The sequence below is a fragment of the Passer domesticus genome, chromosome 7, assembly GCF_036417665.1.
Source record: "Passer domesticus isolate bPasDom1 chromosome 7, bPasDom1.hap1, whole genome shotgun sequence".
Classification (NCBI taxonomy): Eukaryota; Metazoa; Chordata; class Aves; order Passeriformes; family Passeridae; genus Passer; species Passer domesticus.
This window is the reverse complement of record NC_087480.1, coordinates 901,880-958,240: the sequence shown is the minus strand read 5'-3', so window position 1 is coordinate 958,240 and position 56,361 is coordinate 901,880. Positions and strand designations below refer to the sequence as shown.

Here is a 56,361-nt window from a genome sequence, read left to right as displayed (position 1 = left end):
CCAGGCCTGGGCAGAGCCATCTGCAGCCTCCCAGCCCAGACGCCTTATCAAGGGGAGCACTGCCCTTGGGCTGCTCCCAGCCTGAGCCAGGTGACTCAGAGGAACCCTTGCATCACCCAGCCATCCCTGGGGATGGGGCCACACACCCTCACCACGGGTCAGGACTTTGCACCCAAGGGAGATGTCAGCACTGCCGAAACAAACTTTATTGGGAAGCTACTTCCTTGCTCACCTGTTCTTCAAAACACACATCCCCAAAGACTTGGGTATGGCTGGCCCCTCATCTTGAAGGAGGGTGTGGGGGAGCCTCAGACAGAAGGGAGGACTGCACAGCCTTACCCACTCCAGGGGAGTCCCTGGGCCACTGAACACCAGCATCGACAGGGCAGCTCTCCTTTCCAGCCTGCCAGGGACAGACCAGCCCTCCTCCACACACCCATCCCTGCCCTTCCCACCTCCTGGACCAGCAGGCAGATTTTTCCGAGCTTAACCTACATCCACAAACACTTTCAGCTTGGCCTTGTTTGGGTCTTTCAGGTCTTGCTCGGAGCAGTCGTTCTGGCTCTTGCAGCAGCTGGCGGGGATGCCCCTCTGGCTGAAGTACTCAGTCCTCTCCCAGTCAGAGTAGTTCTGCACCCCGCAGCAGTGCAGCTGGGGGGAAAGCACAGTGGGGAGCCTGGTCAGCCCAGGGAACTGAGCCCTGCTCCCACCAGCAGTGCCGTGGCTCCCCCACCCTCACCTCACCCAGCTTCTGCCAAACTCCAAAGCCTGTGAGGGGATGCCAGTGCCACAGAGGTCACAGGGGACATGCTGGGCCAGGGCAGCATTCCCACCTGCTGGCAGCCCAGGGCTCTCCCCCATTCCCCCCAGGGCTCTCCCCCATTCCCCCCGGGGTTTTCCCCCCAGGGCTCTCCCCCATTCCCCCCAGGGCTCTCCCCCATTCCCCCCCGGGCTCTCCCCCATTCCCCCCAGGGCTCTCCCCCATTCCCCCCTGGGCTCTCCCCCATTCCCCCCTGGGCTCTCCCCCATTCCCCCCTGGGTTCTGCCCCATTCCCCCAGGGTTTTCCCCCATTCCCCCCAGGGTTTTCCCCCATTCCCCCCAGGGCTCTCCCCCATTCCCCCCCGGGCTCTCCCCCATTCCCCCCAGGGCTCTCCCCCATTCCCCCCAGGGCTCTCCCCCATTCCCCCCTGGTTCTCCCCCATTCCCCCCAGGGCTCTCCCCCATTCCCCCCAGGGCTCTCCCCCATTCCCTCCTGGGCTCTCCCCCATTCCCCCCAGGGCTCTCCCCCATTCCCCCCGGGCTCTCCCCCATTCCCCCCTGGTTCTCCCCCATTCCCCCGGGCTCTCACCGTTCTCTGGATGGTGTCCACGGCCTCGCTGTGTGGATCTGCAGTCACGTTGTAGTCCTTCAAGGCCAGCTCCAGGTTACTCTCAAAGCTTGTCTTTATCTGTAAGAGGGGTGTCAGGGCTGTCCCTCGGCCTCAGGACCCCAGCCTGTGTCAGTCCCGGCTCGGGGTGGCAGCAGTGACCCCGGCCTGGCCAGCAGGCATTTCCCAGGAGCAGGCAATTAGAGGCTGCATTAAAGGGCAGGCTGGGTGCACTGTGGCAGCAGGGATGCTGTCTGTAATAACAAGGACGTGCTCCCTCCCAAGCAGGCACAGAAACCCTCCCAGGAGCTTTAATTACTGACATTATTGCAGAAGGTACACCAAAGCCAGAAATTACAGTCCAGGGCTACTCTGCCTGTTCTGACAGAGGGACAACGTGCTGTGCTGGGCTGACCCTGCACCCAGGCTGCTCCTTCTGGGTCCTCACAGGGACCAAGCTGCTCCTCGTGCTAGTTTAACCCTATCTTTGCTGAACCAAGCAAACCACACTAACCCCATCCTTGCCAAACTGCTCCCAAGCAGCCCCTGTGTCCCTCAGTGACATCTGCGACTGCACTGGGGTGAAAGCAGCTCAAAGTCACTCTGCAGCCCTGGGACATGGCACTGGCACCCAGACTCACCTCGTGCCTGAAGACGAACCCCACGATGGCAGCCACCAGGACGATGAGGAAGATGAGGGACAGGAGCATGGCATACTGCGGGCAGAAAGGATGGGATGGGAGGGGAGGGGATGGGTGGGATGGGGCGGGATGGGATGGGATGGGATGGGATGGGATGGGATGGGATGGGATGGGACAGGAGGGGAGAGTGGAGAGGGACAGGATGGGATGGGATGGGATGGGACGGGAGGGGAGAGTGGAGCAGGGCAGGATGGGATGGGAGGGGAGGGGAGAGTGGAGAGGGACAGGATGGGATGGGACAGGAGGGGAGAGTGGTGCAGGACAGGATGGGATGGGACAGGAGGGGGGAGTGGTGCAGGGCAGGATGGGGTAGGGCAGGATGGGACGGGCAGGGTAGGGATGGGAGCAGGCAGGGATAGGCTGGGATGTGTCGGGATGGGTCAGGACGGGTCGGGATGGGTCAGGACAGGACAGAGCTCCATCCTGCCCCGTCCCAGGCCACCCACCAGCTTGAGCATCCAGGTGCTGCCGCGGCAGGTGGCGAAGCAGCCGAAGGTGCCCAGCAGCACAACGACGGCGCCGGCGCCCACCAGCACGAAGGGCACATTGGTGGCTTTCTCGTCCAGCAGGGAGAAGTAGACGGCCAGGCTCACCCTGCCCCAGATGCCCACGGCCAGCAGCACAATGCCCGACACCTGGCGGGGAGAGCGGAAAGCCGCGCTGGCTCGCGCCTACCGCGGCAGGGCGGCGCGGCCCCGAGCGCGGCGGGGGACAGGGCGGGCGGGCGCTCACCCAGAAGACGAAGGTGTAGGTGAGCAGGACGCTCTTGAGGCAGGTGATCACCGGCTTCGTCTGCAGCCGCCGCGACGCGGACGCCATGGCCGACAGCGGGCGGGGCGGGCGGGGCGAGACACGCCCCCGGGCGGGGCGGGACACGCCCCCGAGCGGGCCGGGACACGCCCCCGCGCGGGCCGGGACACGCCCCCGAGCGGGCCGGGACACGCCCCCGAGCGGGCCGGGACACGCCCCCGGGCGGGCCGGGACACGCCCCCGCCGGAGCTGCCCGAGCGCTCACGGAAATGGCCGAGCGCGCCAGCCAGGGCCGTGCTCTTCCCCCGTCCTCCCGCAGGGGGCGCCACGGTCACCCCCTGTCACCCCCTGTCCTGGGACACCCCTGTCCTGGGACACCCTGTCACCCCTGTCACCCCTGTCACCCCTGTCCCCTGTCACCCCTGTCCTGGGACATCCCTGTCCTGGGATACCCTGTCACCCCCTGTCCTGGGACACCCTGTCACCCCCTGTCCTGGGACACCCCTGTCCTGGGACACCCTGTCACCCCTGTCACCCCTGTCACCCCTGTCCCCTGTCACCCCTGTCCTGGGACATCCCTGTCCTGGGATACCCTGTCACCCCCTGTCCTGGGACACCCCTGTCCTGGGATACCCTGTCACCCCCTGTCCTGGGACACCCCTGTCCTGGGATACCCTGTCACCCCCTGTCCTGGGACACCCCTGTCCTGGGACACCCTGTCACCCCTGTCACCCCTGTCCCTTGTCACCCCTGTCCTGGGACATCCCTGTCACCCCTGTTCCGGGACATCCCTGTCCTGGGATACCCCTGTCACCCCTGTCCTGGGACATCCCTGTCACCCCCTGTCCTGGGACATCCTGTCCTGTGACATCCCTGTCACCCCTGTCCCCTGTCACCCCTGTCCTGGGACATCCCTGTCCTGGGACACCCCTGTCACACCCTGTCCTGTGACACCCCTGTCCTGGACCATCCCCTGTCAGGGACACCCCCGTCCCCTGCCACCCCTGTCCTGTAACATCCCCTGTCCCCTGTCCCGAGCCACCCCCTGTCCTGAGACACCCCCTTGTCTGGTGTTGCCTCCTGCCTGTCCCCTGTCACGACCTGTCCGGTGTCACCTGCTGCCTATCCCGTGTCACCCCGTACCTGTCCCTGCCACCTCCTGTCCGGTGCCGCTCCCTGCTTAGCCCGTGCCACCCTCTCTCCAGTGCCACCCACTGCCTCCCCCGTGCCACCGCCTGCCGATGTCACCCCCCGTTTGCCTCACGCCACCTCCTACCTGCTTGGCGCCACCCGCTGCCACCTCCCGCCGTCCCCGTGCCACCCTGTGCCACCTTGCCCGACCATGCCACCATTCCCGGCCTCCCCAGTGCCACCCCTGCCTGTCCCGTGCCACCTCCCTGCCGGTGCCAGCCAGAGCCAGTCCCTGCTCTCCTGCTCCAGCCCTGTCCCGGTGTCCAGGGGGACAGCCACCCGTGCCCCGGCACATGGCACTGCCAGCACGCCAGCCTTGCTGCCCTCCGCGGGCTGAGCGCTCCCGGGGTGTCCCGGGCTGTCCCGGGCTGTCCCGGGCTGTCCCGGGGCTGTCCCCGGGCTGCGGGCTCCTCACACCGGCAGCAGCAGCCCCTCCCGGTGCCCTCTCCTGCCCGGGACAGCGTGTCATTAATTAGCTCCACATAATTAGCGCATTGTGTCCCCCGCAGCCCCACGCGAGCGCTCCTACCTGTCCGAGGCAGCCCCTGCCCGGCTCTCCTGCCCCTGCCCCGCTTCTCCTGCCCCTGCCCGGCTTCTCCTGCCCCTGCCCCGCTTCTCCTGCCCCTGCCGGCCTCTCCTGCCCCTGCCCGGCTTCTCCTGCCCCTGCCCGGTTTCTCCTGCCCCTGCCCCGCTTCTCCTGCCCCTGCCGGCCTCTCCAGCCCCTGCCCCGCTTCTCCTGCCCCTGCCCCGCTTCTCCTGCCCCTGCCGGCCTCTCCAGCCCCTGCCCCGCTTCTCCTGCCCCTGCCCCGCTTCTCCTGCCCCTGCCGGCCTCTCCAGCCCCTGCCCCGCTTCTCCTGCCCCTGCCCGGCTTCTCCAGCCCCTGCCCGGCTTCTCCTGCCCCTGCCCGGCTTCTCCAGCCCCTGCCCGGCTTCTCCTGCCCCTGCCCGGCTTCTCCAGCCCCTGCCCCGTTTCTCCTGCCCCTGCCCGGTTTCTCCTGCCCCTGCCCGGCCCGGCAGAGGCTCCGCGCTCCCGGTGCTGGCGGGCCGGGCTCGGCAGCGCACAGACCCGGCTGCAAGCGCTTTTCTCGGCCGCGGGCTCGGAGCCTTCCGTCTGCAGCGGGCTCGCTCCCTCCCTCCCTCCCTGCCGCAGGAGGGGGAAAGCGGACCCGGCTCCTGCGGTTTCGTGCTCGCCCCTGCAGGCCCCCGCCGCCGGAGCCCGTCAGGGCTGGCACAGGCTCGGTTTGGCTCTCTCCTGTGTCCAAACAGGCTCCTGGCTCTCCTGCTTGCACAAGAAAGTCTCTTACAAGCTTTTAAAGCCCCGGAGAAGCAGGAGGCGCGTCGGAAAACGGGCTATCCTGGGATTTACTTTTTTTTTTTTACAATTCATCATTTTGGGCCTGACTCACGGCTTTTGAATGTTTGGGATGGGCGGCCAAGGGGGAAAGTAACTTTGCTCAGCACAAGCAGAGCGGCCAGGCAGGAGGGACAGACATCTGAGCAGCGACAAGGCGACAGCGGGGGCCGTGATCCCGCCTGCAGCCCCGCTCCATCCTCGCCATCCTCTCCATCCTCGCCATCCTCTCCATCCTCGCCATCCCCGCGGCCGCTGCCGGCCCCAGCGCGGCAGGTGGGGCCCGCGATGGCGCGGGGGACAGTCCCCGTGCTGCTGCTGCTGCTCCTCGCCAGGCTGGCGTCATCCACGTGGCACGAAGGTGAGTCCGGCTGCGGGGCACAGCGGGCGCCCGGGGCTGGCAGCCTGCGCGGCGCGGCTGGGGGCTCGCGGTGGGCAGGGGTGGAGGGAACAGCGGTGCCGGAGAGCATCAGCGCCTGAGGAAGGGGGTGCCTGGGGGCTGAGGTGCAGGGAGGAACGCAGGGGATGCTGACAGGCACCCAGGGAGAGGCAGAAAACCGGCCTGTCCTCCTCCTCCTCCTCACACACCCCCGCCTGCGGGAGCGCCGCTCCCCGCTGGCTCGCTGCTCCCGCGGGGCCACCGGCCGCAGATGTTCGCTGGACGGAGCCCGCAGTCCCGACCGCCCAGGGCATTGTTTGGGGTGGTTTCCCCCGTCCCTGCTCCCACCCCGTCCCCTCCCCATGCACAGCTGGGGATGCTCCTGCCCACTGCAGCGGGGCCGAGCTGCCCCCAGGTGAGAAGGAAGAGGAGCTCTGGCAGTGGAAGGAAACATCACCATGAAATGGCACATCTGCCTGCGGGGACCCTGCCCTCTGTCCCCAGGGCCCCGGCGGAGTCTTGGCAGACCCCCAGGAAACAGCTTCATTCCCCAGGTCACGGCCGCCCCCACGGTGCAGTCCCTGCTCCTCTGCCCCCGGGTTACCCAGCGTGAGCCGCAGCTGCACGAACGCGCTGTGGAACCGGGCGGGCTTGCTCCTAAAGTTCCCTTTGCAAAGATTCGTAATGGAGTTTCCTCCCCGTGACGGCGGGGCTTCTGCTGGGCACGGCCGCGGCGGATATCCCCTTCCCGAACCCGGGACAAGGGGACACCGGGGCTGCCGCCTTCCCGGTGCCCCGGGCCGAGCATCCCGGCCGGGCGGCGAGGAGGGGGCAGCGCCGGCGGGGGCCGGCGGAAACGCGGCGGAAACGTGAGCTCAGAGCTGGGGAATGCCGCGGCCGGCCGAGGCGCCGAGGGGCCGCGGGGGGGACGGCAGCCTCTCCCCCTGCGCGGCCCCCTCCCCACCGGCGAGACTCGCCCGTGAAGGCACGGTGCGGCCCGCAAGGATGGCTCGGGGCTGTCCTCACCCCATCTGCGAGGCCCAGCACGGGTGGCGAGGGGCCGGCACCTCCGGCAGCTCCATCCTTCCCTGGAGCACGGGCAAGGGGCTGCACCCCGGCCGGGCAGTGTGCTCGCCATCCCTGCCTTGCTGAGGGGACGGGCTGGAAAGGGCAGGCAAGGGCAGCTCTCTTCCTTCCCTGGGGATGCCCCGTGGCAGTGGCGGTGCCATGGGAGCCGGTGGAAGCAGCACGAAGCTGGGGGTCGGTGCCAGCCCCCTCCGCGCCAGCGCCCGTTTCCTGCCACAACCGCGGCTGCCGCTGCCGCTGTTTAGTCTGCGCTGGTGCCAGCGCACTCCGTGCCCCCGGGGCTGGGCTCCCGTCTGCCCAGTTTAACCCTTGACAGCAGCCCCAAGGACGGGGCTGCCCGGGCTGGGATTGCTCGTTGGCAGCTGCGGGATGTTTTGCAGCCATGAGCTGCCCTGCAGCCCGCTCGCCTCTTCCCTCCTCCCAGGGTCTGGCTACTACCTGGAGAGTCACACCAACGAGGTGTACGCAGAAGAGCCGCCCCCCGAGCCTGCCCTGGATTACCGTCGAGGTAACAGCACCCCACCCATCCCTTGTGTCCTCGTGGGGAAACTGAGGCACGGCAGACTCCTCCGCCACCTCCCCGCTGTCCCGCAGTGCCCCAGTGGTGCGCCACGCTCAGCATCCACCGCGGAGAGGCCACTTGCTACTCTCCCCGGGGCGGCTCGTACCGCAGCAGCCTGGGCACCCGCTGCGAGCTGAGCTGCGCCCGCGGCTACCGCCTGGTGGGTCCCAGCGCCGTCCGGTGCCTGCCCAGCCGCCACTGGTCGGGGATGGCGTACTGCCGACGTGAGTGTGCCCGGCCCCCGCGCTGCCAGCACCCGCACGGGCTCCAGGCTGGCTGCTGTGCCCGCCCGCAGCCGCTGCCCTCCCCTCTGCGCTCTCTCCACCCCAGAAATCCGGTGCCACGTGCTGCCGGCGGTGCTGCGGGGCTCCTACGCGTGCTCGGCGGGCGTGCAGATGGATTCCCGCTGTGACTACACCTGCCTGCCCGGCTACCAGCTGGAGGGCGACCGCAGCCGCGTCTGCATGGAGGACGGGCACTGGAGCGGGAGCGAGCCGCTCTGTGTGGGTAAATTCTGACCCCACGCTGCTGGGGCACGCAGGGGATCGTCACCCGTGCTGGGGGGTCTGCAGGGTCACCCCACAGCCCACCCCGACATTTCCTGCGCCTCCCTCCCTTGGGATCCGGGTCCCTGCTGCTCCCCGCAGTGCCACCGCCCTGAGCACGGGCACCAGCCCGGCGCTGGGGCACTCAGCGCTGCCTTTGCAGCGGGTCCGGGGGCTCCGAGGTGCCTGGGGTGCTTCAGCAGCGCTCTCGTAGCTCAGCCGAGGCACCCAGAGGTTCCGTGAATCCCTCTCCTCTCCGGGCAGACCTGGAGCCTCCCAAGATCCGCTGTCCGGAGTCCCGGGAGCGCATAGCCGAGCCAGGCAAGCTGACTGCCACCGTCTACTGGGACCCTCCCCGCGTCAGGGACTCTGCCGACGGTGTCATCAAGAGGTGAGGGCAGAGGCGCTGCGGGCGCTGAGGCCGGGCCGGGCGCCGCTGCCGGGGCGCTGATGGAGAAACCCGTCTGCGGGCTCAGGGTGATGCTGCGGGGCCCGGAGCCCGGCTCCGAATTCCCCGAGGGAGAGCATGTGATCCGCTACACGGCCCACGACCAGGCTTACAACCGCGCCAGCTGCAAGTTCAGCATCCGCGTCCACGGTGAGCCCCAGCCTCTGGCTGCTGCCCCGGCCCCGGCGGGCACGGCCCCTGCCGGGCACCACCACCGTGCCCTCACCGGCTTCCCCTCCGCAGTGAGGCGCTGCCCTGTCCTGAAGCCCCCGCAGAACGGCTACATCTCCTGCACCTCCGACGGCAACAACTACGGCGCCACCTGCGAGTACCTGTGCGACGGCGGCTACGAGCGCCAGGGCACCTCGCTGCGCGTCTGCCAGTCCAGCCAGCAGTGGACGGGCTCCCAGCCCCTTTGTGCACGTAAGTGGGGCGGCCGCGGCAGGGCTTGCCCGTGGCCGTGCCCAGAGCCTCGGGGGGTGCTGCCCGATGGGTCAGGGCGGTGGCGGGGGGCACGGTGCCACCTCCCCACGCGCTTGTGTCGTGCCCCAGCCATGCAGATCAACACGGACGTGAGCTCGGCCGCCAGCCTGCTGGATCAGTTCCAGGACAAACGCCGCCTCTTGGTCATCTCGGCGCCCGACCCCTCGGACCGCTACTACAAGCAGCAGATGTCCATGCTGCAGGTGAGCAGGGCCCCCTCCCTCCCTCCGTCCCTGCCCAGCCGCGCAGCCCGCAGCCGCTCACCGGCCCTGCTCCGCAGCAAGCGGCCTGCGGGCTGGACCTGCGGCACCTCAGCACCGTGGAGCTGCTGGGGCAGCCCCCGCACCAGGTGGGGCGCATCCGGGAGCACCGGCTGGCCCTCGGCATCATCGACGAGCTCAGGTAGGGGCTGTTCAAGGGGGCAGGGAACGGGAATGCCTCCAGCAATGGCGAAGCATGAGGAGGCAGCTGGGTTGGTTCATGGGCAGCCCCCTTCTGCTGCCCTCGAGGGGGTCCTGCAGTGGGGGAACCCCTCAAGGCTGAATGCAGCGTCACCAGAGCTTCGCAGAGCTCACGGCCCCGAGGAAGAGGGGGGAGCCCCCACCCCAGCAGGACCTGAGCATGGCTGCAGGAGGGGCAGGCTCAGCCCTGAGCAGCCGCCCCCTCGCACCTGCAGGCGCTTCCTGCACCTCACACGCTCGCACTTCAACGCGGTGCTGCTGGACAAGGCGGGCGCGGACCGCGAGCGCTACATCGCCCCGGTCAGCCCCGACGAGCTCTTCGTCTTCATCGACACCTACCTGCTGAGCGAGCGGGAGGCGGCGCGGCGGGCACAGAGCGGGGACCCCTGCGAGTGACCCCCGCCCTGCCCGCCGGGGACGGACACCTCCCTTCCTGCTTTCCTAGTCGCCCACTGCAGAGGAGGAGCAGCGTGCCAGGGAGCCCCGGGGAAGGGGAGCCCCTCCCTGGCTGCTCTGGCACACAGAGGTGAGCAGGGAATGTCCCCCTGCCCAGAGCCAGCAGCTGTTTGCAGCTGGGGCATGGCTCAGCCCAGCCAGGACCCTGGTGGGAGACACTGGAGTGCCCCTGCTCAAACCTCAGGGCAGGGGGGAGCTGGAGAGAGGCAGGGCAGGCAGGGCAGCAGTGTGACAGCAGCTCCAGCCTCCCCACGGCTCACCCTGGGCACAGCCCGGACCCGCTGCCTCCCGCTCTGAAAGCCCTGATGAAAATCCAATGGCCCCACGCCCAGCACAGCCCACAGCAGCCAGGCAGCGTGCAGTCCACCCTGGAGGGCTTGCATCTCCCCTGCCACTCACTCCCTCTCCCACCACCCACAGGGAGCCCTCTCTGGGAACTGCTTTGGCAGTAGAACATGAAGTTGAAATAAACAGATTTGTATAAAAAGCCAGGGCTGGCACATGTGTCACTGAGAGGCCTGGGAAACAAATGTTTCCTGCAGACCACAAACCCCAGACCCCCCAGGCTGACCCCACACAGTTCCCTCCACCCAGTGCTGCAGCTGGGGCTGGGCTGTGAATGGGGAACGGGGTGGAGAGGACGCAGCAGACTCTGGAACGGGGTGGTAGGAAAAAGAATGGGAAGAAATAAAAACACAATGACATTTAAAAGCATTTTGCCCGGGGGAGAAGAAGGGAGGGTCCACGAGGACTGCAGTTCAGCCTGAAGTCTGGTACAAGGCTTGTGACAAGAGGAAAACCCTTTAAACGAAGCTGGGCCAAGAAGACTTTCTGCCCAAGCCTGTTTAGAGACTGTCATGTTTATTAAAGTATAAGAAAAATAAACCCAACCCCTGTTTGGCTGCCTTGCCAGGCTGTGCAGCGAGCGTGGCTCCCAACAGCAGTGCCAGTCCTGGTGCCACAGCCTACGGCCCCAGCCTGGCCATGGTGGAGCGCAGCGGGAGCGTCCCCTCTGCCCAGGAGCCCGGGTACTGGCACATCTTCTGCCACAGGTTCAGCTCCTCGCCCGTCGAGTCCATCCAGTCCACGGCCTGCCCGTTGCTCGTGCCTGGGGAGAGGATGGCAGGGGGGATGCTGGAGCAGCCTGGTGCCCGCAGCGCAGCCCGGCCAGGCTGCTGCTGCTGCTGCCCAGGCACGAGGGGCTGGGGGCTCTCACCAGTGCCCACCCCCAGCCGGACCCCCCCCAGGAAGTCGTTGCTGGAGAGCGGCTCCCGGTCCCAGACCGTCAGCTCCAGGCAGACGTGCTGCAGCTCCTCGGCCTGCAGCCCGCTGTACACGAAGGTGTGGTTGTAGTGAGGGTTCAGGGTCTTCTTCACCACGGGCGTCTTCCTCTTGGAGGCTTTGTTTTTGTGCGGCAGGAGGTACCTGGGGGAAGCAGCCCCTGGCTTAGCAGCACACGGGCAGGGCCTCCTGCTCGGGGGGCTGGGGTGCCTCAGCACGCCAGGACCTGGCATGGAGACCCCCAGCACCCCAGGACCCGGCCTGGAGCCCCCCAGCACCCCAGAACCTGGAATAGAGCCCCCCCCCAGCACCCCAGGACCCGGCCTGGAGCCCCCCAGCACCCCAGGACCCGGCCTGGAGCCCCCCTTCCTGCCTTTCCTGGCACGGCTCAGGCAGAAGGACCATGACACCCTGCACATGGCCTCCTGCAGGTGCCCCAGCAGCTTTGGGAATTCAGCCAGGGAGGACAGTGCCCTCCTTGCCCCCCGCCCCAGGACCCTCACTCACCCCTTGACAAAGCTGTCTGAGGTCCCTCCAGACTTGGCTGCTGTGAGGTTCTTGGCTTCTTTGATCCACACCTGGAGCTCACCCCCTTCCCCTGCTTTGCCTAGAAAAACCCAACACAGCAGGAATTAATCCAATTTAATTTCTACCACTGCAAACTTCTGGAAAGTTCCTGCTGAACATCCTTCATCCCAGAGCCTGGACTGGCATCTCCTCTTGCCTTCTCCTGTATTGGCACCGCCTGCTGGGGGCACACACAGACAAAATTGCTTCATGCAGGGCCCAATGGTCCAGCCCCAGGGAAGTACAGAGATGGTTTGGGCAGCCTGGGGACAGCCAGCTCTGCCCTGACCCAGAGCAGCACTGCAGAGGAGGAGGCTGCAGGGACACCACCCCAAAACCCCAGCCAGAGCCAGCCTGCATGGCCACGAGCAGGCCCTGCAGGGCTACACAGTGATCCCAGAGCTCCAGCACTCACCTTTCCTGCCATTCCCAGCCCCAGGATGCTTGGCAGATGGGATGTACTTCATGGAGACAACCAGCTCCCCCCTGTACTGGTGGAGACCAGCAGCATCTGCCCCCATCTGCCAAGAGGTGAGAGTTACCAAGCACTGCAGAGGAGCCACGGCACAGCCAGTGACAGCCTGGTGTGCAGCACTCCCCAGGCTGGGACAAAGCTCTTGGCTTCTCTGGATGTGCCTGAAAACTGCCCAGCATGACCAGGGCAGCCCAGCTCCTCTGGGAGCTTACTGTGGCCCAATCACCTGGCAAGGAGGAGGGAAGCTGGGCTCAAGGCAGAAGATTTGCCCCTTTTCACTACAACAGCACTGCTGTCTGCATCTGGGGTTCTCATACCCCCGAATATTTGATTTGGCACAAGCCTTTCGGCAATGCTCAGCCGGGGTCCCCGCAGCCCTCTGCCCACTGAGGGGCAACAGGAGCAGGCAGGGCAGGCTGCGGGCAGCAGGGCACACCTTGCCATGCAGGGGCAGGAACTCCTCCAGGTGGCTCTCGAAGTTCCAGGAGCCCAGGGGGATCTCAGCCTCCCCCAGGAACGTGTTGCGGCCGAAGCGATCGTGGTGCCACACCGAGAACTGCAGCGTCCTGGCCAGCAGCTGGGACTTGCTGATCTCATACTGGGGGGAGAAAACCCTGTGAGCAGGCAGCACAGCACGGGGCAGGCAAACTCCATCAGCTGCAGCTCACGAGCACCAGAGGAGACAGGGCTGAGCAGCAATGGACGTGCACAGGAGCCTGTTCCTCTTTCCTTCCATGCCTGCCGAAACCTCGGGGTCCTGGGGCAGAGGTGCCGGAGCCTGTGCTCTCCCAGCAGGTGGCCCTTGGAGCCAGGACTCATGGCATCCAGCAGAGCTCTGCCAGACCACTGAGCCTCAGGTGGTCAGAGCACAAGACCTCAGCAAAGCTGGCTGTGCGAGCCCAGAAACCAAAGCACAGCTGTCTCTTCCTCCTGTGCGAGAGTGCCTGACCTCAGTGTGCTGCCAGACTCAGGGACAGGGTCAGCCAGCCGGGATGGTGAAGGGCAGTGCCAAGGAGTTCTGCCCTGGGGCCCAGAACTGTCTTATCTCTGCCCCTGTGGCTGCTGCCCTCCCTCCTGCCACTGTCGCGTGCCTCCAGGGGCCAGGAAGCCTCCACCTTGGAAATACCCAGGGGAAGCAGGACGCCTCTGCTCTGGGGAATGCCACAGGAGCCAGGGACAGTCCTGTGACACAGTCACATCTGCAGCTGTGCCTCCCCCCGCCGTGGCACTGGGGCAGGGCACAGCTGGAGTGCCCTGCAGGGATTCTGCAGCTTTCAGGGCACAGTCTCTGGACACTGCAGAGACCCCGCTGCAGGGTTAGGAGCTCACCCTCCCCTTGGCTGTCCCAGCAGCACCCCCGAGTGCCTGCAGCCCAGCCCAGCCCCACACACCTTCAGCAGCTCGTTGTACAGGGGATTGATGGTGTTGCGTTTGATGCTCGTCTTGCGCTTCCCCGCCCGGGATTTGTCGGGCAGGAGGTAAGTCTTCACATACCTGAAGGGACAACGGGCACCACTTCAACAAGCTCCCCCCACAATTAACCCTCCGAGCTCCCCGGGGCAAGCCCAGACCTTCTGCCTCACCAGGACCCTCCCACTTACAGCTCCCATCTCTGGGGACCCACAACCCCGGCGGGCACCACCAGCGGTGGCAGCAGCCACCGCCCCCTGCTCTCACGGGTTGGAGCGCCTCCTGCCCTCGTCCCCAAAGGCCAGCTGGCGACACTCCTTCACGTGGATGAACAAGGTCTGTGTCTTCTGCTCGTAGCTCAGGGAGAAGGAGATGCCCCCGGTGACAGCCACGCTGCCGAAGTCGCCGGCCTCGCTGTAGATGCTGACCATGCTCCCCAGTGTGCTCTGCAGGACAGGCAGGGCTGGGCTGGCACAGGATGCCCTCCTCATCCTCAGCAAGGCGACTCCCCGTGCCTCTTCTGCACAGCCCCCCTCAGCTCCCCGTGGCTGGGGATGGCCACAGGCGCCTCCCACCCACACAGAGCCTGGAAGAGAGCTGAGCCTCTGATTTTGATTCCCTCCGAGGGGAAGAAGCCCCCCCACACAAGGCCCTTACCCCTTCCCTCCAGGAGCTGCCTGCCCTGCCTCGCTCGCACCCAACCCTTCAGCACTGCCTGTCCATCACTCCTCCCTGAGCAGGGCAGGGCAGGGCAGGGCAGGGCAAGGCAGGGCAGGGCACACACGGGGCTCACCGAGGAGGTGCCGCTGCGCATGCTGCCCCGGGCCACCCGCTGCCGGTGGATCTCCACCAGGTTATCGATGTCCTCCTCCTCCTCCTCCTGCAGCACAGAGACAAGGGTGTGGGGATGGTGGGGCACAGCCAGCCAGACACCCGGCTGCTCCAGCTGGCAGCCATCTCCGTGGCACTTGGGTCTCACCAGCTCCGTGTTGAGGCCAGGCACTGACTTGCTCCTGTCCCCCAAAGAGCCACCTTCCCCCACAAGGTCCTCGGGGCGCAGGTCGATCACGGACTTGGTGTAGTCTGCACGAGAGGGGGTGAACAGCAGCACAGAGCAGGACGAGCAGAGCCCTGCTGCTCCCTCTCTCAAGGGGCTGCCCCAGCCTCTCCCAGCTGCACTGAAAGCCCTTCCCAGCCCAGGCAGGAGCTGCCCACCCCGGCCGTGCCAGCACCCGCACATCTCTCACCCGCAGGCCGCACCACCCGCCGGGGGTTCTTCTTGAAAATCATTTCATGTTCGTCCACCAGGGTGTTGCTGCGGGTCCCCACGGTGGCATCCTGGGCAGGAGGAGTCCCTTCAGAGCAGGGCAGGGCTGGGAGCCCGTGGGTGCCCAGCCCCAGGCCCCAGGCCAGGGCTGAGCCGCGGAGCAGCGTCACGCACCCGTCCGTCAGAGAGCGCGCTCCTGGAGCGGGCAGGGAGCGTCAGGCTGCAGGAAGCAGGTCCTGCTGGCCCAACAACCTGTTTTCCAGGGACGGCTCTCTCCAGGGAGTTCCTCCTGCGGCAGACACAGAAAGGTCTGTCCCAGGCCACAGGCACAGCTGGCAGAGCAAGTGCTGGCCAGGAAGTGCCCCTGGAGCTGCCCGCAGCAGCCTGGCAGCACAGGACCTTCCTGCCCAGGGACAGGCTTCAGCCCAGCCCGAGGAGCCAGCTTCCCCCCACCAGACTGAGAAAAACACACTTCAGATGAAGGGTCCATCCTCTGCCAGCCAGTCTTGCCAAGGACAACCCACCCCAGATCCTCTCACCTGCCCCCCACATCAGCAGGACTTGGTCTGTAGCTGTCCAGGCTCATGTTTTCCATGGACTCTGTGTCGCTTTTGCCATCCCGAGGGTCTGAGGCATCTGGAAACAAACTGCAGACAAGCAAAACCACAGGTATGTCCTGTTTGGCGAGGAGGTTGGTCTGAGAGAGCTCCTGTGCCACCGATGATCCGCGTGGGGCAGCACATTCCTCTCAGCCCTGCAGCAGATGAGAGCTGCTGCCTGCAGCAGGGGACAGCCAGGATTCCTACCTGGACTCCTCCCGGGGTGCAGGGGGGCTTGGCTGCCGGACTGCAGAGGAGCTCTTGGGCTCGCTGAGCTGGGCTTTCTGCAGGAGGGTTTGTCCCACAGTCTCTCTTTTGCTGGCTGGAAGCACAGAGGCATCAGGAGGAACACTGCTCCGAGCTCACTGCCTGCAGCAGGAGCTGCTCCCATCCAGCCCCACGCTGCGCAGAGGTGCACTGAGCAAAGCTGGAGCACCCCAGGTGGCTGGGCTGCGGGAGAGGCTCTGCTGGGCACCCTACCTGTGGGCCTGTGCCGCAGGGACAGCCGCACCATGTCACTGCCCAGGTGGTTGGCGAAGCGGTTCACCCTCTGGTCATAGAACCAGTCACCCGTGGTCTTCTTCAGCTCCCTGCAGGGCAGGGGTGGTGGGGGCAGTCAGGGCCAGTGGGGGCTGGCTGCTGTGCCCCAACCCACCCTCGGTGCTGCCGCAGCCCAAGAACACTGGCACAGTGGGCACAACCAGCAGGTGACCGGGCAGCTCACAGGCTCAGCTACATCCTCAGCAAACATGGGAGAAGCCAAGTTTTGTAGGACAGGGGAGGCCAAAAGGGAGGAAACCTGGGATGCTTGAAACACAGGCTGTGCAAGGGGCACGGGGGATGCTGCAGTCAGTTCAGGGGGCGAAGGAGCAGGACACGAAGGAGACACGAGAGTGGGGTATGACCCATTTCTCCATCACCCAAACATGGAACCCTCTCCAGGAGTGACAGCAGAGCAAGCTGCCCTGCACCGGAGAGGACCAGCCAGGCTAGGACAGGCTGGCTATGGGGCATCAAGCTGAGGCAATGAGAGGAGGAAGGGGACAGGAGAGATGTACAGCCACTTGTCCTGGCTACTCACGCCTCCTTGGTGCAGACTTTGCAGCGCCAGGAGCCGCTGGGGCTGTAGGAGCGGCAGTCCCGGCACACCAGGTGGTTGCAGCCCCGGCAGGTGTTGGCCTTGGGGCTGACGCGGCCCAGGCTCTGCTGGCAGCGGGCGCAGGTCCGCTCGCTGTAGCGCTGGCTGCCCCGCTTGGCTCCCTTGCGCCGGATCTCCAGCAGCTCGTTCTTCAGGCGCCTGCTCACACCCCACACCGGGAGCTGTCACAGGCGCCCGGGACCCCGCGACACCCGTCACCCACCCGCTGCCAGAGCAGGGCGGGGCAGCAGCTCCTGCCCGGCTCCAGCCGCACCTGATCCTCCTCTCCTCCGCCTTGCGCAGCTCCTCGTCGCGCTGCAGGACCTGCAGGATCAGCTCTCTCTCCGCGTCCGACAGGAAGGACAGGTCCACAGCCTCCGACATCGCTGCACCCGGGCTGCCTGGCCCTCACCGGCTGCCAGCGAGGGACATGCCAGCTGCTGACTGCTCCGGCCCCGCCAGGAGCCCCGTGCCCGGCACTCCGGCCCGCCCGCCGCCGCCAGCGCCCTGCCCCGGGCTGGGCTCGGGCCGCCTGCCAGCCCCGGTGACCTCAGCCGGCTCCGTGGGACCGGGCTGACGCCCAGCACCCGCGGCAGCCCCGGCAGGAAGGAGCCGCCCGGGGCTGCTCCTCCCACGAGGGCAGCGGGGCTGGGGCTGGCCGGAGGCAGCACCACGACCCGCGGCACGGACCGGGGCCGGGGCCGGATCCGGCCGGCAAGAGGCGGCACCAGGAGCCGCGGCACGGACCGGGACCGGGGCCGGATCCGGCTGGCCGGAGGCAGCACCAGGAGCCGCGGCACGGACCGGGACCGGGGCCGGATCCGGCTGGCCGGAGGCAGCACCAGGAGCCGCGGCACGGACCGGGACCGGGGCCGGATCCGGCTGGCCGGAGGCAGCCCCGAAGGAGCGGAGCGCTTGCTCGGGGGCTGCAGCCGCTCCCGGCGGAACCGGCGGGAGGGACCGTCCCGTCCTTCCCGGCCCCGCAGCCGCGCTCCGGTGTCCCTGGCGGAGGAGGGGGCGCGGGACGGACCCCAGGCTCCTCTGTCGGGAAAACCGGGAGCACCGCGTTCCCAGCGCGGCCGCCGGGGCTGGGAGCTGCCCCCGGCCCGGGACAGCGCGGCTCGACCCCCGGACACAGAGGGACCCCAGCTCCCCCCCAGCCGAGGGACCCCGTCCTCCCCGTCCGCGGAGGAACCCCGGTACCCGCCGGCGGAGCCCCCCGACCCTGCCGGTACCTGCAGCGCTCCGGCCGCGGCTCCCGGCAGCGCAGGGCACCGGGAGGGACGGAGGGCGGTGCCGCTGCCTTAAAGGAGCCGCGCCGGCCGCACCTGCGGCACGGACGGGGCGGCCCGTGCGGGAGGCGGTGCCGCTCCCCGCAGCCCCTGCCCCGGTCAGCCCGGCAGAGCCGCGCTCCAGCCCCGTTTCCCCGGTGCCCCGTGGCCCTGGCTGGGTGCGCGGCCTCTCCCGAGGAGCACGGAGCGCACCGACACCCGAACTGCAGGGGAACCCCCCGGCAGCCCAAGGAGGGCCCAGGGGCGCGGTGTCCTCCCGCCGCAAGGCTCCGGCGCTGCCCTTGTCCTTGTGGCAGAGATACGGTCCCGGCAGGGCGCCTCGTCCCTGTCCCCGCAGCACAGGCACCGGGGAACGGAGCACACGCGGCCGGCCGAGGAGGGGCTCCACACGAGGGGAGGCAGTTTGTCACCACAGGACAGCGGGGAGGCCACCCGGCTGCAGCCCCGAGGCAAACGAGAGGACGCGGCTCTGCCCACACTTTCGGCCGCACCCCAGGGACGGGAGAGGCAGAGGCTCCCAGCGCTGTGGGAAGCGATGCGACACTGACACAGTGGAAAAAACCGCGGCGACATCAAAGGGCCAGCGGGAGCTTCCTCATGGGGCAGGGGTTCGCTCCATCCGGAGTACACAACACACGGAGAGGGCTTTGGGCTTGCAGGCAGACAGTGCCACAGCGGCTGTGCTCCCTGAGCCCCTCCACACACCCCCCGAGCACCCAAATCCCAGGCCAGACCCCCACACGTGCACCAGTGTTCATGGTTTAAGTGGAAACCAACAAGAGGTGGTGAAACACCTTTATTCTGAAAAGATAGGAAGGAAACGGGATGAACAGACTTGTTTCCAGTACATTATAAAAGCGTGCTGGTAAATACAAGCACAAAGCTTGTCCCTGACCTGCTGAAATGAACCCAGCAGGAGCCCAAGGCCTCTCAGCACTGTGAAAACTGGGCTCAAGGTGCTACCACGTGTCCAAGACCTGGGCAGAGCCAGGGCAGAACACTGTGAGCCCCAGCTTGCTCCATCCTGGTCTGGCTCCCGAGGGGGTGTGCCATGGGGAGCAGAACCCTTGGTTCCCTGGGCACGGGGAGGCACTGCTGGGCAGTGCTGCCACCCGGGAACCGGGGGACACAAGGCACACCCAGGCTGGCAGCAGGACACTGCCGGGCACCCTCCCAGGGCAGCTGGAGCCCCAGCCGTGCCGTGCCCCGCTAAGCGGGCAGCACGGGCCGGCACTCGAGGTCCAGCACGAGGTGGTGCACGTGTGGCGCGTAGGACTTCACCGGCTCGACGTGCAGGACGCTGCTGCGCCAGGGCCGCCCGTGCAGCTCTGCCAGCAGCCCCCGGATGCGCGCGGCCGTGCCCTCGGCCCAGCTCTGCCACTCGGCTCGGAGGCCCGTGGGGCGCCGTGCCCCCGCGGAGCCGCGCCCGGCCAGCAGCTCGGCGCCGCGCGGCGCCGGGCGGCTCTCCACGTTCTGGTGGATGTGCAGAACCCCACCCGTGTCCTTCTTCAGGACGCGGCAGGCCGCGGGCCAGCCCTCCTCCGAGCTGGGAAGCAGCCCCAGGTTGACCCTGTCTGCCACGTCCCGCAGCTGCAGCTGGGAGCAGAGCGGAGGTCAGGGGAGCCCGCGGGGAGGAGCCGCGGCCCGGGGGCGGCGCTCACCTGCCGGCTGTCCCCGCTGTGGATGCGGCAGCGATCCCGCACCCCGTTCAGCAGCAGGCTCCTGTGCAGCGCCTCCACGGCGTGGCTGTTCCACTCACAGGCGTGCACGAAGGCGGCTCCGGCGTGCACCAGGAAGGGCAGCGTGAAGTAGCCGATGCCTGCGGGCAGGAGGAGGCAGAGGCTGAGGGCAGGGACCCCCAGAGATCCACACTGCTCCCCGAGGGCAGGGCAGGATGCACACTGCCACCCTGCCTCTCCAAGTCTGCTTTGCTCTGGGTTGGAGAAAGCCCAGACACTGGGAATATGGAAATTTATCCCTCCCTCTTCTGCAAAAGCAAAATCTGACTTGAAAAATGTTTAGAGTTTATTTTGCCTTCAGTCTTTGCCATCAGGTTGAGACCTGCCTGGCTCTGCAGAAGTGTCCAGATTACTGTTTAGTTTGATTAATCCACAGCAGTTTTGTGGGTGCCATATCCTTTCAGTGTGGCACAAATTGGAAGCACTAACTTCCTTAGGCACAAACAGTGGCAAATCTTTCCCCTGGATCCAGGTGATTCCCCAAAGCAGCACTAGGCACAGAGCCTGAGAACAGGACATCCTAAGTGTCCAGAGGCTGCAGGGACACAGGCAGGACAGCAGTGCCAGCATAGCTGAAGGGCTCACAGACAAGACAGGAGCTCTGAGTATTTTTCATAAGCTGGAAATGACATTTCGTGCCTACCTGGATGCCATCAGCACCTGTCCTTCCTCCATCCCCATTACCTGCATAGAGATCCACCAGGACCTCCCCGGAGCAGGGCAGCGAGGCCACACGCAGCTTCTCGGTGATGTTTCCGGGGGAGAACATGCACTTGGTCACGTCGAAGGTGTACCTGGAAGACCCCGCTCAGTGGGTGGGGCCGGCCCCCTCCCGCCAGCCCCACCCTGCAGCTGCTGCCCACCTGATGCCGTTGTCCACGTGCTCCACCCAGCCGTGCTGGCCCAGCAGCAGGGTCACCCTGGGGCTGCGCATCCCATCCGGCATCACCCGTCCCCGCCTGGCCACCCGCCGGGCCCCCAGGGCCGAGGCCACCGTCTCCCAGAGCGCCGAGCCTGCAGCAAGCACCCGGGAGCTGCGGGCAGCCCGGGCCAGGGCAGGGCAGGGGGGCTGTGCTCGCCCTTACCCAGCCTGTCCCAGAGCACTGAGCCTGCAGCAAGCACCGGGGAGCTGCGGGCAGCTGGGGCAGGGCAGGCTGTGCTAGCCCCTACCCAGCCTGTCCCAGAGTGCCCAGCCTGCAACAAGCACCCGGGAGCTGCGGGCAGCCTGGGGCAGGGCAGGGCAGGCAGGATGTGCTCACCCTTACCCAGCCTGTCCTGGAGTGCCCAGCCTGCAGCAAGCACCGGGGAGCTGTGGGCAGCCTGGGGCAGGGCAGGGCAGGCAGGGCAGGGCAGGAGGGTTGGCTCGCCCTTACCCAGCCTGTCCCAGAGTGTGGAGCCTGCAGCAAGCACCCGGGATCTGCGGGCAGCCCGGGCCAGGGCAGGCAGGGCAGGGCAGGGGGGTTTGCTCGCCCTTACCCAGCCTCTCCCAGGGCTCGGCCCTGAAGCAGTCCTCGCTCAGCAGCACCAGGTCGCCGTGCCTGTGCCAGGCGTGCGGCACGTCCCGCTCCAGCTCGGCGCACCAGGCGGGCCCCAGCAGCCGCCGCAGCTCGTCCCGCAGCCTCCGGGCCGGCGTGCCGCGGCGGGCGGCCCTGCAGGGCACAGGGTCCTGCGGCAGGGCCGTGCCGGGCCGTGCCGAGCGCCCCAGCCGCCGCAGCGGGGCTCGGGGCCCGCGGCCGCGCTCACCTGGACGCGCAGCAGCTCGCAGGGCAGCTCGCAGGGCAGGCGCAGCTCGGGGAGCCGCTCCGGCAGCACGGGCAGCGCCACGCGGCCGCCGGGCAGCCGCTGCAGCCCGTAGCGCCCGTCCAGGAGCCGCTGCTCCTCCAGGCGCTGCCTGCGGGGCCGGGCGGTCAGGGCCGGCCCGCACGGCCCCCGCCTCCCGCCCGCCCGGCCCGGCCATCCCCGCCCTCACCTGAGGCGCTGGGCGAAGCGCGGCTCGGCGGCCAGCGCGGGGACACCCGCGGGGACAGCGGCGGGGACAGCGGCCGTGCCCGCCATCCCGCCCAGCCCCGGCGCTGGCAGGCTCGCCGGGCGCTGTGCCTCGGGGCCCGTGCCGGGGGATCCCCGAGGCCGCTCCCGGTGCCGGGGGTCCCGGGCGGTCCCGGCACTGCCCCGCCGCAGCCGCGGGCGCCGCGTTTCCCGCCGGAGCGCTTTTTGAAGGCGCCGCTGCCGAGCTCGGTGCGGGCGGAAGCGGAAGCGGCGGACGGGCGGCGCGCGGGCCGGAAGCGGCGCGGGCGGCGCGATGGCGGGGCTGTCGGTGCGGGACCCCGCCGTGGATCGCTCCCTGCGCTCCGTGTTCGGTGAGCCCGCGCGGCGGCACCGCGGCCTGCAGGGGAAGGGGGCTCGGGCGGGCCGGGGCAGGCGAGGGCCGGTGGGTTCCTCCCCGCGCCGCCGGGGCCGGTACCCGCCGCGCTGACCGGCGGCACCGTCTGTCTCCGCAGTGGGGAACATCCCGTATGAGGCCACCGAGGAGCAGCTGAAGGACATTTTCTCGGAGGTTGGGCCCGTGGTGAGCTTTAGGTGAGAACGGCCGGGTGCCCTGCAGGCCGAGGGGCCCGGGAGCCGCGGGGCCGCCGGTCCCGAACGGGAGAGAGGCCTCTGCAACCGCCCAGCCCGGCCGTGCCCCGGCTGCCAGCCCCCCGCGTGCCCAGGTGCCACCTGCACCTTTTGGCCGCCTGCTCGGGCTGCCTGCTCTGGGGCTTTGCCTGATCTAAACCTCCCCGTGCCCCCCGAGGCTGGCTCCTCACGCAGAGCAGCCCCTGTGGGGGTTGTGAGGCTGTGCCAGCTGTGCCAGGGGCACCTGGAGATGGAGCAGGGTGTCCCCGGCACAGCAGGTGGGTGTGGGCACGCTGCTCTGGGGGCCCTGCACTGCTGGGGCTCTGGGAGCCCTCACTGTGCCCCCAGCCCTGCTGGGGCTGTATCCCTGTGTCCCCTGAGCTCTCTCCAGCCCTGCTGGGGCTGTATCCCTGTGTCCCCTGAGCTCCAGCCCTGCAGGGCTGTGTCCCTGTGTCCCCTGTATCTCACTGCCCCCAGCCCTGCTGGGCTGTGTCCCTGTGTCCCCTGAGCTCTCTCCAGCCCTGCTGGGCTGTGTCCCTGTGTCCCCTGAGCTCTCACTGCCCCCAGCCCTGCTGGGCTGTGTCCCTGTGTCCCCTGAGCTCTCTCCAGCCCTGCTGGGCTGTGTCCCTGTGTCCCCTGAGCTCTCACTGCCCCCAGCCCTGCTGGGCTGTGTCCCTGTGTCCCCTGAGCTCTCTCCAGCCCTGCTGGGCTGTGTCCCTGTGTCCCCTGAGCTCCAGCCCTGCTGGGCTGTGTCCCTGTGTCCCCTGAGCTCTCTCCAGCCCTGCTGGGCTGTGTCCCTGTGTCCCCTGAGCTCCAGCCCTGCTGGGCTGTGTCCCTGTGTCCCCTGAGCTCTCTCCAGCCCTGCTGGGCTGTGTCCCTGTGTCCCCTGAGCTCCAGCCCTGCTGGGCTGTGTCCCTGTGTCCCCTGAGCTCTCTCCAGCCCTGCTGGGCTGTGTCCCTGTGTCCCCTGAGCTCTCTCCAGCCCTGCTGGGCTGTGTCCCTGTGTCCCCTGAGCTCTCTCCAGCCCTGCTGGGCTGTGTCCCTGTGTCCCCTGAGCTCCAGCCCTGCTGGGCTGTGTCCCTGTGTCCCCTGAGCTCTCTCCAGCCCTGCTGGGGCTGTGTCCCTGTGTCCCCTGAGCTCTCTCCAGCCCTGCTGGGGCTGTGTCCCTGTGTCCCCTGAGCTCTCTCCAGCCCTGCTGGGGCTGTGTCCCTGTGTCCCCTGAGCTCTCTCCAGCCCTGCTGGGGCTGTGTCCCTGTGTCCCCTGAGCTCTCTCCAGCCCTGCTGGGCTGTGTCCCTGTGTCCCCTGAGCTCTCTCCAGCCCTGCTGGGCTGTGTCCCTGTGTCCCCTGTATCTCACTGCCCCCAGCCCTGCTGGGCTGTGTCCCCGTGCCCGCAGGGTCCCCGTGCCCGCGGGGTGCCCAGCCCGCCCTCAGACCCCGTGTCTCCTGTGCCAGGCTGGTGTACGACAGGGAGACGGGCAAGCCCAAGGGCTATGGCTTCTGCGAGTACCAGGACCAGGAGACGGCGCTGAGCGCCATGCGCAACCTGAACGGGCGCGAGTTCAGCGGGCGCGCGCTGCGCGTGGACAACGCCGCCAGCGAGAAGAACAAGGAGGAGCTCAAGAGTGAGTGGCCTTGGGGCACCTCGCGCTGGCCTGGGCAGCGCTGCAGGGCACAGCGTGTCTCTTCTCCAGGCTGGCAGAGCTGCCCTGCTCTGGGCGTGTTGTGAGTTGTGCCCCAGGGGCTCAGCTCTGGGTTGTCACTCCCAGGTGAACACAGAAACACAGAATTGCTTAGGTTGGAAAAGGTGTGTAAAGATCACAGTCCCAGCTTTGACCAAGCACACTGCATCAGCTAGATTGGGGCACTAAATGCCACTTCCAGCCTTAAACACTTCCGGGAGCAGTGACTCCACAGGCTCCCTGAGCAGCCTGCTCCAATGCCTAACCACCCCTTCTGGGAAGAAATTCCTCCTAAGTCTCCCTGGTTCTGTGCCTCCTTTTCCCTGGTGGGCTGGTGCTCCCCTCCTGATGAGCCCGTTGCGTGCGCTGCTCGTGCTGCAGTACAAAGTCACCAACTGTATTGCAGGCTTGGGCACAGGTGCACCCATCATAGAGTCACCCTATGGGGACCCTGTGAACCCAGAGGATGCCCCCGAGTCCATCAGCCGGGCCGTGGCCAGCCTGCCACCCGAGCAGATGTTTGAGCTGATGAAGCAGATGAAGGTGAGTGCAGCAGGGCCGTGCTCCCTGTGTGAGGCACTGCCTGCGCCCTCCCACCCGCGGCACACCTCCTCAGAGCTCTGATCAGTGCCTGTCTTCGCAGCTGTGTGTCCAGAACAGCCCCCAGGAAGCCAGGAACATGCTGCTCCAGAACCCCCAGCTGGCCTATGCCCTGCTGCAGGCCCAGGTGGTCATGAGGATCGTGGACCCGGAGATCGCGCTGGTTTGTCCCTGCTTGGAGGGTGTTGGTGGTGGCCTTTGTGGAGTGGCAGTGGGAAAGAACTCTTTTCTTCTTCTTCCTCCCCTAGAAAATCCTGCATCGCCAGACCAGTGTTCCTCCTCTGATCCCAGGCAACCAGCAGGCAGTGCCAGGGCCAGGGCCTGGGCCGGGACCGGGGCCTGGGCCGGGCCCCAACGCGCAGCTGAACCCACAGAACACCCCCTCGTCCCAGCCACAGCCCATAGTAAGAGCCTGCACACCACACGAGCCGTGCAGGGGAAACGGGCAGTGCCAGCCCTCCAGCTGGGCATGTGCCCGGTGTGGGGGTGTCCCTGAGATCCCGTGTCTCTCTGGGCAGGGCGGCATGCACGTCAACGGCGCTCCTCCTCTGATGCAGCCTCCCCTGCAGGGGGGAGTGCCAGCCCCAGGACAGATGGCAGCCCCTGTGCAGGGCCCCGGCCCTGGCCCCTTGGCTCCAGGAGGTGAGTTTGGGCCGAGCTGCCCCACCCGTGGGCACACTGGTCCTGCAGACACCCCGCTCTGCCTTCCCCCTAACCAGAGGGCCCAGCCTGTGAGGGCACATGAAATCCTGTGCTGTACGTTGTGGTTGTGCTGCTGCCAGAGGTGGGCTGCAAAGTTGGATTATCCCTGGGGGGAACCAACACCAAGGGAATAAACCTCCAGGTGCTCCCCCAGGAGCTGGGAGCAAGAAGGTATTTGGGACCAAAGGAACAGGTTAGTGATCAGGCATGCTGAGGAGGGGTCTGATCTCTGCCTGTCCCCTCTCAGGTGGGATGCAGCCACAGGTTGGGATGCCAGGTGCAGGGCCAGTCCCCTTGGAGCGTGGACAAGGTAAAACAGACGTGTGTAGTGCTGTGTGTGGTGTGAGCCTCGCTCCAGGGAGCAGTGCTGTGCCCCAGCTGTCTGCAGCCCGGCTGTGCCCAGCCCCGTGCCCGGCCTTGTTCCCTGAGGCACGGGGCTGTGGCAGCAGCTCCCTGGCTCCCAGGGCTCAGCCCGTGCCCCGCTTGGCTCCCAGCTCGTTCTGCACGCTGTTGTGCACCCTGTGCCCTGGCAGCCAGGAGAGCTGCCTGTCCCCCCCAGCGGGATGTGTCTGTGTTTTCCGCCTCTGCGAGCCCGTGTCTGTCCCTGTGCTTGTGCGGGCAGGCAGAGCTTGCTGCTCTCTGGTCCTTGTGCTCCCCGGCTGCCTGGGACACAGCTGGTGCGGCCGCCGCGTCCTGCGGCCGTGCCCGGCAGAGGGAGCTGCGCCTCCGTCCTGGCTTCAGGCTTGGCAGGGACTTGCGGAGGGTGACGGCTCGGCTTTACCTCCGCAGGCACGGTCTGTCCGGCCCAGCCCCGGGCCCCGGTTCCTTACGGGTCACACGTTGCCATGTGTAGGTTAGTACGGCCCCGGTGTTCCTGTTCTCCCAGGAGCAGCACATGCTTACCTGTCACCTCTGTTGCCTTGACTTCTATCCTAGGCCTTGTTCCAGCAACATGCAAGCCTAGTCCGAGATCCTTTGGCCTTAGGGTCAGCTGACTCTCATTTTCTTTGGGGTGGGCACTGTCTTCCTGAAAGCTGTCTGATAGTTCTTGGCACCCAGGAGGTTTTGGAGAGCAGGAGCTGGCTGTGCGTTGTGGGGCCAGCGTGGCCCCACGGAGTGCCGTGTCTCTTGGCAGGATGTCTTCTCTGCCTGCCTCTGTCCCCGAGTGAGGGAAGGACTGTGCCACACTGGCTGTCCTGCCTGTGCTGACAAAGGGGGCGTGAACAGAAGAGGTTGATAAAGCCAGACTTGGAGCATTTTCTCTGTAGGTTTTCCTGGGGACTTCAGGGTGCGTGATCATGCAGGCAGCACTGTCCCCAGAGCCTGTGCATGTGTGCATACACTATTTACGTGTCTGCTCTTTCCCTCTTTTCCTGCTGCTTGCCCAGGGAACCTGCAGCTCTCGCCCGTGGGACCTGCCAGGCCTGCGTCTATCGAACGCGTCCAAGGTACCCTGCACCAGCTCCTCTTCGTGGAGCTCGCTGTGGAGCGTGCAGACAGCAGCTCTCACCCTGCTGCTCTCAGGGCCAGGGACTGGCATGTCACTCCTTGTAGCCTGACAGCAGTCACAGGAGATGGAGGCAGGATTTCTTTGAGGGCTACAGGAGAGAACAGGCTAGAACCATGCATGGAGCCTCCAGTGGAAAGGAGAGCCTGTTTGAAAAGGGCTTCTGCCTAAGATCCTGCCCTCTTTGACACTGTGCTTCCAGGAGCCTTCCAGGTCTTGCTTTGCTCTTGGCCCCACGTCAGCAGGGTGCTGATGCCCACGCTTGTAGGGATTGCCATGGGGGCACCCATGCTTGGTTTGACCCCTCGTGCCATAAGGAACCTTAAATAAAACCCGAGAGGAGAAAGAGAGGAATAAAATTGGCAGCCAGGGAAGGGCTGTGGTGTGCTCCAGCCTCGTGTGTGGGGCCGTGTCCCCAGCAGACAGCAGAGCTCAGGGGAGCAGCGTGGCTGCCCCACGCCCGGCCTGAGAGCGCCGGGGACAGTCTTGGCACGGCACTGCTCATGCAGATCCTCACGAGTTCTTGTGTGTCTCCCTGGCAGTGCCCATGCCAGACCCGAGGGCCCCTATGCAGCGTGGACCTCTACCTGCTAGTGGCCCGCCGCCCCGAGGCCTTTTGGGAGATGCCCCGAATGACCCTCGCGGAGGGACCCTGCTCTCAGTCACTGGAGAAGTGGAGCCCAGGTGAGGGGAGAGGGAAGGAGAGGAGCCCTTGGCACTGTCCCCTGCCCAAGGGTAGCCTCTCGCTGAGGACAGGGATGGCACCAGCCTGTGTGCTGCCAGCCGTGGGGCCGGCCCGTTTCCCCGGGGAAGGGATATCCCCGGGGTGATGGCAGCTGCCCTGTGGCATGGGGCCACCAGCACCCATCCCTGTGCCAGCCTCACCCTCCTCCCCTGCGGCCGGCTTCGGGGGCAATCCCAGCGCTCTGCCCAGACCGTGCCAAGCCAGTGTCTGATTCACACTCTCTCGCTTTTTCTCCTCCTCCTGCTTTGCTCTCCTCGTCTCTCTGCGTCAGAGGTTACCTTGGGCCGCCCCACCAGGGAGCCCCTATGCACCATATGCCTGGTCATGACAGCCGTGGCCCCCCCCATGAGATGAGGGGGGGACCCATGGGAGAACCCCGACCACTGATGGGAGAGCCGCGGGGGCCCTTGATGGATGCTCGAGGTGAGAGAGGGGGCATGAAACACTGGGTGGCTTGGATTGTGCAGGCAGGAAGTCAGAGTGCAGCCGGCTGCCCCGACCCAAGGCAGAGGAAGGGGGTTTGGGCAGTGAAATGACTGGCTCCAGGCGAGGAGGGACAGTCCCAGGGTGCAAGGGACTTTCTCCAGGCATGTCCCCTCTGCCCCCGGCCCTGCACTTCTCGGGTGCCTGCTAGCCCCCAGCCAATGGAGACGGCAGGCTCACTCCCACACTCCTTGCAGCGCTGCTTCCTTCAGGAGCTCACCTTGTGTTTCCTCCGCAGTCGGCAGAGATCCCCGAGGGCTGGAGCCGCGGGTGATGGAGGCGCGGGCGCTGGAGGCGCGAGGCCTGGAGCCGCGGGTCCTGGAGCCACGAGTGCTGGAGGCCAGGGCCATGGAGGCCAGGGTGCTGGAGCCCCGGGGCCTGGAGCCTCGCGGGCCCGGTCCCACCCCGCGTGGCCCGATGCCTGGTGGCATACAGGGTCCTGGGCCACTTACCATGGGAGCCAGTGGCCCGCAGGGGCCCCGCCAGGTACACACGGCTCTGCTGGGCTGGTCGGGCACCGACAGCGTCCCGTGGGCTGGGGCTGGGTGGGGGTGTCCCACGGGGCAGCAGCTCTGCAGAGCACCAGGCTTTGCTCACTGGCTCTGAGGGCTCAGGGCATCTGTCCCATTCCCCAGGCACTGCCCAGCAGCTGGGGACAGGACAGGGCTCAGACAGTCCCAGGAACAACTGTCTCTGCCTGTTCCTGGGACACAGAAAGGAGCACAGCAGTTGGGAGGGGAGAGCATGTAAAATGCACTCTCTCTTCGTGCTCAGGCATCTTCAAGCAGTCTGTGAGGGCATGCATCTGAACATCTGTTTTACCTTCCTGAATTTGTGTTCTCAGTCCACAAACCCCCAGTCCCTAACCCCTCTCTTACTCCCCCAGGTTCCTAACATGGCTGGGGCAGGCATGCAGGGAGGAGGCATACCTGGGGCAGGAGTCCAAGGAGCTGGTCAGCCTGGAGGCTTCAGCCCTGGACAGAGCCAGGTCACCCCCCAGGATCACGAGAAGGTGAGGGAACAAAAGGGAAAGGGTGAGACAGCAGGAGCACCACTTCTGTGTGCCTTTCTGTGGCGGGGTCAGCCCCTCCCTGGCTCTGGTATGCTGTGGCTGCTCTGGCAGGGCACCTGTCTGACCCCTCTTTCCCCACAGGCAGCACTGATCATGCAGGTCCTGCAGCTGACAGCAGACCAGATCGCCATGCTGCCCCCAGAACAGCGGCAGAGCATCCTCATTCTAAAGGAGCAGATCCAGAAATCCACAGGGGCACCCTGACAGGTGATGTCCTTAACCTGGTCTCACCCTGTGCTTGCTCCCCTCCAGTAAAACAGAGCTGCCTAGGATGGCACTCTGCCCTGCTTCCCTCTGTGCCAGGCTCACCCTCCTCTCCTTCTTTCTGGCAGGCACAAGATGGAGATGCCATGCTGGATAGAGGGGATGCTCCAGGGCAGCTGCTTCCCATTGCTACCTGAGCTGATGGTGCATTTTAGGAGAGGTTGTGTCACCCTCAAGAGGTTTTTTCCTCCAGTTCATCTTTTTTTTTTTTCCTGTGTATATTTTATGGTGTTTGAAATAAAGTGGGAGGAGGGTTTGAGTAAATCCATGTCCCTGGCTGCCTTGTTTGGTCTCTCGTGGAGGCCAGAGTGGGAGTGTTGGGTTCTGGGAGCAGCGTGGCCTGGCTCCAGTCTTGTCCAGACCACTTGCCATTCTCCCTCCTCCCCACACCAGGGCAAGAATTAATAATGCAATTTCTTGTACTGTGCTGTTTACAGGGGTCTAGGGGAAGGGCAGGACAGAGAGCTTGGCTTTCTGTCCCTGCTGGCAGGGCAGGAAGAGCTCTGGATCCAATTGCAGTATCCCTTACCAGGGAGCGGGGTTTCCCTCTGCATACAGCCTGTGGGAGCTGAGCTGTGTGCTGCCTGCAGGCTGGCTCTGGGTGCCAGGGTGGCAGCCAGCCCATGCAGAGGGGTGTCTGATCCTGCACCCCAGAGGGTTTGCTGTCAACCAGCTCCTCTGTTGCAGCCCTGCAAGGGGCAGAGCATGGGCTCCTCTGTACCTGCACAGCTGAGTCACCACGGAGGCTTTCATTACAAAGAAGAGGAAGTTTAATTTATTCTTGTACAAAAGAGTGTTTAAACCCTGAGGGGCAGGTTTGGCCCCTGACACCTGCGGGGATGCCCATGTCCCATCCCCATGCAGTGGTGCTGCCCAACCCGCTGGGCTCCCACAGCTCCCTGCTGCTCCAGCAGCATCACAGAACGTGGCTCTGCTGTCCCAGTGGGGCTGGCTGGAGCTGCAGGCTCTCTTGCTTCATGAGGACCTCTTGGACACCAGGACAGGCAGGCAGCAGTCTTTGAACCTGGAAGTTCTCACAGAGAGAGTACCTTGCTGTGTGTTGCTTGGCTTCAGTGCATGCCCAGATGTTCATCCCTGGCCTTGCTTTGGAAAGGCCTGAGGCAGCACAGTCAGGGTCCGTGCCTGCTGGGGTGCCAGCCTCGCTGCCACTTAAAAGTTTTCCTTGTTGAAGTAGAATTTGACCTTCCTGGGGTCCAGGCTGGAGTGTTGGTGACAAGATTTCTTCAGGCTCCTTGCCAGGGCCTCTGGCCCACAGAGGAACACACCGACCACTGACCTGCAAACACACGGGCATGTCCATGCCAGGTGGGAGTTCAGGGAAAGGGGATTTAAAAGCTGTGTGAGCTCCCTGCCCGGGATGGCACACCTCTCCCAAAGCCAGCCCAGTGCTGAGTGCCAGGGTAGAGGCCGTGCCTCCAGCTCCAACATCCCGAATTCCGTGCTCAGCTCTCACCTGGGGTGGGCTGCAGCCACCGCTGCAAACTCCGTGTTCCACATGGGCCGCCCGAAGATGGTTTTGTGCCTGAGGCCCGTCACTGTGTCCGTGGCGGTGTCAAAGTGCAGTGCCACGTTGTTGGCCTGGGCAGGCAGGGATGGTGAGAACCCCAGGCACCACCCGTGAGCCCCCCTCCAGTCCCTCACCACAGACCAGCACCCATGATGATCCCACCAAGCACTGTGCTGGACTTTGTGCCTAAAAGCCATGGTCATGCTTGCCCTGCCCTTGCTGCCCAGCTTGCCACCCTGTGCCCCTCTCTTGCAGCCATGCCAGCCTGTGGTTGACTCACAATGCTGGTGTCCCAGCCAGTGAGGAAGAGGCGGTAGGTGAGGAAGTCTGCCTTGCCCGACTCGGCCATCTTCTGCTCCAGAGAGGCCAGCAGGTCGTTGAACCAGGCAAAGGCTCCTGTGTCCCGGCAGAGCCAGTAGAAATAGATCTGGGATACAGGGGGAGAGGGATTGCTCAAGGTGGAGCAGAGCCAGAGGAAGCAACCCACAGCTGGTGCCATGGCATGCTCTGTACCTTCTTGGTCTTGAGGGTCTGGTCAGCCTGCTGGAACTTGTACCAGACAGACTTGAGGATGGAGGCGAAGGGGGTGACGCCGATGCCCGCGCCGACCAGCATGGCCACCTCGTACTGGAACACGTCTTCACTGGCCGTGCCAAAGGGACCATCCACCTCCACCCTGGCCAAAGCAGGGTCTGGGTGAGAGGCACGGCCTCCCCAAACCCCTGGCACGGCCTGTTGGGCACTCCCCAGCCTACCTGGGTGTCTGCACTTGGAAGGTGTCGATGAGACGCTCTGTCCAGTCGCCAGCTGCCCGGATGTGGATGGAGAAGAAGTCCTCCTCGGGTGCAGAGGTGAGGGTGAAGGGGTGCCACTCCAGCGGGGAGATGGCGGGGCAGTTGACAAAGATGTACTGCCCCACCTCCATGCAGAAACCCTTCTTCTGCATCTGCAGCTCCAGCACGCGGGCAGGGTGCATGACCACCTGGGGCATGGGCAGGGCTCAGCGCCCAGCCTGGCCCCTGTCCCTGGGAAGGGGCTGGGCCTGTGGCCCCTGCCCGCCTCCCCACGGCCACCACGGCGAGGGGCTGTGGCTCCTGACTCCCAAGGGCAGGAGCTGGCAGAGGAGCAGGCTCCTCACCACCCACCTTTTTGACAACCACCTTCTGCTGCGCCCGCCAGACCCGCAGCATCCGCTCAAAGACGTAAAGGATGATGGGGGCAAGAACCCACTTCCAGGACTGTGAAGGTGTATGAGAGCAAAGGATTGGGCAGGGCCAGGGCAGGCCAAGGGCAAGGGGAGAGCTTCTCCCCCAGAGCCACCCCACCAGTGCCCTACCTCGGCAGGGATGCTCCCGAACTCGGGGTCAGTGCAGCACTGGTGGGTGCAGTTCTGCTCCCGCCGCGTGAGGTACTCGGCGCAGTGAGAGGGGTGCACCTCTGCCATGCTCTGCTCCGTCTGCCCACGCACCAGCCCGCTGCAGGGAGTGAGGATGAGCCCAGGGGCCAGCTCCTGCCCCAGCCAGGGCTGAGCCACACGGCGTGAGGCCAGCTGGGCTGGTGGCAGCTCACAGCCCCGCTGCACTGTCCCCACGGCTGCCCCGCCAGGGGCTGTGTGCACTGCCCTCGCCGTGCTGCCCTGGGCAGTGCTGAGGAGCCTTACGCGATGCCGTGGATGACGAGGCCGGCGAAGTAGACGAGGAAGAGGTGGTGTGTGTACCAGAAGAGCTCAAAGTAGTTCCTGCGGATGAACTCGGTGGAGGACGTGACCATGAGGATGAGTGCCAGCGTGATGATCACCCCCGTGAGCCCCGGGATGGTCGTGAAAGCCACGTACTCGACGGTCTGCAGGGCAGCAGGGAGGGTTAGGGGCGCAGGGGACAGGCGCTGCTGGGCTGCTGGATGCCAAGGCCACACTCACCGTCTGGTTGGAGTGGATGGGGTTCAGCCACTGGCTGCCCTGCAGGTGCATCTTGGAGAGGACAGCAGGGAGGCTGCTGTCAGCGGCTTGCTGGCTCTGGTTGTAGCGCTCCAGGTTGAAGAGGTGGGCGATGGTGTGCACAGCTGGACAGGGGACAGGCAGTCAGCCACCGGGCAGCTCCCAGTCCCCGCTGTCACCCCATCCCAGTGCCGGGGTACCTGTGAGCAGGGCCAGTGCGTAGGCCACCAGCTTGTGGAAGGTGAGGTTGTGGTCCAGCTGCTTCCTCAGCGTCCGCCTGCAGCACTGCAGAGAGGCAGCGGTGTCAGGGTGGCACAGGGACGGGGACGGCCACACTGGCTGTGCCACCACGGGCACTCACCGAGCAGGTCCCGCGGAGGAAGGAGAGCAGGTTGCGGCAGACGGGCAGCAGGATCAGCATGCTGTTGAAGTTGAGGCACTTGGCTGATGCTCGAGCCCATGCCAAGGCAGACTGGGGAGAAGAGAGGGGTGAGCACCACTGTCCTGGCGTGCTGTGCCAGGACCGGGCCAGGATGGGGCCAGTCAGTGCTGAGCTGGGCTGGGAGCTGGGATGGAGACTGGCATGGGGACTGGGAGAGGTGAGCTAGGAGAGGACTGGGAGGTGCTAGGCTGGGCTGGGATGCTGTTGGGCTGAGACCAGACAGGGATCAAGGCAGGGACTAGCATGGTGCAATGCCACGGCGTGGGATGGAATGATGGTGGGCTGGAGAGAACAGAACGTGAAAGGGGTGTGGGATGTTGCAGCCCCCACCCCACGGCAGCAGGGCCCCCAGGGGCTCGTGTGCCTGGGCAGGCAGGGTGCTGTGGGGAGCACCTTACCCCGAGGATGGCCCTGGTGTAGAAATAGCGCTCGTCCCGGTCAAAGAACAGAAAGTAGTAGGTGAAGAGGAAGATGTTGATGCCCAGCCAGGCTGCCTGCGGGGGAAAGTCACAGCCTCGTGAGTGACCCTGTCCCGGGAGCCTCCCACTGCAGCACTCAGGGCTGGGCGCAGCCAGAGGGTGTCAGGACAGACAGCATATCTGTCCTGTTTCCTGGTGAGCTGTCCTGTCACGCACAGGGCTGGGACACGGGGTCAGAGGTGGGGAGAGGTGTGGAAGTCTTGCAGAATTGCTGTCTTGTCACACAGTGCCCTGTGCATCAGCCGTGCACAAGGAAGGAGGAAAGGCAGGAGCAGGCACACCCGTGTAACGGGAGGGAAGGCAGATCCAGAGCGTGGTCAGGACTGCGTGGGAAACGTTCTGGGGGAAGGAAGTTGCACGGGGAGCTGGCTCACCTGGCCCCACTGTGCTGCTGTCCCCTGCCTAACCCCACTGCACCCCACGCTGCCGCCTCTCACAGCCAATGAATTTTTACAGAGGTCCCAAAAAAACCACCCTGCCATGTATTTGTTTTTTGGCTGTTTTCTTTTTCTTTTTTAAGTAACTGAAAAAATGAAAATAGCCCAACTGTCAGTAAACCCCCATGTTCCCTTGCATTCACAGCTCCCCACACAGCGCAGAGCAGCTGATGGGTGCTGGCCAGGCAAGCTCTGTTACACCAGAGATGCTGCAGCACAGCGCTGGCAGATGGTCCCCACGGTGCCAGCTCCTCACCCTGCCACGACTTCTCACAGCATCCTCCTCCTCTCGCAAGGGGAGAAGAGGCACGTGGGAGGCTCCCAGCCAAAGTGGCCAGGCAAAGCAGCAGCATTTTTAACTTTCCCAGGACCCCCTTTCCCTTGAGCTGTGTTTTCCCCAAGCCTTCAGGTTCCAGAGCCCATCATCCCTCCCTGGCTGCCGGGTCCGCGGCTCGGCGCGCAGGGGGACGCTTGGCGAGCAGAGGGATGCTTGTCTCTCCCAGAGCCCAGCCCCGGGGCAGCTCAGCAGTCCCCACGTCCCCCACGAGCCCCCAGCATCCCCAGCAGAGCCCCAGCCCCACAGACTCACGAGCACGGCGGCTGAGAACCAGTGGTTGACCAGCCAGTTGCCCATGGTGCGCTGTCCCGCGCCCGCCGCCTGCCCGGCGCTTTATGGAGGCAGCGGGCGGTGCGGCAGCCCGAGCGGCAGCCGGGGACTTTCCCTGAGAAGAGTTTAAGGAAATGCCGGTGGTTTCAAAGGCCACCTGCCGGGAAGGCAGGGCTGACCTGATTCAACACCAAAACAAGCCCGTTGTGCTGGCCAGGGATGGTCCCCTGAGAGATCCCCCCACGGCTGGGTCACACAGCGTGGCTGGCTGCTCCTCCTGGGGTTTTGCAACCTCTGAGGACAAAAACGGGCTTTTTTTGTAAGGCAGGAATGTCCTGGGAAGAAGTCATGGAGGATCCATGCTGTGCCTGGCTCAACAGCTCTGTTGTCCCTGGCCTCCCTCACCAGCCTCCACTGCCCATCTTCCAGGGAAACACCGAAGGAAGAGAAGCTCCTGGGGTCACGGCGCTGCGCCGGTGCCAGGATCCAGCCCGGGCATCCATTACAGGTGAGTCAAGACTGAGCACCAGGGTGCTGCACCTCCATGGGCCCCAGGGCTGAGGAGCATCCTCAGTCCAGCACCCAGACTGAGCTGACCCCAAAAACGGGTGCTGGGGTGGGGGTGTCACACTCCTGGTTTGGGGCCAGGATGCTGGGTCCCACCAGCACCCACTGCACTGCTGTGCCAGCCTTCCCCTCCTGCCTGCCCCCCACGGCAGGGTCCTGGCCCTGGGGTGTCCAGTGCTCCAGCTGGGAATAGCAGCCTGCTCGGGGCCCCTGAGCCTGGAGGAACAGGTCGGACAGGCTTGCTCCTTGCTGGCATGCTGCTCTCTCCTGGCCTGCAGCCACGGCCGAGCTGACGGAGGCGCAGGATGGGCCAGCCCCCATCCCACCACGCTCCTCAGCCTCCACAGAGGGGCTCCCCACCCCACTTCCCACTGGCACAGCTCCATTTCGGTGCCTGTGAAGGACAGTTTTACATGGACAGCAGGTGTGTGAACCCATGCCAGCCCCTGGGACGGTCCCCACCCTCCGTGTGAGTCACTGCCAGCACCCAGACTCGCAGCCACAGCAAAGTTTCTTTACTGTTAGAACAGTCCCAGTGGCACCCGTGGCCCGAGGTCACCGTATGCACCATAGCAGCAGCTGGGGTGTTGGGGCACCCCCGGGGCTGTGCCCCATGTGGCAGCCAGCTGGCAGGGGCAACTGGCTGGGCACCCCATGAGCCGTAGAATTGTAGAATAGTTTGGGTTGGAAGGGACCTCTAAAGGCCATCCAGATACACTCCAGAGATGGGCAGGGACATCTTCAACTAGGCCAGGCTGCTCAGAGCCCATCCAACCTGGCCTTGAATGTTTTCAGGGACGGGACATCCACCATCCCCCCGGGCAACATGTGCCAGTCCCTCACCACTCTCCTTGCGAAAAACTTCCTTATGTCCAATCCAATCAACCCTCCTTCATGTCCATAGGAGCGGTCCTGAGCAGGCAAGCACACTCCTGTCCCCCTGCCCCCGAGGGGACGCACTGGGACCTGCTGCCACCGCAGCACCAGGCAGCACTCGTCTGTGCCACGAGCATCCTCGGGCAGCCCGGTGCTGCCCGTGCCCGTGCCCGGCTGGAGGAGCCGGTGCTCACACAATGCTGTGCCTCACGCCGGGCTCCGCGGGCACCTCGAGGCACAGCGGGGTCCCGGGCGGGTGCCGGCGGCAGCACACGCAGTGCAGGAAGTCAGCGACGTTGTGCCGGAAGAGCTGGCGGCAGGGGTGCAGGTACTGGAAGAACAGGAGCATGAAGTAGATGCCCAGGCAGTAGCCCAGGAGCAGCTGCAGCACCAGCAGCGCGGTGCAGACGTTCTCGTAGACGTCGGTCTTGAAGAAGTACCAGAGGACGACGAGGGCCGTGTTCTCCGCCAGCCGCGCCACGTAGTACACGGCCAGGCGGCCCCAGTTCTGCGACTTGTCAATGAGGTCCCGGTCGGCCAGCTTCAGCTGCACGGCCGACCAGCAGAACATGTTGATGCTGGAGTAGAGGAGGGTGAAGGCGCACAGCACCACCACCGTGCCCAGGCGGCTGAAGTTCTTCTCGATGTTGTCAGGCAGGCGGCTGCCGCTGCGCCAGAACTGCACCCAGGGCAGGAAGAAAACCACCAGGAGGTTGGCCAGGGCGATGGGGATGATCCAGTGCTTGAAGACGGTGCTGAAGAGCACGAGGACGGCGATGCGGGTGGAGATCTCCAGGCTGCGCCACAGCACGATGCACAGGAAGGCCAGCGGCCGCAGCTGCACCTTGTAGTCATCGTACTTGACCTGGATGGCCAGGATGTTGCAGACGAGCGCCCCGTAGGTGACTGACACCAGGCACACGGCCATGAGGACGGCTGCAGAGGGACACGGCAGCCCAGTCAGGCAGGAGGAGACCGGGCTGTGCCCAGCCTCTCCACTGCCTGGGTGCAAAGTGTGGGCTGACAGCTCCGGGTGGGACACCTGGGGTGCCCGTCCTGGTGAGAGGTACAGGCTGCCAAACACCTGGGCTCACGGCAGAAGGCTCAGCGTGAGCACTGCCAGAACAGCTCATGGGTGGTGGTGACAGCCCCTGGATGGTGGTGACAGCCCCCGTGATGAGGTGGCTGCTGGCAGCAGGAGGCTCAGAACCCAAAGGTTCTCCCTACACCAATAAAACACAAGCCTTGGCCAAACCATTTCTGTGGCTGGACCATGCCCCAGCCCCGCTGCCCTGTGCAGGAGATGCTGCTCAAGGGTAAGCAGGGCACAGCCAGTGCTGCGAGGGCCCCTCTGCCTCCATCCCAGCCAAGAGCTGCACTGTAGCCCCAGAGTGTCCCAAGAGCCAGCCCCATCCCAGGGCTGCAAAGCCAAGGTCATTTATGGGAATGCCAGCAGCTGCTCACATTCAGCACAGCCAGGAATGCCATGGAGAAAAACAGCAGAGTGCAGCTGGTCCCATCCACGGTGGCTGCCAGCTGCAGGGCTGAGCTGGCACTGCAGCTGCGAGGGAATCACCCAAAACACATCACTAGGTGTTTACTTCCTGCATCTACTGCTCGAGCAGCACTGACATTCATCCTTCCTGTGCATCTGCAACTCCCCAAAATGCCTTTGCAGAGAGCTGTGGCAAATTAGGGGCTTTCTGTGGGGCATCTCCTGTGCTGCCCTTTTGCTGCAGCTGCTGTGGGCACAGATGGCAAGGTCTGGGCTCCCAGCACTGCTGGGAGAGTGTGTGGGTGAGGGCAGCTCCTCCACCCAGCACTGTAACTGGAATGGTGCAGGAGCACACCTGCGTGCCCAGCTCGGTGCCAAAATGGGAGTTAAAAGTTTGCTCTGGCATATCCACCCCCGAGCACACAAACATCCTGGGAGCAGCAGGGGAGCCTTGGAGTGGGAGTGCTGGGCTGGGAGCTCGGGCTGCTGGAAAATGTGCAGAAATAAATACAGTGGGGGGACTTGAGGGAAGCCAGAGCCTGTAGCTAGATGGGAAAAAATGAATGGAGACTGGAGCAGGCTAGGACAGGGACCTGACCCTGCCATGAGACATGGCACTGGGTGGATGGCTTGGTTCTGGAGGGCAGATACGAGCACGGGGCTGGGAGCAGAGCCTGGCACCTCAGCCATGCCTGCTCTTTCCCACTTTGCACCACTGCAAGCAGGAAAGCAGAGAGCTGATGAGTGCCCAACATCTCAAATGTGGGCTGTGCCTCACATTTAGGGGAGCCCACTGGAAGCTGTAGCTTTTTGGATTCCCATCAAGGAGCTGCCAGGGTGCCATGGTGGGGCTCCTGGGGAGGCACGTGGCCCTTACCTCGGGCAACAGGGACGTACTTCTCCAGGACGCTGATGTAGAGCTGCAGGGTGAGCTGCGGCGTGGAGCCCAGGAAGGCCTGGATGACGGCCATGCGCTTGAAGGCGTTGCGGTGCGTGGCCAGGCGGCGCTCCGAGTGCCCCACCTCCTGCTCCATCTCCACCTCGTAGCCCTGCCGCAGCCGCCGCTTGCGGGTGATGGTCACGTAGGGCTCCTCCTCCCTCCCCGACCAGCAGTACACCACCAGGGCCTCCACGCACCTGTGGGCACACAGGAGCTGCCAGCCTGCCAGCCCTCCTGCCGCCCCGCTCCAGCACCTCCAGCATGCCCAGCCCTGCTCCTGCTGAGGGCAGCCCCGCTGCTCTGGGCAGCTGCCCAGCAGTGCTGTGGGCACACCAGCACCATGGGGATGCCCCGTGGCTGCTCCTCTGCTCCAGCTTTCGGGGTGGTCGTGGGTAGCAGGGTGTAGCTATGATATTTTATGAAAAATCCTCTGCTAGGATTTTTCCCGTCCTGAGGAGCTGAGACCCTCAGGAAAGAAATGGAAACAATAACTGTGTGCTGCTGTGGAATGCAACAAGTGCATCTTCCACTGGTCCATGTGGATTGTTTTCAACTGATGGCCAACCACAGCCACCTGTGCCAAGGCTGAGAGCAGTCACAGGATTTTGTTATACATTCTATTCTATTCTATTCTATTCTATTCTATTCTATTCTATTCTATTCTATTCTATTCTATTCTATTCTTGTTCTTTGTAACCTTCTGATCATCTTCTCTCTCTGTTCTTTTAGTATAGTTTTAATGTAGTATTTTAATATAATATACAACATAATAAATCAGCCTTCTGAGAAAAATGGAGTCAAGGCTCGTGTCCTCACACATGGGGTGTTCACCTCAACAGCAGGGGGGCAACAGCTGCTCCAGCGAGGGGTGAAACAGCTGCTGGAAGAGGTGCAGCACCCAGGGTACACAGCAGCGACTGCTGGGAGCTGCAGCTACAGGAAGGTGTTAATCACCCTTGGGTTCTGTTTTCCCAGCTGGCAAAAACCTCTGCCTCCAAGCAGAGGCGAAAGAAACTCTGAAGTATCAGAGCTGAGTATCAGAGCTTTCTTTGATCTCTCCTCCCGAGCAGAAGAAGGCTCCCACACTTCCTCCCCGGTGGGGACAGCAGGAAGGAGGGCGCAGGGTGAAGCCGTGTGTGGCATGGGCAGATAAGGCAGTGCTTCCGCAGCCCCTCTCTGCAGGCCCCAGGGTGGGCAGGGCTGGCACTTTGTGCTGTGCCTGAAGCACAGGGGACCCCAGCCCCTCCACAGGGCCGTGGGGTGGCTGTGCATGGCCAGAGGGGATCAGCTCGGCTGCTGCCTGGGGACCAGCTGGCTCTGGGACCAACAGGACACCATTAGTCATGAGTGCTTATCAGGACAGCACAAACTGCTTGTACCAAACCCAACAGGAGGGAGGGTTTAGCATAAATTCTCTGGACAGATCAAGCCAGCACTCATGGCTCATTGCAAACTCTGATGGGAAAACAGTTTCATCCCGAAGGCCCAGCTTGAAGGGTAGTCCCAGCTGGCTCCCAGAGCCCTGCAGACCCTCTCAGCAGGCTGGGCTCCACCTCCAGCCCGAGCAGCTGGTTCTCACAGCAGCTGGGCAGCACCCACCCGTCCCAGGCAGCCTGGCTTGGTGTGGTGAGAGTCCCAGCACTGCTGTGGGCCAGCACAGGCTGGCAGCCCGAGGCAAGGCCCCCGGGTGGCTCTGAAGCTGAGCCAGGGTGTGGGGACACATGTGGAGCGCTGCCTGTTCCGGTGACAGCGGCAGCACGGAGCAGCCACGGTGGTTCTGAGCCCTGTGCAGCAGGAGCCCAAAGCGTGGCTGCTGCCATGGCAAGGAGCCCCGTGCAGGAGGTGGCTGTGCCTGCAGTGCCTTCCCACCGAGCAGGCTGCCCGGGTGATGGCAGCCCGGGAGGAACCGCAGCATTCCCAAGGAATGAGGGATCAGCTTGGGCAACACCCACCCACCCCCTCACCGCCCTCTTGCCAGCACAGCCCCGTGCCCCACAGCTCCCTTGGCAGCCCCCTCCTGCAGCCAGCTCTTCTCCATGTCCATAACCCCTCTGGGTCCCGCTCCCGGCCCTGTGCAGGACACCCCAAGGACCCCACCACGTGCCCAAAGGTTTGTGACTCGGGCCAGGTGCTGTGGCCACGTCCCGGCAGCCTGTTTCAGAGCCGCACCACCCTCTCTCTGGCTGTAAAACATTTTCCTGCTATCTAATCTGACCCTCCCCTGGCCCAGCTCCACACCACGTCAGGATTCACCCTGGAGCACCCACCGGGGAATCCCCCCTGGGCTCCCAGCACGGGCACAGCCAAATGATGGCAAAGCCAGGAGGCTGAGTGGATCGCTGGCTGCCTCCCGGACCCCGGGCAGAGCTTTCCCAGCAGCTGGGACACCCAGGCTGCCAGAGCCGCGTCCTGCCCGGAGCGGGCTCCGGCAGCAGGAGCAGCCACGGCAGCCCCGGCGAGCCAGGGGTCCCCGCGGGCCGGGAGCAGCAGAGACGGGACCGGGGGCCGGCAGGAGCAGCGCCGGTCCCGGCGTGCCCGTCCTGCCCGGCACCGCTCCCGGCTCGCACCGCTGCCCGCGCCCCTGCGGGCTCCGCGCTTTGGTGCCGGGGTACCGGGGGTACCGGGGGGTACCGGGGGTACCGAGAGATACCCAGGGGGTTCCCGGGGGTGCCCGGGGTCCCCGCCGCTCTCACCTGATGATGGGCCCGAGCTGCAGCAGGTGCATGAGCAGGACGAGCGGGCGGTCGCGGCTGAGGTCGCGGTGCACGAAGATGAGGGTGAGCTGCACCAGCACGGAGGGGCAGAGCACGAAGAAGACGGTGAGCGCCAGCCAGAAGCGGTCGTCGGAGTGGCCGTAGGAGAGGCAGAGCACGGCGGCCGCCGCGCCCTCCCCGCAGAAGAGCGCCGTCGAGAAGACGATGCCGAGCGGCAGCTTGGCCCGCGACGGGGCGGCGGCGGGCGGGCAGCCCCCGCTCGGAGCGTCCATGGCGGCCCCGGCCCGGCCCGGCCCGGCCCGGCCGCTCAGCCCCGCCGCGGCGCCATCCCGGGCTGCAGGGAGAGAGGAGCGGCTGCGGGGCGGGACGGGGCGGGGCGCGCTCCCCGCCGCACCGGGCCCCGACCGGCGGCCACGAGCGGCCCCGCCCCGGGACCGCGCCGGGACAGCGCCGGGATTGCACCGGGACCGCACCGGGACCGCGCCGGGACCGCACCGGGACCGCACCGGGACCGCACCGGGACCGCACCGGGACCGCACCGGGATTGCACCGGGACCGCCCTGGGACCGCACCGGGACCGCACCGGGACCGCGCCGGGACCGCACCGGGACCGCACCGGGACCGCGCCGGGACCGCGCCGGGGCCGCACCGGGATTGCACCGGGACCGCCCTGGGACCGCACCGGGACCGCACCGGGACAGCGCCGGGACCGCACCGAGCCCCGACTCGCGGCCCCGACCGGCCCCGCCCCGGGACCGCACCGGGACCGCGCCGGGACCACGCCGGGACAGCGCCGGGACCGCGCCGGGACCGCACCGGGACCGTGCCGGGACCGTGCCGGGACCGCACCGGGACAGCGCCGGGACCGCGCTGGGACCCACAGCCCAGAGCCCCCCAGCACCCGCCTGGGGACTCCCCCTCCCCAGACACAGCAGGACAGTCCCCGTGCCACCCCTCGAGTGTGCCCTTGAGACTCCGGAGCCCCCAGGACTTCCCCCATCAAGTCCAGACCAAATCAATTCCTGACCAACACCCAACACCAGCAGCACACGGAGGGTCCCTCCAGGGCAGAATTGTTGGGTAGCCCCAGGGACACGGGGGTCCCACTGTGGGGCAGGAAGGGTGCCAGTGTGGGTGCCAGCCTTGTCTGAACCAGGCAGCTGCCAGAGAGCTGCCGGCACCCAGCAGCAGCTCAGGGGCACGGCCTGACCCAGCTGCAGGGCCAGCAATGGCACCCTATAGCCTGGGATGTGGGAGGGAGGCTGTTCTCCAGGCAGGGAGTGTTCTGGTCTCTTGCAAGGCAGGCTGTGTCAGGGACACCCTTCATGTCCCCTGAGTGCCTGGTGTGTGCATGGAGACTTGGGAACAGTTACACGGGAGATGTATCTCCTGTTTCTGGGATGTTCCTTGTGCTGCAGCAGAGCAGGAGTGCTCTGGGATGTGTGGGCTCGCTGGCAGAGCCCAGCGCTCAGCCCCCTCCCTCCTGTCCCAGCCTGATCACCTGCCCATGGTGGGAACACGAGGCTGGCCGGGCTGTCCCCACCCCCGTGGCCAGGGGGTCCCTGCTGTGCCCGGCTCACGCTGCCCACTCAGCTGCCCCACGCCAGCCAAAAGCACAAAACCCCCAAAGCACACACACAAGTTTTCCCCGTTTCCAGGCTGGAAGCATTACCAGGGCTATTGTGCTTATCAGCAGGAGGGCTGAGAACAAAACTGCCTGAGACTTTGGAGGCCATGCCTCCCCCAGCAGCAGCTCCCACACAGAAGCAGTCCCTGTGCCTGCAGCTGCTCAGAGCTGTTCCTTCCAAGCTGAACAGCTGCTTTGGGAAACCACAAACCCCACGAGCTCACGGGGACTGGCCTGACCGGCAGCGACGGGAGGGCTGTGTGTGACCACTCTGCTCTGGTATGACAGCCACATACTTTCAAGCTGTTTTTGGAAAAGAGGCTCTCCAAAAAAAACCTCTGGCAGGGCAGAGGGTGAAGGCAGTGCTGTCCGGGCCAACTGGAGATGGTGGCCAGCCGGGGTGGGAGCTGTGCACGGGAGCAGCCGTGCCTGGCTGGGTGCTCAGCCAGAGACAGCACATCCTGTGGCACTGCCAGCTGCACCCACGGCTCTGTGTGAGCAGCAAGAGCAGCGTGCCGCTTGTGCCATTTATGCAATTTCCACTTATCCAAATTAAAAGCATTCCCCAGGAGTCTGGCAGGTCACCAAGCCCTCGGCTGAGCAATGCCTGGGCTTCGACTCATCATATTTTAATTTCAGCTTCCCCCGCTTCATGATGAAATACTTAAGAGCAACTGTTTAAGCAAGCAAGAATTCCAGTCCTGTATCCGTAAGCCCCGGCAGCCATCGAGAGGAATGGAGAGGCAAAGCCTCACAGCAGTTCCCACACCTGTTATTACCCCATTTTCGGTCCCAAGCACGGGGCAGCAGGAGCTGCTCAGCTGTGAGTCACCTGTGCAGCCTGACCCCACCTGGCTGCTGCGCTGTAAACAGCAGACAGCCCATAAAGCGATGTGGGTCACAGATAGCACCAGCACAGCGCCTGTCCCGCTGCCACTCCCTGTGCTGCCAGCCCCACGCCCACAGCTCTGCCTGCCAGCCCAGCTGGGGCTGCCCTGCCACAGAGGAACTGCCTGAGCCAGGGCAGCCACAGGCCAGCAGGGCCGTGCTGGGGACGTCTGGAGGGGTGTCCTCTGCAGGGCTGCGTTCTGGAGCAGCACGGCTGCTGGCTGCTGGCTGGCCCTCACTGGGGAACCTCCCAGCAGCAGAACAGAAGCATCCACCCTGGGCTGGTGGATGTGAAGTGACCTGCAATCACAGAGTAATGGAATCACACAATCATGGAATCACAGAATCATAGAATAATGGAATCACAGAACCACACAATCATGGAATCACAGAATAATGGAATCACAGAATTACAGAATCACAGAATCACAGAATCACAGAATCACAGAATCACGGAATCATGGAATCACAGAATCATGGAATAACAGATTTCACAGAATAATGGAATCACAGAATCATAGAATCACAGAATTCACAGAACTCACAGAATTCACAGAATCATGGAATCACACAGTCTCCTGCTCTGGAAGGGACCCACAAGGATCACTGGGGATACCCATGGCACCAGCCTGAGTTTCACTACCACATGCAAATGTCAATTTTCCTGTCTCCACAAGTGCCAGCCCTGCCCTGGACAGCATCCCAGCTTCATTAATTTCTTAATCCCAGCCTCCATCATTTTCTGTTTAATCCCAGAGTTCACAGAGCACACTTTGGCAAAGGGCAGTGGTGCTGGTGGCTGCCCACTGTGTGAAGCCACAGGGTTTGCAGTGCAGCTTTCCCAGCCCCCTGGATGTGCCAGGGCGTTTGTGTGTGGGAGCCTGGGCTGTTTGTGGGCTGGGAGCAAGCTTCCTCACCGGCTCTCAGGCTCAAAATAACCCTGTGTGCTTTACACATGCCTGCCTGCCGGCTCCGCTCCTGTAAAAGGAGAAGAGAAAATTGTTTGGAAAAGACGGGGAGCTCCGAGCCAGACTCTTAAAGGGCCCAGGTGGGGAGAGCTGCCAGCGTGCTGCCCCAGCTCTCCTCTCCAGGACCCAGAGCACACACCACTCCCGGTGCTGGTTGGAACATGCCGAGCGCTGCTGCCTTCCCAAATATAGCCCTGCACGCAGAGGTGGAGGCAGCAGCTGGGGGGGGGATGGCCAGGCTGCCTGGGAGCTCCTCAGGGGCACAGCCCGTGCTGGGATGCAGCACCCAGCTGTGCCCAGGCACGTGTGGCTCGGCAGAACCCCCCTGTGCTGGGGGAAGGGGCAGCCAGTGTCCCCCAGCCGGATGGGTGTGTGGCAAGGGGCAGTTGTGTCCCCTCAGTGCAGCCCTGCTGTCCTGCTGGCAGGGCTGGGAGGTTCCCAGGAATCTGTGAGCTGGGAATTTTTGACTTACTTTGGAAGTAGCTTTGCAAATGGCTGGCTTCCACAGCCTAAACTGTTTGGATTTTGCCTTGCTTTCACAGTAACTCAGCTGTGTTTCTCCCTGCCCCAGCAGTCTGTGCAATAGTTTCTGGTTGGGGAAATATTTATTCCATTTTCTCCATCATGCGCCTGCTTTCACCACTCCAGTTCCTCATCCAGCCTCCTCTGACCCTGCTGGGAGAGAATCTGGTGTCTGTGCTGAGCACCTCACCCCTCCAAACCTCCCTGGAGGCTGTCCTGGGCCCACGGGATCTGGGCAGGGGCTCGGTGCTGCCAGAGCCAGGATCTCAGGCACAGCACAGGCCACGTCAGCTGCCCCACACTTCAGTTCTTTAACAGGAAAGCAGAGCTACCTTTGGGTGCACTCACAGATCTTTGTGATAATTACACATTTTGAAGTCGTGCCTCCTTGGCTCCAGTCCCAGCACAGGCAGTGGGTGATGCTGTAACACTAAACCAGGCAGGAAGAGTTAAAATTACCTTTAATTAACTGCCTGCCCTGGTCCCTGCTGTAAGAGTATACAGCCCTGGCACAGGGCTAACCCAGCCAGGCTGTGCCTGCGTGTGCCCAGGGCATCCTGGCAGGCAGGAGGAACAGACACTCTCCTCTCCCCCTGGCAGGAAAGCAGCAGGAGCTCCAGAATGATCTCAACAGAACCACTGCAGGAGCCTGGGAGGGCTTGGCCGTCTCAGGGGCTTCCCAGAGCTCTGGGCACAGGGCAAGGACCAAGGAGGCAGCTTGTCCTGCAGCAGGGAGCAGAGCAAACGGAGCGCTCAGGCACAAGCCTCTCCCCGAAATTTGTGTATGCTTTGGCTGGGAGCTCCCTGCCAGGAGCTGGGTGAAAAGCAAACAGCCCCCTGCCTGCTTCCTGCCCCGACACAGAGGGGTGGTACCGGCCAGGGGGAGCAAGGAACACTCTGCAAAACCATCTCCCTTACCCAAAGGGGCTCGGGAGTGGTTGCCCACAATGTTTGCATGGCAGTGGGGTGCAAACCATCCTCTGTCCCCGGTGCCACGCCAGCGAGCCTCCGGGTGCCCCAGTTCCTCACCCACAGGTCTCGGTGTCACACGCTGTAAATATCCCGTGTTCCCAGCCTGGCTGCGGGGCGTGTGCCTGTAATTAGCTCTGGGGATTTGGGAGCTGGTGTGATCCGGGGTTATCGTCAGCCGCCGGCGCTGCGCTGGGATTTAAAGGGACAATGCGGCTGTTTGCATTCCTGCCAGCTCAGAGCGCTGTCATGTGGCACATGGAATAGAGAGACGAGTCTCTCCTCCAAGCCTGTGTGCGCCCTTGCCCACCACAGGTCCCGTTTTGGGCAGGGTTGGTGTGGTTCCAAGCAAAGCAGAACAGCTTGCTAATATTTCTGCCAGGCCTCTCTGGGCTCTGCCATCACCTTGGCTGTGGTGCCAGCTCCGCTCAAGGCTCTGCAGGCATTCCCTGTCGCCCTGCCCGCTGTGCTCCCTTGCAGACCGCCATGCCCCTGTCCCCAGCCGTCCCCCAGCTCTGCTGCCAGCCCGGGTGCGGGGTGGGTTCCCCGTGCCCGTACTCACGGGGTCTAGTGCAGCCAGGGCAGGGCAGCCCGCGCCCATCCGCGGTCCCTGTGCTGTCGCCTCGCCGCCTCTCCCGCGGCTCTGCAGCGCAGAAACAGCCCCAAAGCACGTGCTGAGCGATGCCAGGGCCTGGCAGCCCCTCGGGGCGCTGCCCTGCCTGGGGGTCCCGCTGGCACGGGCAGCACTAGAGGGTCCAGCCCGGCGCCCTGCCCGGGCACGCTCTGCTTGCAGCCCCGGGGAGGAACATCTTCATTTATCTGCCGAGATAACAAATCCTGCCTTGGAGTTTCTCACCTGGCAACAGTCACCAAGGAAACGAGGGTGGCTGCTGCGGGTCCCCTGGCACGCCTGGGGAGGCCCTGGGGAGGGTGTGTGGCTGCAGCCTGGCACAGGACCCGCTGCCCCTGCGAGGGCACAGGGCCAGCTGCCCGCTCGTGACCTGGGCTCAGGCCCGGCAGAACTCACATCCCCGTGGGCTTGGCCCTCGTGCCGCTTCCCCGGGGCTGGGTGTGGGTTTCAGCAGCTCTGGGTGGATTTTGAGGTTTTCCTGGCTGTTGATCCCGGTGTGTGCATTGGGAGGTGTGAGCTGGAGCTGCCTCCGGCTCCTGGGGGTTTCCCTGTCCTCAGCTCCGGTCTGATCAGGGATTTTGGACACTTGTTTTGAAAGCAGTGGCGCCCCAAGTGTTCAGAGATGTCTGGAAATCCATTGGTGCCGGGGGGAAATCAGATCCTGCTGCCCCTCGGGAAGCTGAGCCACTGCCTGACACATGGCACTTCCCTATTTATAGCACCTGTACTCATGGTACAGCACTCTCCTGTCCCTGCGGGGCTGGTCCCTGGCAGTGCCACCCCTACACACAGAGGCAAGAGCTGACAGTTGGAGCGAATAATTTCAGCCCTCATACAGCTAATTCTGAAAAAAAAAAAAAAAAAACCAAAAACAACAAAAAAAAACAACAAACAAACAAACAAAAAAACCTGAAAAACCACAGCCCCAGTTGTGTGTGAACCTGCCCTGGCCACTGCTCCCTGCAGGCTGCTGGCACAGGCACACACAGCCCAGGAAAGGCCACCAGGATGGGACAGGGAGGTGCTGCCACTGCCCCGCCATCAGCAGCACCGGGGTGACCAGTCACCCCAAACATGGCATCTGGCTGTGGTATCAGAACAGCAACTTCATCAACCATTAACCACGCATGGCTGCGTGCCCGTGGCATGGAACTGGGGCACCTCCCTCGCCGGGACAGGTGCTGAGCTCCCAGCAGTATCTGGGGCTGGGGAGAAGGGCTGGGGCTGGGGAGAAGGGGCTGGGGATGGGGAGAAGGGCTGGGGCTGGGGACAAGGGGCTGGGGAGAAGGGTCTGGGGCCATGTCTGTCCTGGGCTTGCAGCCCTGGGGCCAGGGCAGTGTCAGCACTCATGGCTGGTGCTCAGCAGGTCGAGGTGGTGCTGCTCGTGCTGAGTGGTTTAGCACAGACTGATGTGAGGCTGCAGGCTCCCTGCTTGCTCCTGGGCATGGCTTTTGGAGGATCTTTGTCCCTCTGGACTCCACTTCCCCCACCCAGGTCTCCTGCAGCTCAGACATCCCTGTGTGACTTCACACATCAGTGGCAGCGAGCCAGGGAGGGCAGCTCTGGCTGGGAAAAGAAGCAGGAAACCTGAGAAGCAAGATAAGAGCTTCAGAGCTGAAGATCGAGGAGCTGGTGCTTTTCTTCCTCCACTCTCTGCCCTGTGGTCTGAGGGTCCCCCATTCCCTGCTGCCAGGCAGGCTCCTGCTGGGGCTGGGGCTGTTTCCAGGAGCACGGGGCCTGCTGCCACTCAGTGCCCTGCTGGGGCACAAAACACAAGCAGGGAGCAGTGATGCCCCCCAGCCCGGCTCGGGGGGACCCTGGGCGGGCAGCAGAGCTGTGCACACGTGAAGTGTGTGCTCCTTGCAGGGGCTGCAGGGAAACAGCTCAGGGATCAGGCAGGGGGAAGGCAGAGAGGCTGCTCCTTAGAGGAGCCCCTAACTCACGGCTGCCAGGCAGTGTCCCCAGCACCTGGCACGTCCAGCAGCCACGGGGACAGCAGGCTGCAGTGGGCTGCAGGGTCAGTGCCGTGCCCCCAGCGTGGCAGCAGCCCCAGCACAGCCTGGGCTGACCCAGCGGGATTAGGGAGCCTGCAGGAGGAAGTAATTGAAATCCAGATTAGGTTGAAGCGGCTGCTACGCAGAGGGCGTGTGAGCAGAGGCTGTGCAGGGGGGAGCAGGTGAGAGGCTGAGTGGCAGCCCTGATGTGAGGGGCACTGGGAGCAGCCCTGTGCCCATGGGGTACTGCCCAGGATGGATTTTTCTCCAGGCTTGGCTGGTGCACACCAGAGAGAAGGCAGCGGTGCCGTGCTGTGGGACAGGGCACCGGGGATGAGATGGTCCCTGCCGTGAAGAGACAGCCCGGGCAGGAGGCTGCAGCACAGGGACACACTGGGCTGAAGCACGGGGACACTGTGCTGGGCTGCTCGCTTCAGAGGCCACCCCTGTGCACAGGGCTGCAGACCATGTTCCACCTCTTCTCCCACTGCTGGTCGTGGCTGCAGGCCATACAGGAGCCCACCAGGTAGGTGCCTGTGCCCACCCCCGGGGCTCCCAGGGGTGGCAACATTTACCTGTGTGTTTAGGAGTGTCACCAGCGTGGTGCAGGGAAAGGCAGGTCCCGTGGCAGGAGCTGTCCCCACACTGCTGAGCAGGGCACACGGGCGTCCTCGCTGCCCTGCAGCGGGCAGTCCTGGCAGGCAGGGACACAGGCTGGGCAGGGATGGTGCCACGGGGATTTCAGCCCTGCAGGGTCAGCAGCTCTCCAGGAAAGCTGGGGAGGGTGCACTGGAACACCCGCCGTGTTTGCATGTGTCAGGACATGCAGGATAATTCCCTGGGACAGCACTGCAAGGGGGTTTATGGTCCTCTCCCTCCAGAGAGGACAGCTTTCCTTACCTGCTGAAATTCTGGAGGTGGGGCTGTGCCACCTGCACTGCCGTGCAGCCTGGTCTGTGTGTTTAGGGAAGAAAATGGTATTGCAGATAACTGTAGTGGCTTGTCAGTGGCAGAGACAATGTTGCCTGTGTGGCTCTGGTGGATCACGTTGCTGGAGAGTGGCCAGGACTGTTCAGCAACAGGAAAAACACCTGAGTCCAGGCAGAGGCTCATGAAATCATCCTTGCAACTTTCCCTACCTGTGTATACTCAAATTTTACTGCAAGGAGTGTGTAATCATTGTCTGCATGTAAAGCAGAATCATGCTGGTGTGTGCATGTAATTTCTTAATCCTATTTGCTTTGAAAATAAATCCTTGCATAGGAAGCACCTTGGAGGCTCTGCAGCGTGGCTGTCCCATGGCATTGGGGTGGCACCCGTGCCTGTCCTCACCCTCTGCCCTGCACCAGGGATCGTCCCTGCACTTGTCCCCAGTGAGACAGAGCCTGTGTCACTGTCCTGCCCCTGTGTCATTTGTCCCCAGCTCAGACAGAGCCTGTGTCGCTGTCCTGCTCTGTCCTGGCTGAAATGCAGTGCCGTGGGCAGGCTCCTTTGCCTGGGGCCATGGTGGTCACTGCCCCCCAAGGAGCACAGCCGTTCCTGGGGTGCTCCCCTGCTCTTGTCCCTCCCCAGGAAGGTGACCCTCCTCGTCATGGGGCTGGACAACGCAGGGAAAACCTCCGTGATCGCGGACATGGAGAGAGGTGAGCGGCAGCAGCCCCGTGTCCCCTGCAGCCGAAGGAGCGAGGCTGCCGAGCCCAGGGCAGCCCCGGGGAGGGCGCAGGGCACGGCCGAGCCCGGGCAGGGGCAGGAGGGGCAGGGGCGGGAGGGGCAGAGGCAGGAGGGGCAGGAGGGGCAGGGGCAGGGGCAGGAGGGGCAGGGGCAGGGGCAGGAGGGGCAGGGGCAGGAGGGGCAGGAGGGGCAGGGGCAGGGGCAGGAGGGGCAGGAGGGGCAGGGGCAGGAGGGGCAGGGGCAGGGGCAGGAGGGGCAGGGGCAGGAGGGGCAGGAGGGGCAGGAGGGGCAGGAGGGGCAGGGGCAGGAGGGGCAGGGGCAGGAGGGGCAGGAGGGGCAGGAGGGGCAGGAGGGGCAGGAGGGGCAGGGGCAGGAGGGGCAGGAGGGGCAGGAGGGGCAGGGGAGGCAGGAGGGGCAGGGGCAGGAGGGGCAGGGGCAGGAGGGGCAGGAGGGGCAGGAGGGGCAGGGGCAGGAGGGGCAGGAGGGGCAGGAGGGGCAGGGGCAGGAGGGGCAGGGGCAGGAGGGGCAGGAGGGGCAGGAGGGGCAGGAGGGGCAGGAGGGGCAGGGGCAGGAGGGGCAGGAGGGGCAGGAGGGGCAGGGGGGGCAGGAGGGGCAGGGGCAGGAGGGGCAGGAGGGGCAGGAGGGGCAGGGGCAGGAGGGGCAGGAGGGGCAGGAGGGGCAGGGGGGGCAGGAGGGGCAGGGGCAGGAGGGGCAGGGGATGCTCCCGTGGCAGCTCCCCGCGCTCTCCCCGCACGCAGCGCTGGCCGGGGAGGTGCTGCCCGCGGCGCAGCCCGGCCAGAGCCGCCTGCGGGTGGACAGCTTGGAGGTGACGCTGCTGGAGCTGCGCGGGGCACTGCGCGCCTGGCGCGGCCACTGCAGCCGGGCACACGGGCTGCTCTTCGTGCTGGACTCCGGGGACCTGGCACGCATGGAGGAGGCCCGCAAGGTCCTGAGCCGCGTGCTGAGCCATCCTGACGTCTCCGGGAAGCCGCTCTTGCTGTAAGATCGGGATGCAAAATGAGAGCTGGGGCAGTGGGACCCTGCGGCGGGGATGAGGGGATGGGGTGCCCCGGGAGCTTCGGGGGTGCGGGGACATGACCCCAGCAGTGCTTAGGGGATCGGAGCACCTGTGGTGAGGAGGGGGCTCCGGTGCCGGGCGAGGCTGGGGCAATGCTTCACCCAGCCTCAGCCAGGCGGGTTTAAAGCACACAGCGCCCTGGCGAGGCACGGGGGCCGCGCTGGCGGTGACGGCCGCTCCTCCGGGCCGCAGGCTGGCCAACAAGCAGGACACGGCGGCCGCGCTGCTGCCCTGCGAGCTGATCGAGCGGCTGAGCCTGGAGCGCCTGGTCAACGAGAACCGCTCTCCGTGCCGCGTCGTGAGTGCCGGCCGGCTCCCCGCTCCCCGCTCCCGGTCCCGTTCCCTCTCCCGTTCCCGTTTCTCCTCCCGCTCCCGTTCCTGCTTCCCGCTCCCGCTCCCGGTCCCTCTCCCGTTCCTCATTTCCCGTTCCCTCTCCCTCTCCTGTTCCCCGTCCCTCGTTCCCGCTCCCGTTCCCGTTCCTCTCTCCCACTCTCGTTCCTGTTCCCGCTCCCTCTCCCGTTCCCACTCCCGCGCCCGTTTCCTCTCCCTCTCCCTCTCCCTCTCCCTCTCCCTCTCCCTCTCCCTCTCCCTCTCCCTCTCCCTCTCCCTCTCCCTCTCCCGGTCCCTCTCCCGTTCCCCGTTCCCCGTTCCCCGTTCCCCGTTCCCGGTCCCTCTCCCTCTCCCGGTCCCTCTCCCTCCCCCGTTCCCTCTCCCTCTCCCTCTCCCTCTCCCTCTCCCTCTCCCTCTCCCTCTCCCTCCCTCTCCCTCCCCCGCTCCCTCTCCCGTTCCCTCTCCCTCTCCCGTTCCCTCTCCCTCTCCCTCTCCCTCTCCCTCTCCCTCTCCCTCTCCCTCTCCCTCTCCCTCTCCCTCCCCCTCTCCCTCTCCCTCTCCCGGTCCCTCTCCCTCCCCCGTTCCCTCTCCCGCCCCGGGGCTCCCGCGCTGACCCGGTGCCCCGCGGGTCCGCAGGAGCCCTGTGTGGCCGGGCGGGTGTCCCCGGCCCGCGCCACCGTGCAGGGGCTGCGCTGGCTGCTCCGCGCCGCCGCCGCCCCGGCCCCGCCGGACGCCGCCCCGAGGGCCGCCCGCAGGTGGGTGCGGGGCTCCCGAGCGGGTCCCCGGCCCCTCGCTGCCCCCGCGCTCGCCCTCACCCCGCTGTGCTCCCTCCCGCAGGGACCGGCCGTCCCCCGGGGGCGATGCTCGGGAGGGCGCGGGGAAGGACGGGGAGCCCCGGGCGCTGCGCCCCGCCGGCCGCCTCCTGCCCCTGGTCAGTGAGAGGGGCACCCCGGGCCGGGACCGGCCGCAGAGGGGCCCTGCCGCCCCCTCCTCATGCCCCTTCCCTGCCCAGGAGGAGAGCGCCAAGGGCCCCAGGAGGAGGAAGAGGAAGGTGAAGGTGAAGGTGAAGAAGAAGGGCTTGGGGCAGCCGAGCCCAGCGGAGGAGCCGGGAGTAGGGGCTGCGGGGGGGCTGCTGCTCCCCAACAGGGTCGGGCAGGAGGAGCCCACAGCCATCGGGACGGCCACCCCCCTGCCAGGTGAGAGGGGACAGTCCAGCTCTGCAGGACCCCCAGAGCTACCCCACAGGGAGGCGGCCAGGCCTGGCAGTGTGACCAAACATTGGGGCACTGGTGCCCGCCACCTCCAGCAGCTCTGCTTGCAGGTCAGCCGAGTGCAGAGCCAGCACAGGAACCCAGGGGGGAAGGGAGATTCATCTGGGCATCTCCACAGGGCACGGTGCATGGCAGCAGTGGAGGACTGCACACCCACAGTCCTCTCAGCTGGTTTGGTGACAAAGGCACCCTCGCTTAGGTGTGTGGTGCCTGAAATTTTGTGTTTCTCCATTCAGCACAGGGTATGAAAAAGAAAAAAAAGAAGAAAATCAAGAATAAAATCAAGTCCCGGGAACCTTCTCTGGAGCAGCAGCGTGAGGAGGTCTCAAGCACCTTTGGTTGGTATTTCTCAGCACAGATTTTGCTGACAGCATCAGGGGTCTGGCTGCTGGCAGCGGGCTGTGAGCTGGGCAGGGACACTCGGCCATGGGGGCACAGGCAGGTGCTGCTGGGGCTGCTGTGCAGGCAGGTGCTGCTGCCTCTGCCGTGGGCTGGCATGCAGCTGGAGCTGGGTTGTCCTTGCAGCCCTCACCCAGCACGGGCTGCCAGCTGGGCCCTGGAGCCGGCCCCAGCCAGTGCCCGAGTGCTCCGTGTCCCCAGATCTGTACCGCCGGGCGATGCTGGCTCTGAGGATGAGGCAGGAGCAGAGGAAGCAGCCGTCGGCCATCGCCCCCTGAGCAGGGTCCCGCAGGAGCCAGGCTGCAGCGGCGGCGGGCCCCTGGCTCCGGCAGAGCTGGGAAATGGTCCCGGGCATAAACAGCATCTTTGTCCCCCGCGCGGCTGGAAAGCCAGGGATCCGAGGGGCGAGCCAAGGATCCACAGGGGCGAGCCAAGAGTCCCTTTGTAAGGCTGGCAGCTTCTCTGGCAGCCGGGATGCAAACCCAGTGAAAAGGGAACTTGCCGCCCCCTGTTAGTATTCCGTGGAAAACTCCGTGTAAACCCGGATTGTCTGCGGAGGAGAGGAAGATCGAGCAAGCCCCAGGGGGACAGCTTGTCTCTTGAGCTGACCTGTGCCCGGGGAAAGCTGACCTGGCCCGGCACTCCCTGCTGCTGCCTGGCACGGCCTCGTTCCCTGCCGGGGAAGGAGGGAGGGCAGCCCCAGGTGCTCTGCAGAGGAGCTCCACATCTGGCAAGGCTGTCAGGACCCGCTTCACGCACCGGAGGAAGGTGATGCTGTGCTTGTGCCGCCCGTCAGTGAACATTTCAGCTCAAAGGCAGCTGGTGGCGGAGGCTCCATCCCCTGGAGCGTTCCTCCTGACCCTGCCATCCTTCCAGGAGGGTCACTGTCGCCGGCAGCCTGGCCCCCTGCTGCCCCGGGTGGTCCCTGCCGTGAGACGGGAGCAGCAGCAGCACACCTGCCCGAGCTGAGCCTGTGTCACACCGTGTGTGCCAGGGCAGCAGCAGCACACCCATCCCAGCCCATCCTGTGTCACACCATGTGTGCCAGGGCAGCAGCAGCACTCCTGTGTCACTCTGTGTGTGCCAGGGCAGCAGCAGCACACCCATCCCATCCCAGCCCGTGTCACTCTGTGTGTGCCAGGGCAGCAGCACACCCATCCCAGCCCAGCCCGTGTCACTCTGTGTGTGCCAGGGCCGTGCCAGCGGGCTCTGGGGGTGCCTGGCTGGCAGAGCTGCCCCAGCCCTGGGAACACTTCAGCTGGAGTCCAGGCCTGGGTGGTTTCTCCTGTCACCTGTGGAAAGCAGAGCTGGAGCCTGGGGTGTGCGTTGGTCACCTCTGCTCCCGCGGCACTCATTAACTGCTCCTGTGGCACTAATGAACAGGCACTGCCTCTGCAGCCCGGGCAAGGCAGATCACTGATGCCCTTCCCTTGGCAGGGCTGGAAGGGAAAAGAAGAGAAACTGGCTGCTCTGCCTTGCCAGCCTGCCATAAAGCTCTGACTAACTCTGCTGTATTCAGCTGCTGGGGACTCCAAGGATTATTTGTGAATAAACTGTAAATAGCAGCAGCAGAAGTTCATATCCCTGTAAATACAGCACTTTCTGTAACCCTTGTCCCAGTCTGGTGGAGTTCCCTGGGATGTGGGTGCTGTGGGTACAGGGGAAAGTGGGGACCAAAACGAGATGGTGGTGAGGGGTACCCTCCCATGAATTTGGGTTTGTTGGAAAATGCTGGGCTCCAAACGTGCAGCTGCTCTGCAGAGACACACTTTCTGTCTCTTGTGCACATCAACAGCTTTCTGCAAGGAGCCAGCTGGGTGACACAGCCCTGCTTTGCATTTCAGCACTTGGATGTTATCTAGCATTTCCTTCCTTTGCCGTTCACAGAGCAGCTGACTCAGGAGTGTCAGGGTAGGCAAAATATTGTGCCTGCTCCCAGCAGCACGGTCGTGGTGCCTCAGCCTGGGCTGTGGCTGCATTGTTGTACAGTGCTGTGTGAGCTCTGCATTTCTGCAGCTCTTGGTGCTGCTCTCTCCCAGACCCACGTCTGCCTGCAAGGTCAGCAGCAGCTCTCTCCACAGCCTGGGTCCTTCTGAGCCTGAAGGATGGAGAGAACCAGAGGTGGAGGGAGGGAGGGAGGGAGGGAGGGAGGGAGTCTGCACCTGGCTGAGCTCTGCCGAAGTTCGTGGCTGTTTGTGTGCTGCCAGGAGAAGCTGAAGAGATGTTTCAGCAGGTGTCTGTGGGAATACACCTCCCACCTCCTCATACCAAGGTTGCTTTGCACAGTGGGATTGTTTTCTGGTGGCTGTTATCACTCTCAGGATTTAAACGTGTGTGCTGAAGTTTAGTGAGACTACTGCTCTTTTGTTTAAACACTGCCAAGCCCCCCTGGGCACAGCACACCACCAGTCCTTCCAGGCAGCACAAGGCCAGCAGAGAGCCTGGAAGATGGGTCCAGGCTGTCAGCCCCTCTGGTTCCACCATGGCCCTGCTGTGCTTTCTCCAATGACATTCAATTCCACCTTCTGCCCGCTGGCTGGCCTTAGCCAGCAACTTCACTTTATGTTATGGCCCCCAGAAGAGGATGGGGGATGATGTTGACTCTGAAATCTCCTCTGAGAGCCCTTGATTTGCCCCACACACGGGCAGGGCAGGAGGTTCCCATGGCCAGCTCTTGTTGAGAGTCCAGGCGCCTCTGCTGCTCTACATCCACTGCTGTGTTGTCTCAATAAAACTAAACTGTGTGGGTTTCCCATGTACATTAGAGTTCCAGGGAGTGG

At 64.8% G+C, this 56,361-nt stretch overlaps 9 protein-coding genes across 19 annotated transcripts in view; 4 read left to right on the top strand and 5 right to left on the bottom strand.

The window, feature by feature from the left end:
* Window positions 1-2,929, bottom strand: part of TSPAN6 (tetraspanin 6) — a 6,172-nt gene extending 3,243 nt beyond the window's left edge. The window contains exons 1-5 of one of the 2 annotated variants that reach the window (XM_064426464.1): window positions 2,801-2,929; window positions 2,515-2,703; window positions 2,009-2,083; window positions 1,350-1,448; window positions 496-651 (exon numbers count right to left, since the gene is read on the bottom strand). In XM_064426464.1, coding sequence (XP_064282534.1) covers window positions 496-651; window positions 1,350-1,448; window positions 2,009-2,083; window positions 2,515-2,703; window positions 2,801-2,887 — 606 coding nt within the window. In that variant the 5' untranslated portion in view covers window positions 2,888-2,929. The remainder of the gene's footprint in view (window positions 1-495; window positions 652-1,349; window positions 1,449-2,008; window positions 2,084-2,514; window positions 2,704-2,800) is intronic. The other variant, XM_064426465.1, reaches the window with a different exon arrangement.
* A 2,289-nt stretch (window positions 2,930-5,218) lies between these two features.
* Window positions 5,219-10,172, top strand: SRPX2 (sushi repeat containing protein X-linked 2). Its single transcript, XM_064426349.1, has 10 exons — window positions 5,219-5,720; window positions 7,249-7,332; window positions 7,419-7,610; window positions 7,717-7,893; window positions 8,196-8,322; window positions 8,408-8,529; window positions 8,623-8,802; window positions 8,932-9,065; window positions 9,143-9,264; window positions 9,539-10,172. The coding sequence occupies exons 1-10, from the start codon at window positions 5,648-5,650 to the stop codon at window positions 9,717-9,719; spliced, it is 1,392 nt and encodes a 463-aa protein (XP_064282419.1). The 5' UTR covers window positions 5,219-5,647; the 3' UTR covers window positions 9,720-10,172.
* A 447-nt stretch (window positions 10,173-10,619) lies between these two features.
* On the bottom strand, window positions 10,620-17,900 carry SYTL4 (synaptotagmin like 4). Its single transcript, XM_064426454.1, has 17 exons — window positions 17,752-17,900; window positions 16,791-16,931; window positions 16,460-16,675; window positions 15,859-15,968; window positions 15,586-15,700; window positions 15,319-15,426; window positions 14,954-15,068; window positions 14,760-14,850; window positions 14,492-14,595; window positions 14,306-14,392; window positions 13,780-13,958; window positions 13,494-13,596; window positions 12,539-12,700; window positions 12,043-12,148; window positions 11,568-11,667; window positions 10,996-11,204; window positions 10,620-10,887 (listed from the first exon to the last, which is right to left on the bottom strand). The coding sequence occupies exons 2-17, from the start codon at window positions 16,898-16,900 to the stop codon at window positions 10,745-10,747; spliced, it is 2,058 nt and encodes a 685-aa protein (XP_064282524.1). The 5' UTR covers window positions 16,901-16,931; window positions 17,752-17,900; the 3' UTR covers window positions 10,620-10,744.
* Window positions 16,947-18,355, top strand: LOC135304174 (collagen alpha-1(III) chain-like). The gene is made up of 3 exons (XM_064426379.1): window positions 16,947-17,020; window positions 17,101-17,747; window positions 18,105-18,355. The coding sequence occupies exons 1-3, from the start codon at window positions 16,947-16,949 to the stop codon at window positions 18,353-18,355; spliced, it is 972 nt and encodes a 323-aa protein (XP_064282449.1).
* A 229-nt stretch (window positions 18,356-18,584) lies between these two features.
* Window positions 18,585-21,653, bottom strand: TRMT12 (tRNA methyltransferase 12 homolog). 2 transcript variants are annotated; one of them, XM_064426463.1, is made up of 7 exons: window positions 21,517-21,653; window positions 21,291-21,438; window positions 21,024-21,213; window positions 20,411-20,561; window positions 20,232-20,341; window positions 19,470-19,627; window positions 18,585-19,398 (listed from the first exon to the last, which is right to left on the bottom strand). In XM_064426463.1, the coding sequence occupies exons 1-7, from the start codon at window positions 21,600-21,602 to the stop codon at window positions 19,018-19,020; spliced, it is 1,224 nt and encodes a 407-aa protein (XP_064282533.1). In that variant the 5' UTR covers window positions 21,603-21,653; the 3' UTR covers window positions 18,585-19,017. The 2 variants fall into 2 exon arrangements, with proteins under 2 accessions (XP_064282533.1, XP_064282532.1); XM_064426462.1 differs by having other exon boundaries at window positions 18,586-19,404.
* Window positions 21,654-21,756: 103 nt separating this feature from the next.
* On the top strand, window positions 21,757-29,476 carry CSTF2 (cleavage stimulation factor subunit 2). 6 transcript variants are annotated; one of them, XM_064426455.1, is made up of 15 exons: window positions 21,757-21,904; window positions 22,046-22,124; window positions 23,613-23,782; window positions 24,246-24,382; window positions 24,483-24,602; window positions 24,688-24,843; window positions 24,958-25,081; window positions 25,389-25,451; window positions 26,530-26,589; window positions 27,191-27,332; window positions 27,665-27,816; window positions 28,115-28,362; window positions 28,763-28,888; window positions 29,030-29,155; window positions 29,281-29,476. In XM_064426455.1, exons 1-14 carry the CDS (start codon window positions 21,847-21,849, stop codon window positions 29,150-29,152), a joined length of 1,758 nt encoding a protein of 585 aa, XP_064282525.1. In that variant the 5' UTR covers window positions 21,757-21,846; the 3' UTR covers window positions 29,153-29,155; window positions 29,281-29,476. The 6 variants fall into 6 exon arrangements, with proteins under 6 accessions (XP_064282525.1, XP_064282527.1, XP_064282528.1 ...); XM_064426457.1 differs by lacking the exon at window positions 26,530-26,589; XM_064426458.1 differs by lacking the exon at window positions 25,389-25,451 and having other exon boundaries at window positions 21,758-21,904.
* A 478-nt stretch (window positions 29,477-29,954) lies between these two features.
* On the bottom strand, window positions 29,955-46,887 carry NOX1 (NADPH oxidase 1). Of its 4 annotated transcripts, none has more exons than XM_064426451.1 (13): window positions 46,770-46,887; window positions 33,517-33,612; window positions 33,038-33,148; window positions 32,877-32,961; window positions 32,659-32,801; window positions 32,401-32,582; window positions 32,077-32,215; window positions 31,886-31,978; window positions 31,496-31,722; window positions 31,254-31,416; window positions 31,021-31,167; window positions 30,687-30,811; window positions 29,955-30,509 (listed from the first exon to the last, which is right to left on the bottom strand). In XM_064426451.1, the coding sequence occupies exons 1-13, from the start codon at window positions 46,806-46,808 to the stop codon at window positions 30,383-30,385; spliced, it is 1,677 nt and encodes a 558-aa protein (XP_064282521.1). In that variant the 5' UTR covers window positions 46,809-46,887; the 3' UTR covers window positions 29,955-30,382. The 4 variants fall into 4 exon arrangements, with proteins under 4 accessions (XP_064282521.1, XP_064282519.1, XP_064282520.1 ...); XM_064426449.1 differs by lacking the exon at window positions 46,770-46,887 and adding an exon at window positions 35,047-35,594 and having other exon boundaries at window positions 33,038-33,098; XM_064426450.1 differs by lacking the exon at window positions 46,770-46,887 and adding an exon at window positions 34,624-35,555.
* Window positions 35,709-46,904, bottom strand: XKRX (XK related X-linked). The gene is made up of 4 exons (XM_064426453.1): window positions 46,770-46,904; window positions 41,213-41,567; window positions 38,457-38,716; window positions 35,709-37,020 (listed from the first exon to the last, which is right to left on the bottom strand). Exons 2-4 carry the CDS (start codon window positions 41,503-41,505, stop codon window positions 36,275-36,277), a joined length of 1,299 nt encoding a protein of 432 aa, XP_064282523.1. The 5' UTR covers window positions 41,506-41,567; window positions 46,770-46,904; the 3' UTR covers window positions 35,709-36,274.
* Window positions 46,905-49,299: 2,395 nt separating this feature from the next.
* Window positions 49,300-55,638, top strand: ARL13A (ADP ribosylation factor like GTPase 13A). Its single transcript, XM_064426378.1, has 9 exons — window positions 49,300-49,358; window positions 50,405-50,475; window positions 51,262-51,502; window positions 51,774-51,879; window positions 52,548-52,666; window positions 52,749-52,842; window positions 52,924-53,107; window positions 53,419-53,520; window positions 53,783-55,638. Exons 1-9 carry the CDS (start codon window positions 49,300-49,302, stop codon window positions 53,857-53,859), a joined length of 1,053 nt encoding a protein of 350 aa, XP_064282448.1. The 3' UTR covers window positions 53,860-55,638.
* Window positions 55,639-56,361: the final 723 nt, after the last annotated feature.

Coding starts and splice junctions, on each gene's coding strand:
- SRPX2 (XM_064426349.1), top strand. CDS start 5,648: ATGGCGCGGGGGACAGTCCCCGTGCTGCTGCTGCTGCTCCTCGCCAGG. Junction 5,721..7,248: donor GTCATCCACGTGGCACGAAG/GTGAGTCCGGCT, acceptor CCCTCCTCCCAG/GGTCTGGCTACTACCTGGAG. Junction 7,333..7,418: donor TGCCCTGGATTACCGTCGAG/GTAACAGCACCC, acceptor GCTGTCCCGCAG/TGCCCCAGTGGTGCGCCACG.
- SYTL4 (XM_064426454.1), bottom strand. CDS start 16,900: ATGTCGGAGGCTGTGGACCTGTCCTTCCTGTCGGACGCGGAGAGAGAG. Junction 15,427..15,585: donor GCACCCCGGGAGGAGTCCAG/GTAGGAATCCTG, acceptor GCTTGTCTGCAG/TTTGTTTCCAGATGCCTCAG. Junction 12,701..13,493: donor TGTACAACGAGCTGCTGAAG/GTGTGTGGGGCT, acceptor TTCTCCCCCCAG/TATGAGATCAGCAAGTCCCA.
- LOC135304174 (XM_064426379.1), top strand. CDS start 16,947: ATGCCAGCTGCTGACTGCTCCGGCCCCGCCAGGAGCCCCGTGCCCGGC. Junction 17,021..17,100: donor GCCCGCCCGCCGCCGCCAGC/GCCCTGCCCCGG, acceptor GCTGACGCCCAG/CACCCGCGGCAGCCCCGGCA. Junction 17,748..18,104: donor GGAGCCCCCCGACCCTGCCG/GTACCTGCAGCG, acceptor TCCTTGTGGCAG/AGATACGGTCCCGGCAGGGC.
- TRMT12 (XM_064426462.1), bottom strand. CDS start 21,602: ATGGCGGGCACGGCCGCTGTCCCCGCCGCTGTCCCCGCGGGTGTCCCC. Junction 21,214..21,290: donor GCGAGCTGCTGCGCGTCCAG/GTGAGCGCGGCC, acceptor GCCCTGCCGCAG/GACCCTGTGCCCTGCAGGGC. Junction 19,405..19,469: donor ACAGCGGGGACAGCCGGCAG/GTGAGCGCCGCC, acceptor CTCTGCTCCCAG/CTGCAGCTGCGGGACGTGGC.
- CSTF2 (XM_064426455.1), top strand. CDS start 21,847: ATGGCGGGGCTGTCGGTGCGGGACCCCGCCGTGGATCGCTCCCTGCGC. Junction 21,905..22,045: donor CTCCCTGCGCTCCGTGTTCG/GTGAGCCCGCGC, acceptor CTGTCTCCGCAG/TGGGGAACATCCCGTATGAG. Junction 26,590..27,190: donor GTCTATCGAACGCGTCCAAG/GTACCCTGCACC, acceptor TCTCCCTGGCAG/TGCCCATGCCAGACCCGAGG.
- NOX1 (XM_064426449.1), bottom strand. CDS start 35,594: ATGGAGCTGTGCCAGTGGGAAGTGGGGTGGGGAGCCCCTCTGTGGAGG. Junction 31,168..31,253: donor AGACCCTCAAGACCAAGAAG/GTACAGAGCATG, acceptor CCTGTATCCCAG/ATCTATTTCTACTGGCTCTG. Junction 30,510..30,686: donor GTGGCTGCAGCCCACCCCAG/GTGAGAGCTGAG, acceptor GTGTGTTTGCAG/GTCAGTGGTCGGTGTGTTCC.
- XKRX (XM_064426453.1), bottom strand. CDS start 41,505: ATGGACGCTCCGAGCGGGGGCTGCCCGCCCGCCGCCGCCCCGTCGCGG. Junction 38,717..41,212: donor CAGCTCGGGCCCATCATCAG/GTGAGAGCGGCG, acceptor GTGTGCCCACAG/GTGCGTGGAGGCCCTGGTGG. Junction 37,021..38,456: donor GTACGTCCCTGTTGCCCGAG/GTAAGGGCCACG, acceptor GTCCCTCTGCAG/CCGTCCTCATGGCCGTGTGC.
- ARL13A (XM_064426378.1), top strand. CDS start 49,300: ATGTTCCACCTCTTCTCCCACTGCTGGTCGTGGCTGCAGGCCATACAG. Junction 50,476..51,261: donor GATCGCGGACATGGAGAGAG/GTGAGCGGCAGC, acceptor CCCCGCACGCAG/CGCTGGCCGGGGAGGTGCTG. Junction 52,667..52,748: donor GCCCCGAGGGCCGCCCGCAG/GTGGGTGCGGGG, acceptor TCCCTCCCGCAG/GGACCGGCCGTCCCCCGGGG.